At 45.0% G+C, this 72089-nt stretch overlaps 3 protein-coding genes across 7 annotated transcripts; 1 reads left to right on the forward strand and 2 right to left on the reverse strand.

Moving 5' to 3' along the window:
* Positions 1-5613: 5613 nt before the first annotated feature.
* LOC140185195 (E3 ubiquitin-protein ligase TRIM39-like) lies at positions 5614-9352 on the reverse strand. The gene has a single exon (XM_072238595.1). The coding sequence runs from the start codon at positions 9319-9321 to the stop codon at positions 8614-8616; it is 708 nt and encodes a 235-aa protein (XP_072094696.1). The 5' UTR covers positions 9322-9352; the 3' UTR covers positions 5614-8613.
* Positions 9353-9881: 529 nt separating this feature from the next.
* On the reverse strand, positions 9882-27928 carry LOC140185202 (zinc-binding protein A33-like). Its single transcript, XM_072238604.1, has 6 exons — positions 25067-27928; positions 23244-23339; positions 22602-22835; positions 21155-21177; positions 20949-21067; positions 9882-10518 (listed from the first exon to the last, which is right to left on the reverse strand). Exons 1-6 carry the CDS (start codon positions 25475-25477, stop codon positions 9974-9976), a joined length of 1428 nt encoding a protein of 475 aa, XP_072094705.1. The 5' UTR covers positions 25478-27928; the 3' UTR covers positions 9882-9973.
* On the forward strand, positions 25570-60367 carry LOC140185191 (uncharacterized). Of its 5 annotated transcripts, none has more exons than XR_011882511.1 (4): positions 25570-26951; positions 31913-31962; positions 46860-47561; positions 48535-50212. XR_011882511.1 is itself a non-coding variant. In XM_072238590.1 (4 exons), exon 4 carries the CDS (start codon positions 57791-57793, stop codon positions 58811-58813), a length of 1023 nt encoding a protein of 340 aa, XP_072094691.1. In that variant the 5' UTR covers positions 25570-26951; positions 31913-31962; positions 46860-47561; positions 57480-57790; the 3' UTR covers positions 58814-60367. The 5 variants fall into 5 exon arrangements, 1 of the variants encoding a protein (XP_072094691.1); XR_011882512.1 differs by having other exon boundaries at positions 49858-50212; XR_011882514.1 differs by having other exon boundaries at positions 49884-50212.
* The last annotated feature ends 11722 nt before the right edge of the window (positions 60368-72089 follow it).

The raw sequence follows: 72089 nt of genomic DNA on the forward strand, positions 1-72089 counted from the left end.
GTGCACAGATTTGAAGATTGCGCTGATTTAGGGATGTTTTGGTGTGCACAGGAATTTATGCAGACATAGGGGTTTGTCAGTGAATGTGGGGGTGTCGATGGATTTGAGGGCACCAACTGACGCGGGGTGAGGGTGGGTTCGCGGAGGTGCACAGATTTAAGGGGATGTCAAAACGAACACGGAGAATATGCATGTGGACGTGTGTTTGCAATTTAAACTTTGTTCTTGCTACTTTGAAGGTGGAGGCAGTTGTCTTGTGAAGTGTCTGAAATGATTCCTGCTCTGCGATAGTTTCATGTGTAGGTGTAAGCACGGATTTTCAGTAGGCACCGATTTGGGGATGGCCACATGCTTTCCAATTCGTCGGTGAATCTTGGGGTGTTTACGGATTTGTGGGTGCATGCGGCTTTGCGGAAGTGCACAGCTTTAAGGGTATGCCAGCGAATGTGTGAGTGCACTGGGATTTTGGGGTGTCAGTTGCTTTGGGGGTGCACACTGACTTGAGGGTTGGATGTGGTTTTGCTGGTGAGCACAGATTCGTGGGTGCATACCAATTTGAAGACATGTGAAGAGTGAGTGTGTTGGCGGAATTAGGGCTGCTCACTGACTTGGGGGAAATGGTAGATTTGGAGGTGTTTCGAATCTCAAGGTTTCTCCGTTTGTGCAGACATTAATAATAAATGCAATATAAACTTTGACCTCTTTTAGCTTTGTTTTAATGGAGACAGCCATTGTGTGAAATGGTTGTTGCTCTGGGACAACCTAATGTGCATGTGGGTGTGGCTGCTGATTTGCAGCTGTGACGAGTCCTAAGGCAGATTTACAGTGGAAGCATATTCAATTGATCAGACACCTTTGTTGGGACAAAGTAACTCCCACAAATGGTCTAAATATTAATTCATTAATTGATCCACAATCTGTCAGACAGTATCAGGGGATCAGTGCGATGAAATATCGGGTCACCTCGGTGTTCCAGTTCATTAATAAAGCCCCGTCCTGAGCACACGCCAGAGGCGGCCGCGGTGTCTCCAGTCCAGGCTCCAGCTCCTCACATTCACCGCCTGATCTGCCAGGTGTTATTCCCGGACTGATTGTCACATCGACCGGCAGCTCCGGGACCTGCAGAACGTGATTGTGTGGGGAGGGGCAAAGCACTGTCCGAGAGACTCATAACCTCATTGTATCCTTTAGGTGTCCGTCAAAGAACTACTCCGGAATGCCGCCCGCACATTGGTCTGTGTATTTGTCCATCTATTCCCATTCCCTCCCACCGAACTCACAGCCCGACGTTGCAACAAAGTGGCGGGGTTCTGATCGGATGTTGGTTGGCTAATCTAATGTCAATCACATTGCTCTCCGCCTTCCCCTAGAATGATTGGCTGACCTGAGGTACGAGGGCGGGGTTTGGACACTACAAATTAACGCTGCATTCCGGCCACTAACTGGACTGGAGTGTGGTGTAGGGAATTGGGAAATAAAACCCTCACTGCTTCCTTTTTCAAATGAAACCTAAATTACCCCCAAAAAGTCCTATAGATTGTACGTCACAAAACACAGTACAGTGCATTAAATTAAAGTTACTGCGATAACTTAAGAAAGATTTAAATGAAAACTACACGACCCAGAATGATGTTTTCCAACACGAACGAAGGAATAATTAAGCATAGTGTGCCAAATTCTAAATCGTGTCAAATGTAATTCCTGATCTTCTTGTTTTATTCCCTTCCCCCATAAACTTAACAGTTTTATATTCTGTAAAGGTGTCTCCATTGAGGCCCATTATCCCAACAGTTTTGCTGTAATTCTTATCACACCAACCCCTTTGCTTATGATTTGCGAGGAGGAAGGTGTTTATCTACAGCTGAAATTCTAACAACTTTTGTAACTGAACCTCTACGTGCAGGGACCGATCAGAAATGAACATATAAAACAATACTTTGTGTAGGAGATGAAGGCCATCACGCCAGACGCATTGTCAACAACACTGCCAACCTGGGCAGCAGCTTTGAGTGTCGTAGGGACACCGACCCCAACATCTCTCCGATCCTCCATACTGCCAAGAGTCTTACCATTAATATTATATTCTGTGCCGAAACAGACTCATCGAGGCGCAAAGGGGAACCGCTCCCGTCCCTGTGGACGCCGAGACCGGCGACCACCAACGGCAGCAGCTCGCTGAACTCAGCCACGGCGATGAAGCGGAAGAGGAGGGGCTGAACATGGGGCAGACTTCCACCAGCCTATCGTAGCTCAGACCCACCTCTATACCCTACTGTCATTGGCTACCGTGCCTGTCGTTCAAATGAAAAGTCACACTTTGTTTAATTAATGTGAACGTCAGTCAGCCGTCCTATCTTTACGAGCTTGAGTTTGGATTTACACTATATCGGGGAGGATTTGGTAAAGCAAACTGGGAGAAATGTAAGTTATTATGTGATGATGCATCAGTCTCCGTGTAACATTATTAAGAATAAAAGGGTCAGGCCGTTGTGAGGAAGGCGGTGATTTACTGGAATCATATTCAGTTAATATTGGAAGGGATATTAAACTTGGAGATGTTGACAATGTGGTGAAGGAAATGGGGAAATTTGAAGTGATCATACTACTCCAGTGTTAATTAATGAAGGCAAAATGATTGTTACTGAAACAGGGAAGATTTTATTACTGGCTGGGTCATTTACTGTCATTCATAATGAAAACAATTTAAGTGAAGAAGTTAAACAATGTAGGGACATGTTTTTCAGTGAATACTGTACACTGATGTGCTGGAAGTCAGCTGTAGCAATGATAGTATCACTGATGTAGAGTTTTCTTTGTAGGAATTTAAGCAGTCTACTATTAATGCAGGTCAGGTGCCCCAGGGAAGGGTGATACATTTAATAGCAATTCTCTCTCGTGAAAATATTAAATGTTTGAATTGTGTTTGGAGATCAGGCCATCTTCCTGCCTCATGGAATATGGCAGCAGTTGTGCCTGTTCTGAAACCTGGGAGATCCCCGTCTGATCCTTCTCGTGTTGGGCCTATATCGTTAATGTCTCATTTATGTAAACTGCTGGAATGTATGGTAATCGAGTGCTTGAGTTGTATTTTGGAAAAGAGAGGTGATATAGAATTATATCAGAGTGGATTTTGGAAAGGTAGAATGACATTGGTTTCAGTTTTAGGTTTGGAAGATGATATTAGGAAAGCACAGTTAAATAAAGATGTTGTAATAGCAGTATTCTTTAATATTGTAAACGCATATGATATGGTATGGAAGGAAGGACTTTTGATTAAATTTTGGAAATTAAGAATGAGGGGAGATTGCATAATTTATCTGAGTTTTTTATTTGGATGGACTGTGCAGGAATGGGTGGGCACGTTATGTTTGTGTTTCTACGTGACAGAGAATGGGACCCCACAAGACAGTATTTGTAGCCCCTCATTACTTAATATTATGATAAAAGTTATATTTTCTGAGATAGGTACTCTGGTGGGTAAATCACTATATGCAGATGATGTAATTTTATAGATTAGAGGTAGTATTTACATTTTACTGTAATTAGGATGGAATTGACAATTAATAGTTCAAACAGTGGGAAAATGGATGAAGATTTTAAGCTTTCAGTCACTAAAACGCATTATTTGTTTTGCAAGCAGGATTAATAGACCTGCACATGATTTGAAGTTACATGATTAAACTCTTGAGAAATCGTCAGTCGTAAGTTTTCCAGGCATGCGGATGTATGATAAACTGACATGGAAGCACTGTATCAGTGAAATGATTGATATGTGTGGGTATTCTGGGGTGCAACATGAAAATCTTTGTTGATTGTTTATATTTGTTTAATTCGATCTGTTCTTGATACTGGCTGTGTGGCTTAAGGATCAGCTTCATCTTCAACTTTATTCTTTTTGGGTGTGATACCAGCACAGGCTTTAAGATTCTGTTGTGGTGCAGTAAGGTCGTCTCCTGTTTCGGCTTTACTGGTTGAACTGGGACAATTGCCCTCACAATGACAGAGGGTGAAGTTGCTGTTAACATACTGGATTAATTTGAGGGGTAAAGAAATATCATCATGTTAAAGGTGTGCTAGAGGACTGTTGGGAACATCACAAGAAGAATGTTTTTAGTTTTGGGTGGCTGGGTTCTTATCAAGCTGGGAATATGGGTGTATTGGATGATACAACATGTCCCACTGTAGCTTTCTCTGTAGCACCACCTTGTTTTTTCCAATGACTTCAGTTGATGTTCGGTAACACAATAGGATTATGTTCTGCCTGAGATTCTGCTGGTTCATCGGGATATTAATGAAAGTTATTCTCATTCGGTAACGATTTTTACAGATGAACAAAATGATAATTTAATTGGGAATATTGGTATGGCTGTTTTCTTTCTTTGTGTCTGAATTGCAGGTAATAATAAAGAAATGACTTACCAGCCACTAATCAGTATATGAAGCATAATTCATTGTCATCCTTTTAGCTTTACAGTGGGTGGAGGAAATTGGTCCTTGCAAAGTTGTAATTTGTTCGGAATCCTTTTCGGTTTTGATAAGACTTAAGACAGGTCACTCCAGCAGTAGGTCATATTTCCTGTTAGAAACTCGTCAAACGGTATTTTATATACAAAGTTTGTTTCATATGTCTGCACATTATGGACCCTGTACATCTCACTGTTGAGGGAAATGATCAGGCTGACTGTTTAGCAAAAAAAAACCTGTTTAAAGTTCAACTGTGAATCTAGACCTTCCCACTTAGCAAATCAGAAGCTAACGGCTAAGAATTAGTGGCTTATGGCAAGACTTGTAGGATAATGGATATAAGGACAGACGCCTTTACAGAATACATAAACCTGTTGGGTTTATAGAAGAAGGCCTTAAAACAAGATAGGAAGGAATTATATTGACACAACTTAGAATTGCCCACACTATGCTTAATTATACCTTGTATCTAATAGGAAAACTTCATTCTGTGTCATGTACATTTTGACATTATGAAATAGTTACACACATACTATTTCAGTGTGAAACATATAAGGCTGAAAATCAATTGTGGTCTCAGTACAATCTTTGTGGGGAAGATAGTTTTCAGATAAAACTTTATTAAATACTGGGAGTGACTTTAAGTTAATTCACGGCATTTAGAGGGAAAAGGCATGTAATAATGGTAATGTCACAATTGTAATGAGGGATTTCAATATGCAAGGGGATTGGGAAAATCAGGTTGGAGTCGGATCACAAGAGAGGGAATTTGTTGAATGCCTACGAGACGGCTTTTCAGAGCAGCTTGTGCTTGGGCCGACTTGGGGAAAGGTCATTCTTCATTGAGTGTTGTACAATAACCCTGACCTTATTCAGGAGCTTAAAGTAAGGAACCCGTCAGTGACGGTGATCATAATATAATTGAATTCATACTGCAATTTCATAGGGAGAAGCCTAAGTCACATGTATCAGTCTCACAATGGAATAAAGGGAATTACAGAGGCGTGAGAGAGGAACTTGCCCAGGTGAATTGGAGGAGGATACTGGTGGGATGACGGTGAGCAGAGGTGGCTGAAGCATCTGGGAATAGTTTGCAAGGTGCAGGATAGACACGTCCCACAGAAGAAGTTCTTTCTTTCTTTCTTTATAAAACTTTTTATTAATATTCCAAAATTATAAACAGAATAACAATATTGATACAGAGAGATTGGAATAATCTTATTGTTGATAAGCATGTACAAAAAAGATTTCGAATAATACAGGTATAATAGACTTCCAAACTCTTAATATAATTAATTATAGAGAAGAAAGAAATAAAAAGAAAAAAATACAAAGGAAAACCCCCCAAAAAACAAAAAAAAACTAAATAGTAAACCCCAAAAAAAGCAAACGGAACAAAACAGGACTAGACCAATATCATAAATCGAACACGTTCAGTACTGTCATCAACTGCGGTCCTCTGTTCATATATTTTAAGTTAATAAGAAGGATTCGGAAAGGTCAAGTTACATCATATGAAAATTTTCAATAAATGGTTTCCAAGTCTCTTCAAATTTAACCGAAGGATGGAAAATATTACTTCTGATTTTTTTCTAAATTTAAACATGGTATAGTTTGGGAAAACCACTGAAATATGGTAGGAGGATTGGTCTCCTTCCAGTTCAGTAAAATGGAACTTCTGGCCATTAAAGTGACAAATGGGATCATCCGACAGACTGAAGAGGATAAAAGTCTATGTTCTATCATTGGCAAACCAAAAATTGCCGGAATAGGATGGGGGTGTAAATCAAAACGCAAAACTGTTGAAATAATATCAAAAATATCTTTCCAGAATCTTTCCAAAAGAGGACAGGACCAAAACATATGAGTTAAGGAAGCCACCTCAGAGTGACATCTATCACAAATAGGGTTGATATGGGAATAAAAACGGGCTAATTTATCTTTAGACAGATCGGCCCTATGCATTGCTTTAATTTGTATTAGCGTATGTTTGGCACATAGAAGAAGTTCTCAAATGGCGGGGGTAGGCACCCGTGGCTGACAAGGGAAGTTGATGTCTTTGTAAAACCTGAAGAAATTGCACATAAGGTATCAAAAGTGAGTGGGTTGCTCAATTATTGGATTCTTTGAAAATCCAACAAAAGGCAACTAAAAATCGATAAGATTGTTAAAGATGAAATATGAGGCAATCTAGCCAATAATGTAAAGCAGGACACTCAGAGTTTTTCCTCAGTTAAATAAGGAGTGAAAGGGAGACGAGAGTAGATATTGGACCGCTGGAACATGATGCTGGTGAGGTCGTAATGGGGCACAAAGAAATGGCAGAGGAACTTAATGAATACTTTGCAACAGTTTTCACTGTGGAAGACACAGCAGGATTGAGTGACTTTGCTATTACAAAGGAAAAAGAGCTGGACAAACTCAAAGGTCTTAAGGTGGATGAGTCATCTGGACCAGATGGACTACATCCCAGAGTCCTGAGGGATGTTGAAGAGATAATGGATGCATTAGTCACGATCTTTCAAGAATCACTTGATTCTGGCATGGTCCTGGAGGACTGGAAAATAGAAAATTGCACATTTAAGAAGGGAGAAAGGCAAACGGAATAAAATTGCAAGCCAGTTAGCCGAACGGCAGTGGTTGGGATGGTATTGTAGTTCTTTATTTGAGGAGGAGTTTTCAAGGTATTTGGAGACTAATGATAAAATAAGTCAATGTCAGCATGATTTCTGTGAAAGAAAACCGGGCCTAACAAACCTTTAGAGGCCTTTGAGGAAGTGAAAAGGAAGGTGGACAAATGAGAGGCAGTGGATATCGTTTACTTGGATTTTCAGAAGGCCTTTGATAAGGTACCACACACGAGGCTGCTGAACACTATAAAATCCTATGGCATTACAGGAAAGATACTGGCATGGACAGCGGAATGGCTGACAGGCAGGAGGCAGCCAGTGGGAATAAATAGGGCCTTTTCAGATTGGCTGCCAGTGACTAGTGGTGTTCCTCAGGGGTCAGTGTTGGGACTGCCACGTTGTTTGTCAAAGATTTATATAATGTAATTGATGGCTTTGTGCCAAAGTTTGTGGATGATGCAAAGGTAGGTGCAGGGGTAGATAGTGCTGAGGAAGCAGTGCGATTGCAGCAGGACTTGGACAAATTGGAGGAATGGTTAAAAAGGTGGAAGATTGAATACAGTGTTGGGAAATATATGATCATGCATTTTGGTCCAAGGAATAATATTGCTCAGTATTATTTAAATAAACAGAAGATTCACAGGTCCAGTGGGCTTAGGAGTTCTCCTGCAAGAGTTCCAGAAGGTTATTTCGCATTTTGAGTCTGTGGTAAAGAAGGGAAATGCAATGCTGGCTTTTCTCTGAAGGGGAATAGAATATTTAAGCAAGGAGATAAAGTTGAGCCTTTATAAGACACAAGTTAGGCCGTACTTGGAGTTTAATCAACGTTTTGTGTCCCATATCTCAGAAAGGAAAGGGGAGTCTCATTGAAACCTATGGAGTGTTGCACGGACTAGATAGAGTGGATGTGGAGAGGTTGTTTCATGCGGTGGGGATACCCAGACTAGAGGACACAGTCTCAACATTGAGGGGAGACCTTGTGAACAGAGGTCAGGAGGAATATTTTTAGCCAGAGTGTAGTGACCCTGTGGAATACTCTATCACAGACTGCGGTGGAGGCCAAGTCTGTGGGTATATTTAAGGAGAAGGTTGATCATTTCCTGATCTATCAGTCCATCAAAGGACATGGTGAGAAGGCAGGTGTATGGGGTTGAGTGGGATCCAGGATCAGCCATGATGGAATGGCGGAGCGGAGTCGATGGGCTGAACGGCCTAATTCTGCTCCTGTGTGTTATGGCCTTACCAAGATTCACCCTGACCCCCCTCTCCCAGTCAGCACCGCCCCCACTTGTCCGATTTAACCTGTCTCAGTGCGGATAGACTTAAGGACCCGGGGGAGCTCAGGACCCGCCGCCCCGCGGCTGCTGCTGAATCCGTGGTGTTTCTGTTCCGTTGTCGGATGGGGTGAACGAGTTAAAATTAACGGATCGATAATTCTCATTTCGTGTTTATTTCACTCTCCGCACATTTATATTTACAGGGACTTTACTCCTGACGCCGGTCCCGGGACTCGACCCGATTACAGACCTGGAGCGGAACCGGAGCAGATTCTCAGCCACTGGTTTTCATCCCGAGGCCAGAAGAAAGGATGAAGTTTCCCCGTGAATTTATTCCCAGTGAAGGTGTGGAGATGGGACTTGGTCTCCGCGTTGTAAAATGAAACTGTCCCGGACACGTAACTGAGATGAACTCCCACCCTCCCGGGGATGGGACCGGCAGAGAGACGGGACTCAGGGGAGGGGAGACCAAAGAACACGTCACAATCCCGATGTAACACGTCATCATCCCGCCAGATGACCCAGAATCCGGTCTCCGGACTCAGTCTGACCTCTCCCTCCCTCTCCACAGACTCTGCGGCGACTCCCAGATACCAGACCCGATTCCACGTCACCTCCACCTCCCAGTAATGTCTCCCCGATGTGAATCCCTCCGATCCCAGTACACATTCCCAGTACATGCATCTCTTCCCGGTGTCAGGGAGATTCCTCAGGGTCCGGGTCAATCTCACACTCTTCCGATTCTCAGACACCTCGAGCCGCGGACTCGCCGTTTCCACATCCAGGGTGACAGAGACTGGGGGGAGAAGCAGAGAATTAGACAGTCCCCGGGGATCGGGGGGAGACTCGGGCAGCGCGGCCCCGGGGATCGGGGGGGGATTCGGGCAGCGCGGCCCCGGGGATCGGGGGGAGACTCGGGCAGCGCGGCCCCGGGGATCGGGGGGAGACATAGGCAGAGCGGCCCCGGGGATCAGGGGGGAGACTCGGGCAGCGCGGCCCCGGGGATCGGGGGGAGACTCTGGCAGCGCGGCCCCGGGGCTCGCGGGGGGGAGACTCGGGCACTGCGGCCCCGGGGATCGGGGGGAGACTCGGGCAGCGCGGCCCCGGGGATCGGGGGGAGACTCGGGCAGCGCGGCCCCGGGGATCGGGGGGAGACTCAGGCAGCGCGGCCCCAGGGATCGGGGGGAGACTCGGGCAGCGCGACCCCGGGGATCGGGGGAAAGGCCGCTAGGTCTCAGGCGAGGTCGGGTGGCCGACACGAACCTTTCCCGTGGTTTGACCGCACGAAACCGGGTGGACAACTAATGTCTCCCCAAGGGTTTTCCACTGGATGGAGAGCAGAGATTTCCCGATCAGACACAAAATGCTGGAGGAACCGAGCGGGTCAGGCAGGAGGTGTGGAGAGAGATGGACAGTCTACGTTTCAGGTCGACATCTTTCGACATCGCTGCTGAATCCGCGGTGTTTCTGTTCCGTTGTCGGACGCGGTGAACGAGTTAAAATTAACGGATCGATAATTCTCATTTCGTGTTTATTTCACTCTCCGCACATTTATATTTACAGGGACTTTACTCCTGACGCCGGTCCCGGGACCCGACCCGATTACAGACCCGGAGCGGAACCGAAGCAGATTCTCAGCCACTGGTTTTCATCCCCAGTCATGAAGAGAGGATAAAGTTTCCCCGTGAATTTATTCCCAGTGAAGGTGTGGAGATGGGACTTGGTCTCTGCATTGTAAAATGAAACTGTCCCGGACTGGTAACTGAGATATACTCCCACCCTCCCGGGGATGGGACCGGCAGGGAGACGGGACTCAGGGGAGATGATCACGTCACAATCCCGATGTAACACGTCACCAACCCGCCCGATCACCCAGAATCCGGTCTCCGGACTCAGTCTGAACCATCCCTCCCTCTCCACAGACTCTGCGGCGACTCCCAGACACCAGTCCCGATTCTCCGTCACCTCCACCTCCCAGTAATGTCTCCGCGATGTGAATCCCTCCGATCCCAGCACACAAGCCCAGTTTGTGAATCTCTTCCCGGTGTCAGGGAGATCACTCCAGGTCGCGATCCATCTCACACTCTTCCGATCCTCAGACACCTCGAGATACGGACTCGCCGTTTCCACATCCAGGGTGACAGAGACTTGGGGCAGAAGCAGAGAATTAGAGAGTCCCCGGGACGGGGGGAGACTCGGGCAGCGCGGCCCCAGGGATCGGGGGGAGACTCGGGCAGCGCGACCCCGGGGATTGGGGGAAAGGCCGCTAGGCCTCAGGCGCGGTCTGGTGGCCGACACGAACTTTTCCCGTGGTTTGACCCAACGAAAGCGGACGGACAACTAATGTCTCCCCTAGGGTTTTCCGCTGGACGGAGAGCAGAGATTTCCCGATCAAACAGACACAAAATGCTGGAGGAACCGAGCGGGTCAGGCAGGAGGTGTGGAGAGAGATGGACAGTATACGTTTCAGGTGGACATCTTCCCTCAAGGATAGAAATAGACAGCAGAAACGAGTGCAGGAAAGGGGTGGATTAAGATGGGAAAGGGGTGGGTGAATAGATTTAAACTGGAGGTCACGGAGGCCCATCGGCCCAACTCGTTTGTGCTAGCCAACTTGCTCTAGTGAGCTAGTCCCATTTGCCCATTATTCCTTTCATCTTTTCTTATCCACGGCCCTGCCAGGATGTATTTTAAAACATTCTCCCTGTACCCATATCTACAGTTGATGAAGGGCCCGGTGTAAACAGAGATAACCCTCTTCCCTGTCCACTGTACCATGAATTTTAGTGTCATTAACAAACCTACTAACTATGTCACCGACATTATCATCCAAATCGTTAATAGGAATGACAAACAACCCCGGCCCCAGCACTGACCTCTGCAGGTTACAGGCCTCCAGTCTTCTCTGTTTAAGAGACACTTGGACAGACACTTCAATAGGCAAGGCACAGAAGGAGACTGACCTAATGCTGGCCAATGGGATGAATGTAGATGGGTAAATAGGTCAGCAGAGATGTGATGGGTCGAAGGGCACATTTCTATGCTGCACGGCGATGGCTCTGTGAACTGAATGGATAAGAACGCCCAAACCCCCCTCTCCCTACGGGTGCTGAGAATTCCAAACAGACAGTGACCTCTGACCCTTGACTCCTCAGACAGGAGAAACATCCTCCCTGTATCCTGCCTGTTGACCCCAGAAGAATTTTGTGTTTCCCTGAGATCTCCTCTCTTTCTTCTGAACAGGGAACAGAGAACATAGAACAGTACAGCACAGGAACAGGCCCTTCATTCAATGTTAACATTCATTTGTGAGTGTGAAGTGTGGAGTGGGGGAGTGTGAAGGTTCGAGACAGTAAAGGAGGTGATAATGGGAACCAGCAGTGGAGAGATAAATGTCAGATTGAACCAGAACCAGGTGGGGGAGGGGTGGAGAGCCTGTAAGTGAACTGTGCGTGTAGACGTAACGAGAAGCTGGCGGGGGACAAAGATGGAAATGAGGACGTCTTTGTCCCCTTTCCCACAACCCCATCGCCCGCAGCCTCTCATTTGGACGGGGGAGAATTTTCAGGGACCCTTAAACAACACAGGTCCTGATGCAGGATTTCAGCCTGAACCATCAACAGTTCACTCTTTTCCATAGATGCTTCCTTGCCTGCTGAGTTCCTCCAGCATTTTGTGTGTGTGGCTTCACCTTAAATATAGTCAATGAAATATATTCCCTGTGGCAGATTCACTATCCTGTGGATAAAGGAATTCCTCCTCATCTCTGTTCTAAATGGACACCCTCTAGTCGGAGGCTGTGCCTTGTGTTCTCGACCCAGCCGCTATAGGAAACATCCTTCCGACATCCACTCTCTCCGGGTAGGTGTCAGTGAGATCAGGCCAAGACCCTTCATCAGGACCTGTGTTGCTTGGATTACCAGCATCTGCAGATTTTCTCGTGTGTGATTTTTAAAGCAGAAGTTGATATGTAAACTTCTTGATTAGTCAGGGTGTCAAATGTTATGGGGAGGAGGCGGGAGAGTAGAGTTGAGAGGGATATAAATCAGCCATTCTTCTAACCTCCCGTGAGTACAGCCCAAAACCATCAAACACTCCTCATATGTTAACTCTTTCATTCCCAAAATCATTCTTGTGAACCTCCTGGACCCTTTCCAATGCCAGCACATCTTTTCCGATATGAGGGACCCAAAACTGCTCAGAATACTCCGAGTGTGGTCTGACCAATGCCTTATAAACACTCAGAATGACATCCTATTCGAATCCTCTCGAAATGAATGCTAAAGTTGAGCTTGCTGAGCTTAACACTGACTCAAATTGCAATTAACCATCAGGGAATCCTGCACAAGGACACCCAAGTCCCTTCTGCGCCTCTGATTTTTGAATTTTCTCACTGTTTACAAAATCGTCTATGCCTTTATTCCGCCTGCCAAATTGCATGCACGACTTCCCTACTCGATAATCCATCTATCACATCTTTGTCCATTTTCGAATCTGTCTCTGTCCTTCCCCAGTCTCTGAGCTTCTGCACCACTACCTTCCCCTTCACCTAACTTCATATCATCTGCAAACTTGGCCACAAAGGCAACAATTCTGTCATCCAAATCATTCTTTGTCTATCTCGGCTTTGTGTTCCTCGAAAAATTCAAACAGACTTGTCGGGCAAGATTTCCCCTTCAGGGAAGGCATCCTGTCTTTGCCCTATTTTATCATGTGCCTCCATGTCCCCAAAAGCAGTTCCATTAATACTGGACTCCAGCATCTTTCCAAGCACACCACATCCAGACTAACTCGCCTGTATTTTTCTTTCCTCAGCTGCTCTCCCTTCATAAAGAGTGAAGTGACCTTTGCAATTTCCATTCGTCTTGAATGTCCAATTATCTAGTGATTCCTGAAAGATCATTACTAATGTCCCCATATTCTCTTCAGCTAACTCTTTCCGAACACTAGGGTGTAGTCCATCTGGTCCAGCTACCTTCAGACCTTCAATCTTCCCACGCACTTTCTCCTCAGCAACATCAACAACACTCAATTCTGTCCCCAGACACTCTCACATTTCTGACATACAGCTGGTATCTTCCACAGTGAGGATTGACACAAAATATTAAATAAGTACTTCGACAATGTATTTTGTCACATGTCTCCTCTCCAGTGTCACTTTCTTGGGGTCCAATATCCACTCTTGCCTCTCTTTTACTCTTTAGAGTTTTGTGTCCTCTTGAGTATTGTAGGCAAGCTTTCCCTCATATCTCATTTTCTCTCCTTCGGGCTTTGTAATTGCTTTCTGTTGATTATCAAAATCTCCTCAATACTTCAACATCCTGCTAATTTTTGCTCTATTGTATGCCCTCTCTTTCACTTTTATGCTGTCTTTGACTTTCCTTGTTAAACAAGGTTGCCTCATTCTCCGTGGATAATACTCCTCCGTCTTTGGGATTTATCTATCCAAATTGCCCCCAGAAATTCCAGTCTTTGTTGTTCTGCAATCATCCCTGCTGGCGTCCCCTCCCAATCTACTTTGGTCAGCTCTTCCCTCATGCCTCTGTAACTAACTTTGCTCCACTCTAATACCGATACATCTGACTTTATCTCCCTCTCAAACTTCAGGATGAATTCTATCATTTTATGATCACTGCTTCCTAAAGATTCTTTTCCCTTAGTCTCCCAAATCATAATCATTATAGAAACTCTACTCTAGAATTGCCTTTCTCCCATTGGGCTCAACCAGAAGTGGTTCTAAAAAGCTATTTTGGGGACATTCTACAAATTCCCTCTCTTGGGATGCAGCACCAACATGATTTTCCCAATCTACCTCCTTGTTGAAATCCCCCATTCCGACTGTCACATTGCATTTTTTTTCCATCTCCTGGTGTAATTTGTATCCCATTTCGATCCTGGCTACTATTTAGAGGCCTGTATATAATTACCATCAGGGTCTTTTTACCCTTGCAGTTTCTTAACTCTACCCACAATGACTCAACATCTTCCCATCCTATGTCACCTCTCTCTAAGGATTTTATTTCATTTTTTACAACAGACCCTCCCCATCCCCTCTGCCTACCTGCCTGTCCTTTGAACACAAGGTGTATCCTTGGATGTTGGGCTTCAACCAGCATCTCCTTTCAGCCACAACTCAGTGACGCCAACAACGTTATACCTGCCAATCTCTACCTGTGCTACAACATCATCTACCTTATTCCGTATACTGGAGCATTCAAATATAACACCTTCAGTCCTGTATTCATCAGCCTATTCGACACTGTCCACAGGAACTTAAGCAAGATCTATGATATCAATGATAGACCACAGTTCGGGTATTGTCTGCATTTCCACTTCCCCGAATATAGTGAAAGATAGAAACACTGAAAACATAGAACACAATACAGGCCTTTCGGCCCACAAAGCTGTGTTGAACATGTCCCTACCTTAGAACTACCTAGGCCTTACCCATGATCCTCTATTTTTATAAGCTCCATGTAGCCAATCATGAGTCTCTTAAAAGACCCTGTCGTTTCCGGCTGCAGCACCACCACCAGCAGCCCGTTCCGCGCACTCACCATTCTCTGCATAAAAAAACATACCTCCGACATCTCTGTATCTCCTTCCAAGCACCTTCAAACTATGCCCTCTCATGCTAGCCATTTCAGCCCTGGGAAAAAGCCTCTGACTGTCCACACGATCAATGCCTCTCATCATTTTGTACACCTCTATCAGGTCACCTCTCATCCTCCTTCGTTCCAAGGAGAAAAGGCCGAGTTCACTCTACCTATTCTCATAAGGCATACCGTCCCCGCCCCCCAGCAAAAACAGGCAACATCCGTGTAAATCTCCTCTGCACTCTTTCTATTGGTTTCCACGTCCTTCCTGTAGTTGTAGTGAGGTGACCAGAATTGAGCACAGTACTCCAAGTGGGGTCTGACCAGGGTCCTATATAGCTGCAACATTACCTCTCGGTTCTTATCCTTGCCATAGAGGGAGTACAAAGGAGGTTCACCAGATTGATTCCTGGGATGGCAGGACTTTCATATGAAGAAAGACTGGATGAACTGGGCTTGTACTCGTTGGAATTTAGAAGATTGAGGGGGGATCTGATTGAAACGTATAAGATCCTAAAGGGATTGGACAGGCGAGATGCAGGATGATTGTTCCCGATGTTGGGGAAGTCCAGAACGAGGGGTCACAGTTTGAGGATAGAGGGGAAGCCTTTTAGGACCGAGATTATGAAAAACTTCTTCACACAGAGAGTGGTGAATCTGTGGAATTCTCTGCCACAGGAAACAGTTGAGGCCAGTTCATTGGCTATATTTAAGAGGGAGTTAGATATGGCCCTTGTGGCTACGGGGGTCAGGGGGTATGGAAGGAAGGCTGGGGCGGGGTTCTGAGTTGGATGCTCAGCTATGATCATAATAAATGGCGGTGCAGGCTTGAAGGGCCGAATGGCCTACTCTTGCACCTATTTTCTATGTTTCTATGTTTCTATGTTAAACTCAATCCCACGATTGATGAAGGCCAGTGCACCGTATGCCTTTTAACCACAGAGTCAACCCGTGTAGGGCATCATTACACTGGACAGGAAGATTCAGGAGGATGCTACCAGGACTGGGGGGCTTGGATTAAAAGCGGAGAGTGGTTAAGCTTGGGCTATTTAGCTGTAGTGTAGGATGTTGAGGGATGACCCCTTATCGAGGTAAATACATTCATAATGGGCTGAGATAAAGTGAGTCTTTTTTCTGAGAAATAGGAGTACAGAACCAGAGGGCTCAGATTGAAAGTGAGTGGGGAATTTTTTATGAGGGATCTGTGGGGTAACATTCTCCCAGAGAGGGAGGTGGGCAGATGGAATTTGCTGTCAGATGCTGTAGAAACAGGTAAAATTAAAATATTTTAAGATGAAGTTACATAGGTACATAGATATGAAATGGTTAGAGGGATGTGGGACAAACATACACAAATGGGACATGCTCAGGAAGACATCTCAGTCTTGCAGATGGATGAAGTGGGCCGTGGGTTCAATATCCGTCAAACCCTCCCAGATCATCCTCCTGAGGAATCTCACCCTGGAGTCTGTCTGTGAACTGTTGATGTGACGTCACATCAGAGGGCAGCTCAATGCACAGAACAGACTGGGTAAGGACGGCAGATTTCATTCCTAAGTCAGAACGTGGGCCTATTTCTTTGGCCATGTGTCACACTCAGATATTATGTGTGAGTATGTGTGTGTGTTGATTGTGGTAAATATCAGTGTGTTTGTGCACATTGAAGTATTTCTATGTTACAGTGTGTCATCACATGTCTGGTGTGTGCTGACAATGTGTGACATGTGTGAGTTGTTTAAGCAAATAAATTACCGTGTCTGAAGAGAATAGTTTCTAGGTTACTGAAGGAAATATCAACGTACATTGCTGCATCTCTGACTACAATCTGCCAATCCTTCCTGTGTATGTGTGTGTCGGGCTGTTTTGCCAGTCTGGTTATGCTGTCTGTGCTTCTCCTGAGATGAAATCCTGAACAATGTCAATGCTGGCTGGGTTGTCCGGGCTCATTCTCACAATGCTTCAATGTTGTGGTCTGATAACCATAAGCTCATAAAATATAGGAGCAGAATTTGGCCATTTGGCCCACTGTGACTGCTCCACCATTCAATCATGGCTGATCCTTTTCATCTCCTCCTCAGCCCCACTCCCCGGCCTTCTCGCCACAACCTCTGATACTGTGTGCAATCTAGAACCTGTCAAGCTCGGCCTTAAATATGCCCAACGACCTGGCCTCCACGGCTGCCTGTGGTAACAAGTTCTGCAAATTCACCACCCTCCGGCTAAAGAAATTTCTCTGCGTCTCTGTTTTTAAATAAGACACCCCTGTATCTTGAGGCTGTGCCCTCTTGTCCCAGACTCCCCCACCATGAGAAACATCCTTCCCACATCTACTCTGTCTTGGCCTTCCAACATTCAAAAGGTTTCAGTGAGATCCCCCATCATCTTTCTAAATTCCCGCAAGTACAGACCCAGAACCATCAAACATTCCTCGTATGATAACCCTTTCATTCCTGGAATCATCCTTGTGAACCTCCTCTGGACCCTCTCCAATGCCAGCACATCTTTTCTCAGATGAGGAGCCCAAAACTGTTCACAATACTCAAGGTGAGGCCTCACCATTGCCTTATAAACCCTCAGCATCACATCCCTGCTCCTGTATACTAAACTCCTGGAACTGAATGCTAACATTTCATTTACCTTCCTCACAACTGACTCTACCTGCAAGTTAACCTTCAGGGTGCTCTGCAGAAGGACCCCCACATCCATCTGCATCTCAGATTTTTGAATTGTCTCCCCATTTTAAATAATCTGCATATTATGTCTACTACCAAAGTGCATGACCATGAATTTCCCAGCATTGTGTATCATTTGCCACTTTCTTGCCCAGTCTCCTCATCCAAGTCCTTTGAAGCCTACCTGTTTCCTCAACACTACCGGCCCCTCCACCAATCTTATTATATGCCAACGCGTCCTATCTTGTCCAGTATCACCAAGTATTCCATAACCTCATACTTAACAATTGACACTAATGTCTTCCCACCCACAGAGGTGAGGCTAACTGGTCTATAACTTCATTTCTGCTGCCTTCCTCATGACTAAGAGTTGGGTGACATTTGTAATTTCCAGTCCTCTGGCACCATACCAGAGTCCAATGATTTTTGAAAGATCATTTCAAATGCCTCCACAATGTCTACCGCTACCTCTTTCAGAACACTAGGGTGCAGTTCATCTGGTCTGAGTGACTTATGTCCCTTTTTGAGCACCTTCTCCCTTGTAACAGTAACTGTACTCACTTCTCTTCCCTCGCACCGTTCAGCACCTGACACAGTGCCAGTGTCTTCCACAGTGAAGACTGATGAAAATACTCATTTAGTTCATCTATCATCTCTTTGTCCCCTGTTATTATATATCCAGCCTTATTTTCTAGTGGTCCTATATCCACTCTCATCTTTATTTTATTTTTTCACAATACTTGAATTTCAATTTGATATTGTTTGTTTGTTTGACCTGCTGCGTTCGCCAGCAACTTTGATGTGTGTTGCTTGATATTGTTTGCTTACTTGTTTTATAAAGACAGGTGTGTAAAAAGGGCCTGAAGGATCATTGGAGACCCAAGTCACCCCAACAACAAACTGTACCAGTCGCTACCATACAGGAACTGGTTCCGCAGCATAAAAGCCAGAACCAACAGGGTCCGGGGACAGCTTCTTCCACCAGGCCATCAAACTGATTAACTCGTGCTGAGACAACTGTATTTCTATGTTATATTGACTGGAATGTTATACATATTATTTTTCATAAATTACTATAAACTGCACATTTAGACAGAAGATTTTTCCTGCTCGTTTATAGAAAGGATGTAAGTAATAAAGTCAATTCAATTCAATTCCATATTTCATTTTTCCCCTCCCAATCATTTTTTTCAGTTCCTCTCAGTAGGTATTTAAAAGCCTCCCAATTCTCTGTCTTCCTATTAATTTTCACTTTGTTGTATGCCCACTCTTTTTCATTTACATCAGCATTATCAGCCACGATTGTACTATTTTGCCATTTGAGTATTTATTTACTTTTGGAATATATCTATCCTTCACCTTCCTCATTTTCCCAGAATCTGATATCATTTGTGCTCTGCTGTCATTCTGGACAACATCTCACCCCAATTTACTTTGGCCGGCTCCTCTTTCAGACCACTGTAATTTCTTTTACTCCTCTGGAATACTACAACGTCAGACTTTACTTTTTCCTTATCAAATCTCAAGTTGAACTCAGTCATGTTGTGAGCATTCTCTCCTCAGGTTTTTTTCCTAAGATATCACCTCTGGTTCAATACATAACACCCAATCCAGTAGAGCTGTTCCCCCAGTAGGCTCAATGACAAACTGCACTAAAAAGTTATCACATGGCATTCAACAAATTCACTCTCTTGAGATCCATTATCAATCTAATTTTCCCAATTGACCTGCTTGTTGAACTCTCCCATGACTATTGTAACATTGTCTGTTTCATTGGCCTTCTCTATTTCCAGTTGTAATCTGTGGTCCACATCCAGCTACTGTTGGGATCCTGTATGTGACTGTCATCAGTGTCATTTTCACTTCTGAATTTCCTTAACTCAACCCACAAGGAATCAACATCTTCCAATCCTATGTCACATCTTTCTATTGATTTACCAGGAGAGCCATGTCACCCCCTCTGCCTACCTTCCTATACCACCGATACAATGTGTAACGTTGGACATTCATCTCCCAACTACAACCATCCTTCAGTCATGATTCAGTGATGGCCACAGCATCATACCTGACAATCTGTAACCGAGCAACAAGATCATCCACCTTATTTCTCACACTCCATGCATTGAGATATAACACTTTGTGTACCATACCTGCTACCTTTTTCATTCTGCATCCCTAATGCACTGATACTCAACCTGCTGGCTGCAGTTTTGTCCTCGTATCTGGCTGCCCCATCTGACAGTCTGACTGCACACTATCTTTGCATTTTTACCATCAATCCTACCCCTTCACTCGTTCCTAACCACCCCACCCCCCCCAACAAATTAGTTTAAACCCTCCCCAACAGCTCTATCAAACCTCCCTGTGAGAATATTGTTCTCCCTCGGGTCCAGGTGCAACCCATCCCTTTTGAGCAGGTCATTCCTCCACCAGAAAAGATCCCAATGATCCAAAAACCTGAAGCCCTGCCCCCTGCACCAGCTTCTCAGGCATGCTTTAATCTGCCAAATTATCCTGCTCCTACCCTCACCAGCACGTCGCACAGGCAGCAGTCCAGAAATTATAAACCTGAAGGTACTGCTTCTGAGCTTTCTACCAAGCTCTCCAAATTCTATTTTCAGGACCTCTTTGTTTTTACTTCCAATGTCATTGGTCCCGAAATATACCAATATATATGACTCTTCCACCCCCCCCCCCCACTAAAATGATGTAGACACAATCCGAGGCATCCCTGATTCTGGCACCTAGGAGGCAACATACCATTCGGATGTCCCGTTCACATCCACAGATTCTCCTGTCTGTTCCCGACTGAGTCCCCAATCACTACCACTCCCCTCTTTTCCCTCGAACAACAGTGAGAGTTGCAGATCCAGAAGGGGGAAGACCTGCGTCAATCAGAGTCTGCACTCACAGCGCATGAAGGACTTGTGTATGTTTCTGACAAGCCCAGTGACCACACTGATGCCCGCTTTTATTCCCTGCAATATCATCAAGTCAGTATTAATTTCCCAGCTCCTGTGGTAGGATTCAAACTCATGTCTTGGCATGTTAGTGCAGTGGCCTGGGATCAGGACCCAGTGGTTCATCGGCCAGTCCCGTGTATTGGTTGTATTGTGACCCTGTGCTGGTGTGTTCAGGGGTCTGACATCTCCAGCTGACCATGTGACAGTGACGACTCCCCCCACCCCCCCTGCCAGTCGGTGGGGTTGACTTCAGTTCCCCTTCAGTCATTATTACAGCCAATCTTTGCCTTAAATAATAACAACTGTGTTTCATAAACAAGGTGAAATGAATCTTTGTAAATTTTACCTCGATTAATGGCATCAAGTGCTTCTCTCAGCACTGTGTTCAACAAATAGGGGTGAACAAATTTTTCCGCTGGTAGGGTCTCATCTGTCACTGAATATTCCTGGACATCATCATTAATCCTGTAAATAATAAACTGATGGTGATGAACTGCTATTCTGAACTATTTTACAAATCCATACAGGGTTTCAGTGAAGAGGATGTCCTACCTCCTGTTCCTACTAGTTTCCACCTGAAATAAATAAAAACACAAATCTGATTAGACTTGGACTTACCATCTACATCCTGAATTTTATCCAAATCATTACAAGGTGTTGAAAATTCCCTCTCCCACAGTCACTCACACACACACAAACAACACAGAACCACGAGGAAAATTACAGGTAATGTTTCTGAAAATTAGATCATTACTGAGAGGATGAAACTTACAGGAAAGACAGGACGGGTTGCGCATTTTCATCTGGATAAGACGTCAGGGTGATAAGATGGAGCAATTTAAGATCAATGATGGATTTGATTGTGTGCATGTGGAGAAAGTATATCTATTTATGGGCAGATGAAATTCCAGATGGATCTTAAAAAATCCCATAAGAAATTTAGTGAAGAGCACGTGGAACTCACAAGCACAGGAGTGATTGAAGCGGAACAGCAGAGATTGAATGTCATGGGGAAACTGGATGAACACGAGGGACCAGGGAGTTCGGGCACTGTTGCTGGGTGTGGTGAGTAGGTGGGAGGAGGTTTGTTTAGCAGGGAAGCAGATCGGAGAAGATGGACCGAATGGCCTGTTTATGATGGAGAATGGGATATTATTCTGTATGAAGTTTATCCGAGAAAGTAAAGAAACAGTGAATGTTTCCCTAATCTGATGGAAACTGGATATTGAGGATAAGTCTGATGTGTGGGTCACATTCTTTGTTCTCAGTGATTGACAGAGAGACCCTCACACCCACCACATCAGACACACTCACAGCCTGTGATTGGAACTGGGTGTTAATGTGAGATTTAGAGGATATTTAACAGGTAATTAAGGACACAGTCTGCAACTCTGTGTTATTTTCAGAGCAAATAATTTCAGAGCAGATTACATTCTGTCCTGGAATGTACAGAAGTTGTGGAAGTCCAGTTCTGGGACAGCAACAACCCTGAATAGTTTCATCAATTGTCTGGTGAGACAGTTTACTGCCATTTGTAAATGCTGTGTGTTGGAGCAATGCACCTGTTTTCTGTCTGCAGTGTATTCTGTGTTACGTGTTTATTATGGTAACACGTCATGTGAGTGGGGGCGTGGGAAAAGCGAACCGAATAAGTTACATATTCGAACTTTGTTCTCAAAAGTTTTGAGCTGGGGACGGACGGATGTCATATCTTTGTTGAACGATACGTTGCAGCTTAACTTACGATTTATAATACTTAAGATTCATCGCTTCTAGATTGTATGTTGCTTATAGACGATCGAATACATATCTTAGACATTTTGGAAAGTCATCATTGGAGTGATTGGAGGGTGCGTCATTCAAGTATAACAATCTGTGTGAGGTTGCCTGCAGCGGCAATTGATTTGTTAGAACTGGTCACTGTGCTGTGTTTATTTCAAATATACCACTGTTCATTTTGTGCTCTTTGACAGGAACAAATTGAAATATAATCCCTCACCTTGAGAAATATCACACTGTCTTTTTGATCCATCTGTTCCTTTAACTTTGAGATTTCCTCCTGAATCCACCCGATATTCTCTTGAATCTCTCGAATATTTTTTTCCATTCGATTTAGAATCCTCTCCTCTTCCTCCCTGAGATCCCTGAGTAAGCTCTGCTCTTTCTCAGTGATAATCTGGCGCAGTTCTGCAAACTGAGACGTGATGTGGGTCTGAACGCTGTGTGACTGTTCCTATCGAATGAAAGGTGAAGATTAATTTACTATATTGCTGTCTGTATTTCCTGATGACGTTAAGGTGACCATTCGGTCCATTAAAGTTCATGCTTCTGAATCATTCCCGTCAACCCCATTCCCTCACGTTTTCCTGAAACCTCCCTCATTGACCTATTAACTCCTACCTGATTCACATACAACTTCCCCCACCTTCACAGGGTTAATTGTAATTAACCATTCATCCAGCATGTCCTTGGGATGTGTCTGAAACTGTCGTGGTCACAGGAAGAGCATGCAAACTCCACACGGACAGTACCAGAGGTCAAGATCGAACCCGAGTCACTAGAGCTGCGATACTCTGCTATTCTGCATTAAAGGGAGCAAAACTATACAGTAATATCAGAAAATCCGCTCAGGAAGCCTCACCCGAACTCCGGAAATCTTCTCTTTCTGTTGCTGCTCCTTTTCCTGGAAGTCTGATTTCTTTTTTGTGAGAGAGTCTAAGGAAGATTTTAGCTGATCCTGTAAGTCAGAGAGCGTAAGAAATAGAAAAAAGGGAGAACAAAAGAAACGGGATCAAACGCGATTACCGCACACAAAATGCCAGAGGAACTCAGCATCTACAGTGGCATGCAAAAGTTTGGGCACCCCGGTCAAAATTTCTTTTACTGAGAATAGCTAAGTGAGTAAAAGATGAACTGATTTCCAAAATGCATAAAGTTAAAGATGACAGATTTCTTTAATGTTCTAAGCAAATATGTTTTTTTTATTTCCATATTTTGCGGTTTCAAAATAACAATAACATTGCGGCCTAGAAGTTCTATTTTAACTTCATCAGTCCACAGGACTTGTTTCCAAAATGCATCAGGCTTGTTTGGATGTTCTTTGAACTCTTCAAATAGAACTTTTTGGCCACAATGAGCAAAGGTATGTTGGAGCAAAAGAGGGTGCAGGATTTCATGAAAAGAATCCCTCTCCAACTGTTCAGCACGGGGGTGGACTGATCATGTTTTGGGCTTGTGTTGCAGCCAGTGGTCTGGGGAACATTTACTGGTAGAGGGAAAAATGAATTTAATTAAATACCAGCAAATTCTGGAAGCAAATGTCACACCGTCTGTAAAAAAGCTGAAAAGAGGATGGCTTCTACAACAGGATAATGAACCGAAACACACCTCAAAATCCACAATGGACTACCTCAAGAGGCGCAAGCTGAAGATTTTGCCATGGCCCTCACAGTCCCCCCGACCAAAACATCATCAAGAATCTGTGGATAGAACTCAAAAGAGCAGTGTATGCAAGACGGCCCAAGAATCTCACAGAACTTGAAGCCTTTTGCAAGGTAGAATGTGCAAAAATCAACCAAACATGAAATGAAAAACTCAGCTGGCTACAGAAAGTGTTTACAAGCTGTGATACTTGTCAAAGGGGGTGTTAGTAAGTACTGACCATGCAGGGTGCCCAAACTTTTGCTTCGGGCCCTTTTCCTTTTTTGTTATTTTGAAACTGTAAAAGATGGAAATAAAAACATTTATTGCTTAAAATATTAAAGAAATGTGTCATCTTTAACTTCATGCCTTTTCAAAATTTGTTCATTTTTACTTGCTTAGCTATTCACAGGAACAGAAGTTTTGACCAGGAGTGCCCAAACTTTTGCAAGCCACTGTATGCAGGACAAAGAAACAGTCGACGTTTCGGGATGAGACCCTTCACTAGGACTGGGAAGGAATGGGGCAGAAGCCAGAATAAAAAGGTTGGGGACGAGAACCAGCTGACAGGTGACGGGTGAGACAACGTGAGGGGGAACGTGGGGGAGGGTGGTGAAGTGAGAAGCTGAGAGGGGACAGGTGGAAGAGGCAAAGAGCTGAAGAAGGAGGAAACTAACACGAGAGGACAATTGGCCATGGAAGAAAAGGGAGGAATTGGGACTGTTTGGGCCCCTGAATGGTGACGAGGGAGGAGGTGTGGGAGTCAGGTGTATCACCTGTCCCGTTTACAGGTATCGGTGTCAGGAGGGAGATCAGTTGGACGGAGCGAGTGGATAAGGGAGTTACGTAGAGAGCGATCTCTACAGAGAGCGGAGAGTTGTGGAAGTGACATGGCGGTGGGATGTGCTTGGTGATAGAATCGCGTTGGAGATGGTGAAAGATGCGGAGAATGATATGTTGGTTATGGAGTCTCGTGTGTTTGTAGGTAGCACTTTGGAGATTCAGTTGACGATGGGGTTGGTATCAAATTCAGGTTAGTTTTACCTTGTAGATTTTAACAGCTTCTTTAATCGGCAGGAAGCGGTGCTCTCTGTGTTCCTCCGCAACTGCACAGATCACACAGATCAGTGTCTTGTCCGTTTCACAGAACAGCTTCAGTTCTTCCTCATGTTCCTCGCAGTGAAGTTTACTTTCCTTCCCTTTCGGATTCAGGTTTAAATTTCGAATTTTTTCAACCAGATTTGCTAAGGCCCGATTGACCCTGAGGGTGCGGTCAGCAATCTCCTCTCTACATTCCGGGCAGGAGTTTCTCTCCTCCCTTTCCCAATGCCGTGTGATACAAGAACGACAGAAGTTGTGCGCGCACTCCAGCGACACCGGATCGGTGAAGAAATCCAGGCAGATGGGACAAATTGCCTCCTCGCTCAAACTCTCGACCTGTTCTTTCGAAGCCATGTTAACTCCTGGCACTTCCTGATTCAGAACGCTGCCGATCCCCTGCAGTACCGCGATTGTCCACTACAGGCGCTGCAGACTCAGCGAATGAACATTACGTTACTGCCTGTGATTTCCATACCAGGGTGGGATCGGAAACACATAAACTGGTCGGAAATAAACACTTGGCCATGGATTGCCCAAGCCCGGCTGCAAAAGGAGGATGGTGGGCATGGGGCTAGTAATCACAATGCGACAGATACTTCAGGGAACGCTGGAGAGCTGCTGTTGGCCTGTGCCCCAGTAGGCGTGATGGGCGAAGGAAGAAGCAGAACAGAAATGAAGCCGGAGAGAAGAGCCTGGTTCAGTCTGAGGCAGGACTGAAAGGGGCAAGTTCTGAAAAGAGAGGCACAAGAGACTGCAGATGCTGGAATCTCGAGTCAGAAATATGATGCTGAAGGAGCTGAGTGGGACAGGCAGCGTCTGTGGAGAGGAATGTAAAATCGACTTTCCGGGTCGGGATCCTTCATCTGGACTGTCTCAACCTGAAATGCCTGACCTGATGAGTAATTCCAGCAGCTCCGTTTTATTGTTTCTCCAGATCTGAAGAGAAGTAAGGCTTGGGTGCAAAACGGTGGCAAATATTGAAAGCAACTATTAAATTAGTTAATGCCATGAAAATGGGGTTATGGAGAGAATATTGTGCTTTGAGGGAGACAGATGAAGTGGTAATGACCGACCTGTGACTACAGGGGGAAAAAAGCACAGGACCGGACATTCAACGTCACAGGGAGCAAAACATTATTTTTTCGGTAACGTCCTGATTTCAACAGCCTTTCGTGAGAGAAACTTCGTGACTTAACGCATGTCCATCCCGGCTGCAATGGAAGGCCCGGTCTCCCTCACTCAGCCCAGAAGTTGAATATTATTATGGTGACTAAAGTCCATATAGATATTCACAGGGATAAATCGTGCAGTGCCTTTACCCAGTGATTTTACATTCTTTGCCAGTGGGGTATTTAGTGCTATTTTACATTCGATAAAACCGATAGGACTGTTGTCGCTCATGTGCCCCCCGGGGTGTTTCACTACGACAATAATTGAGAAGCTTCCTCAGCCAACCCGGCCCCTCCCTGTCCAGGAGCAGGGGGACCCTGTAGTTTCAATGCTGTCCCTGCAGCCTGGAAAGTGCCGGTCGGCAACATTCCTGTACGACAGGGGTTCCCAACATTTTCCATGCCATGGATCAATGTCATTAACCGTGGACCCCAGGTTGGGAACATCAGCTCTACGGACATCTCGATGTGATGACAGACCAACAGGCTTTGGGGGTCTTCCACCGAGTTGATGATCTTCCAGCAGCACTTGCTGTCCGTTTTCCTGTGCGTCCAGGGAACAGCCCGAGGATCAGTGACCCTTCTGTCACGCAGCTGCTGTGACACAGGCCCTTGCATCTTTCTCCACACATCTTCACCAGCCCACAGTCCGCAAAGAGGTGAGTGACCGTCTCGTCTCCACTGCAGTAATCTCGGGGCAGCGCGCTGTGGGAGTGATCTCCGGGCATGCAGCAAGGATCAGACTGGGAGGGCCCCTCTCGCCGCCAGACAGGTAAGGTCTTGGTGCCTGTTTGTGTGATCTGGTGATGAGGTATTCTGCCAGATGGTCTGGACTGTCTGCTCAGGGAACCACTTCACTGTGTCCATCCAGTCCTTCTCCCGCAGTAACTGCAGGACATTCCGTGCTGACCACTGTCTGATGTTCTTGTGGTCAAAGCTGCTGGTCTGAAAGAACTGTAACCAACATCATTATCACAAGGTTCACATGGAGAAGCTTCCTGACTGAGACAGACACAGTCTCACAGGGTATTTACAGGGTAGGGGTAGGAATGATGTTTCTCCCCGGCTGGGGTGTGAAACCAGGGGTCACAGACTCAAAATCCGAAGTCACCTCGGCAGGACTGAGATGAGGAGAAATTTCCTCACACAGAGCGCGGTGAATCTTTTGAATTTTCTCCGCAAGGATTCTAAATTCAAACGACAAATTTCGGGGCTCGGCGAAGTTCGGAACGTTGAAGGAAAGTGGTGCTGAGGTCAAAGATCAGCCATGTTCTGAGTGAGGGGCAGAACAGCACAAGGGGCCGAACGGCAACGCCTGCTCCTGTTTATTATTTTCTAAAGCACGAGTTTACCTTTGCGCCTTGTTCTCCCTTGGCTTTCAGCCTGTCGGATTGCACAGGGGTGCGGCGAGAACTCCACAGATCCACCAACAGACGCTGAGGTTATTTCATGTTCTCGTTATTTATCGATATTTATTTATATTTGCATTTTCACAGTTTGTTACCTTCAGCACTCTGGTTGATCTTTCACTGCCTGATTTTGCTGTGGTTACTATTCTATACTTTTTTCTATGTATGTCTGCAGGAAAATGATTCTCGGGGTTGTACGTGGTGATTTATATGTACTCGTTTAATAAAATTTACTTTTAAATTTGAGTTTCGGGGAACTTCCGTTGATTTTAGAACAAACTGTGACTGACATCTCCGTCTCCCGGCAGCAGCCCGTTCTCAGACAAACTCTCAGCCAATCAGCGATCACTGCTGGGAGAAGTATGCTCTCATTGGCTGAGGGTTGTCAGTGGGCGGGACGCTGAGCGCTGCAAGCGAGCCGGAGTCCGGAACCGGGACCGAGTGAGGCCGGAGATTGGGAGCTGCGCCTCGGGTTTCGGCTGCAACACCGGCGGGTCCTGAATCCTTTCGAAGGCAGAGCTGAAGAGACTGGCGGAGATTCCGTGAGATGTTTCAGCTACACGGAGGGCGCCCGGCCTTTCCCCGCCGAGGATCGGGGCCTGTTGTCTGGACTCGTCCCCTGCTGCTGGGAGACGGGAGCTGCCCCGCAGCGGCTGCCGATGGATCTCCGGAGCTCTCACCGCTCCCCTGTGCAATCCGAATGGCTGAAGGCCAAGGGAGAACAAGGCACAAAGGTAAACTCGTGCCTTAGGAAATAAGAAACAGGAGCAGGCGTGGCCATTCGGCCCGTTGCGCCTGTCCTACCCTTTCCTCAGAATACACCTGATCTTTGACCTCAGCGCCACTTTCCTGCAACGTCCCCATAATCCTGAGCCCCTAAATTTTCAAACCTTGTGAAGAAACTTCCAAATATTCAGCACAATATGGGTGAGGAAATTTTTCGGCATCTCAGTCCTACTGAGGTGACCTTGGATTTTGAATCTGTGACCCCTGGTTCCACTCTCCAGCCAGGGAAATCATCATTCCTGCGCCTACCCTGTCAATACCCTGTGAAACTGTGTCTGTCTCCGTCAGACCACCTCTTATTTCTCTAGTTTTGCGACAGGCCAGTCAGTGTCATCTCTCTGAGGACACAACCACAACCCTGAAATCAATCTGGGAAAATTCTTCATTCCATTTATCCCATAGACTGACTCTGGGAAGGAGACCAGTCCTGCGTACAGTGTTCCACGTACACTCTCACCAGGACCCCAGATAACTTCAGAGATCTTTATTCTTGTATTAAACCATAAGACCATTTTCCCTATCATGTCGGCTCCACTATTTCATTATGGCTGATCCATTTTTCCTCTCTGCAGCCACCTCTTGCCATCCCCCACCCCGTATCTCGTCATGCCCTGAACGATCAAGAATCTATCATCCTCTGTCTTAAATATGCATCATGACTTGGCCTCCACAGCTGCTTGTGGCAAAGATTTCCACAGATTCAGTTCTCTCTGCTACAGAAATTCCTCCTCATCTCCGTTCCAAAAGGATGCCCCTCTATTTTGAGACTATGTCCTCTGGTCTTAGACAACCCACCAGAGGAAACACCTTCTCCACATTCACTCTATCAAGGTCTTTCAGTATTCAATAGGTTTCAATTAGGTCACCCCTCACTCTTCTGAATTCCAGTGAATACTGGCCCACAGCCATAAACAATCTTCATATGACAAGCTGTTTAATCCTGCAGATCATTTTCATGAAGTGCCTTTGAACCCTTTCCAGTTTCAGCACATCCTTTCCAAGATAAGGGCCCCAAACTGCCATCAATACTCGAAGTGAGGCCCCACCAGTGCTTTATAAAGACCCAGCATTACATGTTTGCGTTTGTATTCTTGTCCTCTTCTCCTCTTCAAATGAAGGCTGACATTGTATTTACTTTCCTCAGCACAGACTCCTGCAAATTAACCTTTAGGGAATTCTGCACAAGGACTCCCAAATCCCTCTGTATCTCAATATTTGTATTTTCTCTCCATTTAGAAAATAGTCAACCCTTTTATTTCAGAAACTAAAGTGCAAGACCATACACTTCCCGACACAGCATTTCACCTGCCAATTCATTGCTCATTCTCCTAATCTGTCTAAGTGCTTATGTAGCCCCCCCCACCCGCCATTTCCTCAAAACTTCTTGCCCCACCATTTATCTTTGTATCACTTGAAAACGTTGCTACAAAGCCATCAATTCCATCATCCAAATCTTGCCTGTGATACTATGGTCTCGTAGCTTGTTAGGCAGCCTTCTGTGTGGCACCTTGTCAACACATTAACCGATTGTCCTTTGTCTATTCTGCTTGCTATTTCTTCAAAGCATTCCAGCAAATTTTGCAGGCAAGATTTTATTTTGAGGAAACCATGTTGACAATGTCCTATTGTATCATGTGCCTCCAATTACCCTGAAAGCACATCCTTAGCAATCGACTCCAATGTCTTCCCAACGACCGAGGTCAGATTAAACGGCCTATTTAATTTTCTTTCTTCTGCCTTTCTTCCTTCTTGAAGTGTGATGTGACATGGGTCTTCGGGAACTATTACAGAATCTAGCGATTCTTGAAAGATCATTACAAATGTCTCCACAGTCTCTTCAGCCACCTCTTTAAGAACCCTGGGGTGAACACCAACTGATCCAGGTGACATCTACCCTCAGTTTTCCAAGAACCTTCTCCCTACTGCTGGTTATTTTACACACTTCGTGATCCTTGACACCAGCGACTTCCACCATTCTGTTAGTGTCTTCCATGGTGAAGGCTGATGCAATTCACCTGCTATTTCTATGTTCCTCATGATGAACTCTCCAGCATCGTTCTCCAACAGTCTGAGATCACCTCTCAGCTCACTTTTACACTTTATGTATCTGAAAAAAACTTTGAATATTATTGGCTAGTTTAATTCCATATTCCATCTTTACTTCTTTAATGATTTTTTTAGTTGTCTTCGTCGGCTGGTGTTTAAAACTTTTCCCTCACTAATTTCCACTCTATTATATACCCTCTCTTTGGCTTTCATGTTGAGTTTGACTTCTCTTGACAGACATGGTTGTGCCATCTAGCTACTCCTTTGGTGTGTATATATCCTGTGACTTCCAAGTTGCTTCCAGAGGTTCCAGCCATTGCTGCTCTGCCGTCCTCCCTGCCAGTGTTCTTTTCCAATCAATTTTGGCTCTCTCCTCTCTCTTGCCTCCGTAATGCCCTTACACCACTGTAATACTGATACATCGGACTTTAGCTTCTCCTTCTCAAATTTCAGGATGCATTCGATCACTTTACCTTAAGCTCTCTGATCAATACCAGAATTCACTGCAGAATACCCAATTGAGAATAGCTGATCCCCTCGTGGGCTCAACCACAATAAGCCATCCCATAGGCATTCTAGAAATTCCTCGTATTTGAAACTGCACCAACCGAATTTTCCCAATCTGCCTGCATATTGAAATCCCCCATGACTATTGTAACTTTGCCCCTTTGGCATACATTTTCTTTTTCCCATTGGAACTTGTGGATCACATCCTTACTACTGTTTGGTGGTCTGTGCATTCCTCCCATGAGGGTCTTTTAACCCTTGCAGTGCCTTTGCTCTCTCCACAATGATTCAACACCTCCCAATCCATTGTCACCTCTTTCTAATGATTCAATTTTGATTTTTTACCAACAGAACCACGCCACCCTCTCTGCTTTCCTGCCTGTCTTTTCAATGCAATGAGTGTCCTTGGACAGAACCAGCTATAGTCTGCTTTCAGCCATGATTCAGTGATACCTGCCAATCTGTAACTGTGCTACAAGTTTGTCGGCCTTACTCTGTATACTGCGCATATTCAAATATAACACCTTCAGTCTAGTATTCAACTTTCCCAATTCTGCCCACCCCTTACACTGGCAACTCATCCTGTTGATTGCAATGTTGCCCTGCCATCAGCCTCTCCTCACTAGGAGTCTCACCACACATTTCCTCTATTTGTAAACCAACTACCTCATCTTCAGCACTGTCAGTACGGTTCCCATCACCCTGCTGTCAGTTTAAGCCCACCCGAGTAACATAAAGATCAATTTCTTTCTCCAACATGGGTAGAAATTTGCGACAACCGTGAGATGTCAGAGCTCACTATGGAGATTAAAAATATTTCTTCTGAAATGCTGTCCTTTACCCATTGATATCTTTTGTAAATCTTCCTGCAGGTTACAAGTGACAAAGAATTTGTGAACGGGAATCCAAACACCAACAACAGGTCAGTTTTAATGTCTCTGTCCAGATGTTAAAGGAGTGATCGGATGTTTCCTTTGTGACACCAATATATCAGCAGTTGATCCTTAGGGATGAGGAAGTATCTCATCCCAACTGGAAATATGCTGTGTGTCTGAAATGTTGTAACTCAGTGAAATCCACTGGAACCCAGGTGCTGAGAACACACCAGCATTTTGTTCTCCAACTGCATTGACTATATGAGGGATTGACTATGTCTGACATCCAACCTTGTGAAGCACCACTGAATTCACACCGTGGAGAGACCAGTCACCTGCTGACAATGCGAGAAGGGGTTTACTTGGGCATCCGGTTTACAGAGGCATCAGAAAGTTCACACCGCAGAGTGATCATTCACCTGTTCCATTTGTGGGAAAGGATTCATTGGATCATTTGAGCTACTGGCACACCAGTCAGTTCACAGCAATGCTTTCTATAATTAACCATGCCCTTCAAGCATCAACGTAGCTTTACTCACTTTATCCCAATAAAATTATATGTGCATAGTTTTTAAAGAATTCAAAGAATGAACATCTTTTATCATTTGTGACGGGGATAAAGGACCAGCAGAGATGGATACCACTTTGGAGTCACATATTGCTATAAACTAACAATATTAATTAGTAACTACACTATACAGTAATATAAATGTAGATAAATCAAACAGGTTAGCAATGGTTATATATAAAAGTAAGTGTGGAATATATATGTATGAAAAACCAAGCTTTAAGTCTAGGGGTAAAAAGATGCAGTCTTACGATGTTGAGTAAAGTTCAGTTCAGTTTGTGGTATTTAGTTGAGTAGTGATGGAGAGAGAGAGAGAGAGAGTGAGTTGAGTCTTCAGGTGAGCTGATGCCGTTGATCTTCTTGTTGTCCTCCGAAATCCTTTACAAGTCACCGACTGTGACTTTAACCAGGGGGACGGTTTTCCTGTGGTGGAGCTATCACCCCGGCAAGGGTGGACACATAGACAACTCCCCCCACCAGTCAACCCCTTCTTCACCGATGAAATAGCAATTTGGAATCGATCCGCCTGATGGATCCTCCAAAACCCACTTTCTCTGCGGCCACAACAATGCTCATTCAGTGTCCAGATGATTGAAGACATGAGGTTGCCTTGGCAGTCAAAGTGAAGGATAATCCAAAGAGCTTTTACAGGTATATTAAGAGCAAAAGGATTGTAAGGGATAAAATTGGTCCTCTTGAAGATCAGAGTGGTCGGCTATGTGCGGAACCAAAGGAAATGGGGGAGATCTTAAATAGGTTTTTTGCGTCTGTATTTACTAAGGAAACTGGCATGAAGTCTATGAAATTGAGGGAATCAATTAGTGAGACCATGGAAACTGTACAGATTGAAAAGGAGGTGCTTGCTGTCTTGAGGAAAGTTAAAGTGGATAAATCCCCGGGACCTGACAGAGTGTTCCCTCGGACCTTGAAGGAGACTAGTGTTGAAATTGCGGGGTCCCTGGCAGAAATATTTAAAATGTCACTGTCTATGGGTGATGTGCCGGAGGATTGGAGAGTGGCTCATGTTGTTCCGTTGTTTAAAAAAGGATCGAAAAGTAATCCAGGAAATTATAGGCCGGTGAGTTTAAAGTCGGTAGTAGGTAAGTTATTGGAGGGAGTACTAAGAGACAGAATCTACAAGCATTTGGATAGACAGGAACTTATTAGGGAGAGTCAACATGGCTTTGTACGTGGTAGGTCATGTTTGACCAATCTATTGGAGTTTTTCGAGGAGGTTACCAGGAAAGTGGATGAAGGGAAGGCTGTGGATATTGTCTACATGAATTTCAGTGAGGCCTTTGACAAGGTCCCGCATGGGAGGTTAGTTAGGAAAATTCAGTCGCTAGGTATACATGGAGAGGTGGTAAATTGGATTAGATATTCGCTCGATGGAAGAAGCCAGAGAGTGGTGGTAGAGAATTGCTTCTCCGAGTGGAGGCCTGTGACTAGTGGTGTGCCACAGGGATCAGGGCTGGGTCCATTGTTATTTGTCATCTATATCAATGATCTGGATGATAATGTGGTAAATTGGATCAGCAAATTTGCTGATGATACAAAGATTGGAGGTGTAGTAGACAGTGAGGAAGGTTTTCAGAGCCTGCAGAGGGACTTGGACCAGCTGGAAAAATGGGCTGAAAAATTGCAAATGGAGTTTAATACAGACAAGTGTGAGGTATTGCACGTTGGAAGGGCAAACCAAGGTAGAACATACAGGGTTAATGGTAAGACACTGAGGAGTGCAGTGGAACAGAGGGATCTGGGAATACAGATACAAAATTCCCTAAAAGTGGCGTCACAGGTAGATAGGGTCGTAAAGAGAGCTTTTGGTACATTGGCCTTTATTAATCAAAGTATAGAGTATAAGAGCTGGAATGTTATGATGAGGTTGTATAAGGCATTGGTGAGGTCGAATCTGGAGTATTGTGTTCAGTTTTGGTCACCAAATTACAGGAAGGATATAAATAAGGTTGAAAGAGTGCAGAGAAGGTTTACAAGGATGTTGCCAGGACTTGAGAAACTCAGTTACAGAGAAAGGTTGAAAAGGTTAGGACTTTATTCCCTGGAGCGTAGAAGAATGAGGGGAGATTTGATAGAGGTATATAAAATTATGATGGGTATAGATAGAGTGAATGCAAGCAGGCTTTTTCCACTGAGGCAAGGGGAGAAAAAAAAACAGAGGACATGGGTTAAGGGTGAGGGGGGGAAAGTTTAAAGGGAACATTAGGGGGGGCTTCTTCACACAGAGAGTGGTGGGAGTATGGAATGAGCTGCCAGATGAGGTGGTAAATGCGGGTTCTTTTTTAACATTTAAGAATAAATTGGACAGATACATGGATGGGAGGTGTATGGAGGGATATGGTCTGTTTGCAGGTCAGTGGGACTAGGCAGAAAATGGTTCGGCACAGCCAAGAAGGGCCAAAAGGCCTGTTTCTGTGCTGTAGTTTCTATAGTTTCTATTAGGTCAGCCGCAGGTTAACATGAATATCTTGTGTTAATATTGAACTGTTTCATTCAGAAAAAAAAGATCATGTGTCCTGAGGTCTGTATCATCTGACCTCCCATTTATTTCACCAGGCTGAGCATCACCTGTCATTCAAAGAGTCCCTCCTTCCTTTGCAAAGAAATGTACAAGCAGGCAACAAGTCCTTGAAGAAATATCAACAACCTGCTGAAAATTATAACATCCAGTGTCCATTAAATAACACTGCCTTCGGTCACCATAGCAACTTATGAGCTGCTCGGTGCTGTCTCCAACTCCAAACTCAGTAAAAATCCAAAGTTACTTCCATTGACTTAAAGTGACAGTCCAACTGTTAATCTTTGTCCCTCTCTCTCCTTTCCAGACAAACCATCAATGATAAATGTCTCTCTCTGTCTCAGTTCAAACAGTGAATAGGGACACCCCTGGATCCCCTCATACTCCCCTTCCTCAGGGAAAAAAAAATATCGAGGACAATTTTTTTTTAAAACGTCCATCACAGGGTTTTAAACAACGCAGGGGAAAAAAATATCTGATGACAAAGCAAAAATGGTTACAGTTTTCAACTTAACATCTGGATAACTAATCAGCTATGAGATGTTTGATTTTTAAGTCACCTTCCTGCAATACTAGACTCCAATTTAACAACCTTCTATGCTTATCCATCTTAGTTAGAAACATCAACGGGTTATAACCCATGTAAACCACAAGTGGTTTCTGAGCAACAGACAGGTTTTGAGGTCTCTGATCATAGGCCTCAAAATGTTGTAAAGTCAGAATAAGTGCTAGTAATTCCTTTTCAACAGTTGAATATTTTTTCTGGTGTACATTAAATTTCTTTCAGAAATAAGCTACTGGGTGTTCAATATCATCCGCACCCTCCTGTAACAGTACTGCCCCAGCAGCTTCCTCACTAATACCAGCTGTTATAGAAAATGGCTTTGAAAAATCAGGTGCTTTGAGCACAGGATAGTTTCCAGACGTTCAAATGCCTCCTGGCAAAGGTCACTCCATTCAAATCTTTCACACTTCCCTAGGAGCTTTGTTAGGGGGAGAGCAATGACAGCAAAGTTCTTACAGAATTTTCTATAATACCCAACCATCCCTAAAAACCTCCTCAAAGCTTTCTTCTCTGTCAGAACAGGAACCTCAGCAACAGCTTGAGCCTTGGCCTGTCCAGGAGCCAGTGGCCTTGGCCCACCACATAACCCAGATGTGTAACTGTGGCATGGCCAAACTCACTTTTAGCCAGGTTCACCGTAAGACTGGCCTTAGAAAGTCGATCAAACAGTTTCTCTACCGCTGCAGTATGTTCTTCCCATGTGTCATTCCAGACCACTAAATCATTGATATCAACGCCTGTGCTTTCTAACCCTCCAATCACTGAATTGAACATTCTTTGAAATGTTTCTAGAGGATTCTTCATCCCAAAGTGTAAAACGTTGTATTCATACAGTCTAGACGGTGTCACAAATGTTGATATCTCTTTAACCCTCTCTGTTAAAGGAACGCCCGAGTATCCTTTTAACAAGTCAATCTAAATAAGGTATTTAGCTTCCCCACTCCATCAATACAGTCATTCATTCTCTTTCTTTGTTCTTTCTTGTTTCTAATTTCTTGTTCAACCATTTTATTTTTCTCAGAGTTCACTCTGTGATGATACCATTTCATAAGCTGGACTAAATTCATAATGATGTCATTCACTGCACCTGTGCCCCATTTCAAAACTTGTTTTTTTACTTGTTTTTTCGGTTTTGGGTCCAACTGGTGGAGCTTATCAGAAATATTTTTCAAAACAATGGAATTCTGACATCTTGGTGCGTCTAGATTCAATGAGTAAACATGTTTTTCCATTCCAGTATCAGATTTCACAACTCCATTTTGTACTCCAATAATTCTTCCAGCTACAATTCTAGTAAACAAGTGTCTTATTTTGACTCGACCATTTTGTAAACTTTCCTTAGCAAACTCACAAAGCTTACTAAATCCCTTCCAGAGTTCTCTGAGTAGGGTCAAAGGTCCTTTTGGCCTGTAACTGAACACAGGTTCCAACAAGTTACCCTTCACTGCCTTCTGAATCGAATCTCCAACAATAAATAAGAAGAGGGGAACCCCCTCGTCCCAATTTTCCTCATTCCTCACACAATGATGTCCACCTAAAGGCATACTGTAAGCCATGTTTAAAATTTCAGCCCTGTAACCTTTCAAAACCACCCCGTGACTTGCAGGCACTGTGGCTGGTCTCCACTTCCTCATCAACACCCCATCTTCAAGGTAACATCCCACTGACTCTCTCTGAACCTCCTCTCCTGTGAGAGCCATCTCCCTTTAAGCCACCGTTCCAGAATCCCACTTCTGTTCCTCGATACATTCCTTTCTCAACAAAGACAAACCTTTCTTATACACCTTACCCTTATCAGCTGTATTACCCTCCAAATCCTGCTGAAATCTGGAAGGTGGACAAGTCTGTGACACATCATAATTTAACCCTTTGGTCTTGCTATCACAGGTCTCAATAGCAACTTTGCTCATCAGCGGAATTGCTGAAACACTCTTATCTTGGAGAGCTGTCATCATGCCTCCATTGTTCATTAAACTCAGTACCATCATCAGGCTGATCAGAATCATGTATATATTATGAAAGAGACCAAATAAACTACCCATCTGATTACGATCTATACTTCGACTTGTATCCATAGCAACTTCCACTCCAAACCCACAACAATTTTTCCGCCTCTCCGTAATATCACTCTGAATAACAGCATGGCCTTGCAGGTGCTGACTTCCACATGTCCAAACAAAATCCAACAAACTAGTGCATCCTGTCTCAGCAGGCCTTTGTCCTGCAAGCAGGGTCAAAGGTCGCGCAACCACACCAACTTTTTTCCATCACTTTATCCGAAAGTCCAGGAACAACACTTTTCCCATTACTTCCAGCAACATTGACCTCAACAGGTTCCAAAACACAGTCTACTACAAATGACTGAGAATCCTCACATTCCACTGATACCAAGGTTAACCCCTTACTCAGTGAACCAAGTCCATCTGACACACAAAAACTGCATTCCTTTCCAACCAAGTCAGACACCTCAGACCTTAACTGAGTTTCAACACAAGGTTCAGAACCCTGTGAATCCACAGGTACTTCAACAAGCTGAACACATTCAATCGGAACAACTGCCTCTTCTGGGCTGTCATCACTTGTCCCAGTTTCAAATTCAAGGTCGTCTTGAACCTCCCAGCTATTCTCTGGCAAACTCCCTTCTGGAGTTAACTCAACCTCGTGGGTTAAAACTTCTTCGTCTGCTTTTTTATCAAACCCCCTCAGGGTGGGGCATCCTCTGCCACTCGGTATGCCCTTACCTCATCAGGAACACAACTTTTAAATTCATCACACGAAACAAGCCCTTCCGAGCTGTAAAAATCATCAGGGTCCGACACTAAACCTCTTTGCTGCAACCTCTCCCTTTTAAACTGTCTCTGCCTTTCTGCCACGTGATCTTCACGTTGCCATTTCTCCCTCTCGAGCTGTCTCTGTATTTCTGCCTCTTTAGCCTCATGGACCCTTCGTCTCTCTGCCTCTCTGACCTCTCTCTCGAGCTGTTTTAATTTCAGTTCATGCTCCCCGTTTACTATTTCCAACAGAAGCTGAAGCTCATCCTCAGTAGATTCACCTTCCACGAACAACTCTAACGCCTCCTCATCAAATGTTCCCTTGTCTATATAATATTCAACTATTTTTCTTTGAACTTCTACTTTACTCACACCCTTCTTTACCTCAATTCTCAATTCTTTAGCAATGTCCCGCAACTCATGCTTTTTAGCAAACTTCAAAGTCACCAGGTCTGGTGATTTCAGAAAGTCTCTAACACCCATTTCTGCTGTGTTTCCACACAACCAAATCAAAAGTGATTTTCCCCAATCAATTCAAACCAGCCTCCCGACCAATTTGTTCATATCACGGACACAGGCCCCAATTATGTCACGTACCCCGTGACGGGGATAAAGAACCAGCAGAAATAGAAATCACGTTGGAGTCCAGTATTGCTATAAACTACTAATATTTATTAGTAACTACGCAATACAGTCATATCAATGTAGATAAATCACACACAATTAATCACAATATTAATTGTCTTATTAATATATAGCAATGATTATATATAAAAGTAAGTGTGGAATAAGTATGTATAAAAACCAAGCTTCTTTAAGTCTAGGGGTAAAAAGATGCAGTCTTACGATGCTGAGTAAAGTTCAGTTCAGTTCAGTTCGTGATATTTAGTTGAGTAGTGATGGAGAGAGAGAGAGAGTGAGTTGAGTCTTCAGGTGAGCTGATGCCGTTGATCTTCTCGTCGTCCTCCGAAATCCTTTACAAGTCACCAACTGTGAATTTAACCGGGGGACCCGTCTTCCTGTGGTGGAGTTATCACCCCAGCAAGGGTGGACACATGGACAACTCCCCACCAATGAACCCCTTCTTCACACGGTGGAATAGCAATTTGGATCGATCTGCCTGATCGATCCTCTAAAACCCACTTTCTCTGCAGGCACAATAATGCTCATTCAGTGTCCGGATCATGTGTCTGAGGTCTGTATCATCTGACCTCCCATTTATCCCACCAGCTGAACATCACCTGTCATTCAAAGAGTCCCTCCTTCCTTTGTCTGTGAAGAACTGCACAAGCAGGCAACAAGTCCTTGGAAGTAACATCAATAACCTGCTGAAAATCACAACATCGAATGTCCATTAAATAACACCGCCTTCAGTCACCATAGCAACCTTCGAGCTGCTCGGTGCTGTCTTCAACTCCAAACTCAGTGAAAATCCAGAGTTACTTCCAATGACTTAAAGTGACAGTCCAACTGTTAATCTTCGTCTCTCTCTGTCTCTTTTCAAAAGCAACATATCAGTGGTAAATAACTCTGTCTCTCTCTCCTTTCCAAACAAACCATCAATGATAAATGTCTCTCTCTGTCTCACTTCAAACAGTTAATAGGGGCACTCCTGGATCCCCTCACACTTGATATTTTCAGATGTATTGCCTAACTTTTAATTAATTTGTTAATTAATTAAAATGAGATGCATTTTTATTTGACTGCATTGTTTTCAGTTTAATGAACAACAATTGACTTTGGTTACTGCTTCATTCTCCACTGCCTGACAACATGCAAGCAGAAATACAAATTCAAAGCAGGAGTGAGATACTTGTGTCCTCTTTGCCAGCTATTAACATTAATGGTGATCCAGATGTGGCCTCAATTTTCCATTTTCCATTGCTCTGTTGCTTATTATGAACGTTAGTTTTGGTTTAAATTTATTCAAAGAGAGCTTCAAACATCTTTGAAGGAAAAAAGTCCCAAGGACTGACAACTCTCTGAGAGAGAAATATGTTGTCTAATTAGTTTCAAATGAATAACGCTCATAGAGTAACCTGAGTTATGGAATATAAAGTCATTTCCGCATTTACTCTGTCATCTCCTCCTGCTCTTCCAAATCCAAAAGAAACAAGACTAGATTGTCCGGCATTCCCCGGAAGACAATCTGCCTGTTCCATTCAATATCCCAGTAAACCTACTCTGAATTACTTCTAATAAAAGGATAAAAATGCAGTGGAAAAAATGCAAAGGAAAAAATACACGGGGAAGATGAAAGAAAGATGAGCTTTATTTGTCACAAGTACGTCGGAATATTGAATGACAATGAATCGCGCTGTTTGTGTCAATGACCAACACAGCCCGAAGATGTGCTGTGGGCACCGAACAAGTGTTGCCATGTTTCCAGTGCCAACATAACATGCCCACAACTCACTAACCCGGACCCGTTTGTCTTCCGGAATGTGGGAGGAAACCGGAGCATCCAGAGGAAACGCAGGTCCTCACGGGGAGAACAGCGGCAGGAATTGAACCCCAGTCTTCCGATTGCTGGGGCTGTGAAGTGTGAAGTTAACTGCTACATTACCATGTCCCCTGGACTGCATCCTTCTCTTTGCAATAGTCTCAGACAAAACCAAAGTATTTTTAAACACTGGGAACACAATTGTTTCAGAATAGATGTCATCCTATTGCTAAGAAGCTTATTTTGCCCTTTGCAATGAGGGTTTTTTTTTGCTGAAACCTTAACTCATGCAATGCTTATCACTGAGTTTGACTGTCCCAATATATTCCTGGGTGGACATTGTTCTTTAATCTTGTCTGTAGAGACATCAGCAAATTCACACTGCCGAGGAGCTGTGAGGGCCTCAGGGAAGGGATTCAGTCCCTATCCAGTCAAAGGAAACATCAGCGAGTTTGCTCTGGGGAGAAGCTGTTCACCTGTTGAGACTGAGGGAAGGGATTCCGACCCTCATCCAGTCAAAGGAAACATCAGTGAGTTGACACTGGAGAGAGGCCATTCATCTGTTCTATTTGTCGGGAGGCATTCATTCAATCATCCCACCTACTGGCACCAGTCAGATCACACTGGGGAGAGACTGTTCACCAGATCTGAATGTGGGAAGAGATTCACCCGGTCATCCAACCTTGTTGTGCACAGCCAAATTCCCACTGGGGCGACATTTTAAATAAGCTTATACTGGATATTTCTCCATCACAGTTGCTGAGTCCAGAGTTATGTTCAAAACTGACTGTTGGTGCCGAGGTCAGCAAATATTGCTGCTGTCCATCAAACTCAGCAACTTCTTCAAATATATTTGCCAGTGTGAGCTCGGTCGTGGCTCACCAGGGTGGGTGACTGACTGAATCCCGTCCCACAGTCTGAGCAGGTGAAAGGTCTCTCCCCAGTGTGAACTGACTGGTGTACCAATACTGGTGAGATGATTGAGTGAATCACAAATGGAACGGGTGAATGGCTTCTCTCCGGTGTAAACTCAGTGGTGTCTCTGTATGCTGGATGACCGAGTGAATCCCTTACAACAGTTGGAGCAGGTGAGTGGTGTCTGCCCAGTGTGAACTCGCTGATGAGTCAACAGATCAGACGAACCGAGTAAATCGCAGCAGTCTGAGAGAGACTGGGGATGAGAATTCAGTCTGACAGAGACAGGGGATGATATCTTCAATCTGGCAGGGACTGAGTGTGAGAGAAACCACTGTCTCATCTCCAGTCTCTGACAGATGGAAGATCTCATCCTCAGTGTCTCCCGGACTGAAGGTCCCGTCCCCGACCGGAGGTCCCGTCCCCGACCGGAGGTCCCGTCCCCGGTCTCTCCCGGAGCGGACTTCCCGTCCCCAGTCTCTCCCAGACCGGACGTTCCGTCCCCGGTCTCTCCCGGACCGACGGTCCCGTCCCCGGTCTCTCCCGGACCGACGGTCCCGTCCCCGGTCTCTCCCGGACCGACGGTCCAATCCGCTGTCTCTCCCGGACTGACGGTCCCCGTCCCCATCCCCGGTCTCTCCCGGAGCGACGGTCCCCGTCCCCGTCCCCGGTCTCTCCTGGACCGACGGTCCCGTCCCCACTCTCTCCCAGATTGAGGATCCCATGACCAGTCTCTCCCAGGTCTCATCCTTGCTGAAATTTCCAACATTTTCTGTTTTTATTTCACCATGACTGTCTGGGCCCAGGACATGTGGTTGGGTGGTTCAGACAGCCATTGCTGAACGATGGAGCTGAGTGGCTCAGCAGGAGGACCGGCTACCAGCATGGGATGGTAGGGCCAAATGGCCTGGACCACAGCCTTACTGATGTAATTCCAGTTCCCACTGAATCCCTCCCAGAATGTTCCCGTTTCTCCCATGGATGGCCGATGTGGAGGGGAAGTTGATTGTCCCTACCCATGCACGGCCTATAGGGGATGTTTCTCACAGGAGAGGGTGATGGATCCAGTCCATGCACGACCTATGGGAGAGGCTTCTCACAGGGGAGGCTGGTGGTCCCAGCACATGCACGGTCAAGGGGGGTTGTTTCTCATGGTGGATCCTGGTGGTCCCACACGTGCAATGTCAATGGGGAAGGTTTCTCACAGGGGAGCCTGGTGATCCCAGCACATCCACTGGCAATGGGAGAGGTTTCTCACAGGGGAGATAGTGATCCCATCACATCCACTGGCAATAGGAGAGGTTTCTCACAGGGGAGATAGTGATCCCATCACATCCACTGGCAATGGGGGAGGTTTCTCACAGTGGAGGTTGGTAATCCTAATAGATCGATGGCTGATGACAGTGGTTTCTCACAGGGAGGGGGTTGTCCCACCACATCCATTGCACATCGGGGAGATGCCTCACAAAAGAGGGATGTGGGCCCTGACCATCCACGGCCGATGTGATGAGGTTTCTCAACAGTGGATGGGGGAGGTTTCACTACACACCCTTAATTAGTCAAATATTGCAACTTATTGCAACACACAGAAATTACTAGAGGAACCAGCAGGGAAGGCACATCCATGGAAAGGAGAAACAGTCGCTATTTTGGGTCAAAACTCTTCTTCAGCACTTTCCTGTCCCTGCGCACACAATAACGTAGCTATTTTGACACCCGGCCAACAACTGAAACCATGTTTGATGAGAAACAGTAATAATTATAGTGTTGGAAACCAACAGTCTCTGTTGAACTTCACTCTGCACTCAGCAACTGGGAAGTTTAAATATCCAGCAGGCTTCTCATTTCAAACAAGAGACAATCTGCAGATGCTGCAAATCCAAGTAACACAGACAAAATGCTGGAGGAAGTCAGCAGGCCAGGCAGCAGCGATGGAAGCGTACAGTTAACATTTCAGGACCAGCCGATTTGCAGGACTAATGTATACATTTATAACACTATCCATGGTGGGCTGGTGGGAGAATGGGCTGAGAGCAGACATGCGGGAAATGGAAGAGATGTGGTTCAGGGCAGCATTGATGGTGGAGGAAGGGAGGCCTCTTTCTTTGATGAAGGAGGACAGCTCCTTCATTCTGGAATGAAAAGTCTCACTCTGACAGCAGATGTGGCAGAGACAGAGGAGTTAAGAGAAGTAACAGGGTGGGAACAGATTTAGTTAGGGTAGCTGTGAGAGTCAATGGGTTTACAGTAGAAATCAAAGTATAATCTGTCTCCAGGCATAGAGAGAGATTGAGGAAGGAGAGGGAAGTGCCAAAAAATAAGCCAGTTAAATTTAAGGGTAGGGTTGAAGTTGGAGGCAAAGGTGATGAAGTCGTCTAGATTCGCATGCGTGCAGGACGCAGCACCAATGCAGTTGTCAGTGTTACGTGGGAAAAGTGTGGGTGTGATAATCAGTTTAGGTTTGGAACAGACTGTTCCACATAGCTGACAAACAGGCAGACATAGCTGGGACCCATGTGAGTCCCCATGGAAACAACAGGAATTCTGCAGATGCTGGAAATTCAAGCAACACACATCAAAGTTGCTGGTGAACGCAGCAGGCCAGGCAGCATCTCTAGGAAGAGGTACAGTCGACGTTTTAGGCCGAGACCCTTCGTCAGGACTAACTGAAGAAAGAGTTAGTAAGAGATTTGAAAGTGGGAGGGGGAGGGGGAGATACAAAATGATCCAAAATGAAGCCGCACTCAGGTTGGAGGAACAACACCTTATATTCCGTCTGGGTAGCCTCCAACCTGATGGCATGAACATTGACTTCTCTGGCTTCCGCTAGTGCCCCACCTCCCCCCCCCCCGTACCCATCCGTTGTTTATTTTTATGCACAGATTCTTTCTCTCAATCCCCTTTTTCTCCCTGTGTCCCTCTGACTATACCCCTTGTCCATCCTCTGGGTTCCGCCCCCCCCCCCCATCTTTCTTCCCGGACCTCCTGTCCCATGATCGTCTCATGTCCCCTTTACCAATCACCTGTCCAGCTCTTGGCTCCATCCCTCCCCCTCCTGTCTTCTCCTATCATTTTGGATCTGCCCCCCCCCCACTTTCAAATCTCTTACTAGCTCTTCCTTCAGTTAGTCCTGACGAAGTGTCTCAGCCTGAAACGTCGACTGTACCTCTTCCTAGAGATGCTGCCTGGCCTGCTGCGTTCACCAGCAACTTTGATGTGAGAACCCATGGATACACCTTTTGTTTGAAGGGAGTGGGAGGAGCCAAAGGAGCAACTATTGACGGTGAAGACTAGTTCCACTGGATGGAGGAGAGTGGTGTTGGAGGGTAACTCGTGTCCAGAAAGAAACGGAGAGATTCGAGGCCTCCATAGTGAGGTATGGGAGTATATAGGGACTGGACATCCATGCCTTGCTTTTCAAGGCGCAAAACGAAAGACTGTGTGGCGCGCCACTCCTCACACAGACGGTAGGTGGCCGTTGACTCACAAAGAGTTCATCCGCCCTGTGACAGGTTTTGTTTTCAGTCCTGCTGGGTGCCTACACACCCTCCTCCCTGGTTAACCGAAGTGCACGGGGGAGTGTGCCGATTTGAGTCGCCGACAACCCGGCCCAAGACAGGTGGTACCAGTAGCAAAGCAAGGCCCTGACCTGACCCCCTAGGCCAGAGTCGACGTAGTAGTAGTGGACATCCATGGTGAAAATAAGACCATCGGGGCCAGAAAACTTGAAATTATTGAACAGATTGCACCTTTGTTTTCCGCCCAGCATGAACTCGCTGGTGCGTCTGTAGGTGGGATGATCGAGTGAATTTCTTCCCACAGTCCAAACAAGTGAATGGCCTCTCCACGTGTGAACCCGCTGGTGTACCAGTAGGTCAGATGATTGAGTGAATCCCTTTCCACATACAGATCAGGTGAACGGCCTCTCCCCGGTGTGAACTCGCTGATGTACCTTCAGATTAGATGACCGAGTACATCCCTTCCTACAGTCTGACCAGGTGAATGGTCTCTCCCCAGTGTGAATTTACTGATGGGCCTTCATTTCAGATGACCGAGTAAATCCCTTCCTACAGTCTGAGCAGGTGTACGGCCTCTCCCTAGTGTGAACTGCCTGGTGTACCAGTAGGTCAGATGACCAAGTGAATCCCTTCGCACAGTCTGAGCAGGTGAATGGTCTCTCCCCTGTGTGAACTCGCTGGTGTGTCTGTAGCTGGGATGAGTGAGTGAGTGAATCACTTCCGATAGTTCTGTATCAATTCTCCATCAATTCATCAAGTCAGATGTCAGACGTAGAGAATCCCTGGAACAATCAATCCTGATGAACTGATCTCCAGTGAATAAATGCTGGTGTGTTGTCAGCACCCCGGTTCCAGTCGATTTCACTGAATTAAAAACTTCATTTCAGACACAAGACACGACTCCAGCTGGGATGAGATACTTCTTCATCTCCAAGGATCAACAACTGATATATTGGAGTCACAAAGGAAACATCTGGTCACTCCTTGAACGTCTGGGCAGAGGGTGGCTGTGTTTGAGATTGCTGCACACAAATGATTTTTGCTGTTTCTTGCTTGTAAAAATAATTACAAAAGGAAGGATTGAATTTCGGGATACACGGTCATGAACTTTGGTGGAACAAATAACAGTGTAGACTATTTTCTAACTGGAGAGAAATTTCAAAACTGTCAAAGAGGCTTCTGAATCCTGGTGGAGGTTAATTTGCAGGTTGAGTTGGTGGTGAGGAAGGACAACTAGCGTTCATTCATTTTGAGAGGATGAGAACATAAGGCAAGGACGCATTTCTGAGGCTTTACAAAGAACTGGCAAGGTCTCACCTGGAGTACTGGGAGCAGTTTTCAGCCCCATATCTAGGAAAGGTTGTACTGACACTGGAGTGGGCTCACCGGAGGTTCACGAAAATGATAATCCAGGAATGAAAGTTTGTCATATGAGGAGCATTTGATGGCTCCGTGCCTGTACTCACAGGAATTCAGAAGAATGAAGGGGGCATCATTGAAAACCTATCAAATGTTGAATGGTCTCGATAGGATGGCTGTGGAGAGGATGTTTCCTGGGGTGGGCAAGTCAAAAACTCGATGAACCAAATGGCCTAATTCTGCTCCTCTATCTTATGGTTGTATTTCAGATGAGGTAGTTTTAGCCTCTTTGCTGAGCTCTGACATCATACTGTTGCAACTGGGGGAAAACGTCATCCTTTAACTGGGCACAGTGCCGGCATCTGGACTAACCGTCAATTTCTCTGACAGTCTTCCTCTCCGTATAAAATTGGGACATTTCTGCCCGTCTGCAGGCTGTGACCTGGCTCAGTTTGATTCTCTCCATTGCGGTTCGTCACTGTTCTCTCTCAGCAGAGCGTGTGTACGGCGGCACAGCAACTGAAATGCTCCCATGCAGATCGCATTTGGTGCTGCATTTATGGAATTTTCTTTCACATAATGTTAATTGAAGGTGCTGTGCAGTTTTCAGGCTGTGTTAAAAAAAAAAATCCTGCTCACACCAATGGTCACGTCACCCAGCGCTGCGAAGAGCCCGTGATATTACACGGCTCATCCTGGAGACTTTCCGATTACGTTGACCCAGCCAGCCCAGGTGATTGACGTTGGCGAACCCATTGATGGCAATGCCAATGAATATGAGGGGGGTGGGGCGGTAGTTTTTCTTATTCTCACGTTCTGTGATGTGAAATCTACAGATCACCTGTTACCCAGGACAGAACAAGTTCTCACGGGTAGAAAGGTCCGGAACAAGAGGAGGTGGAACTAAAGCTGATGGAAGGATTTTGGGTTTCTTTTATACATCACCAATTGACATTGTCACTGACTGAAAGGTAAACTCTTCATCTGAGTTTAACTGGGAACAGTATTTTTGTTCCGAGTTCAGACTACCTGCATCCTTTGATCTGATTCTGTCTGGTACATACATGTATACGAAACGATTATGTATGCAATCTCAGTGTTTGGGCAATATCCTCCCACACTTCCCGTCTTTATTGTCGTGCATTGCGATGGAGACACAAGTACAATGTTTACTCCCTTGGATGTAAGAATTAAAACTTTATGATTATTTATTATTATTATTAGATAGCTATAGGCAATGTCTGCAAATCCCATCCGCTCCCATTCCCTACACATGCACTTCGAAACACGTCTTTGGCAGGTAGTGTCACCTGTGGCTTACTCTTGAGGGGGGTGCAGTAGCTTTTCCCAGTGCAGTGTCACATTTTGTGATGTGAAATCTACAGGACACTTGTTACCCAGAACAAAGGTGTTTGATATCATTGTGTGCCCAGTGAGAATAGTACAAAAACCTTCTCACGGGTAGAAAGTTCTGGAACAAAAGGAGGTAGAACCAAAGCTGATGGAAGGATTTTGTGTTGTTTTTCATACAGCAGTAACTGGCATTTTTACTGACTGGAAAGTAAACTCTTCATCTTAGTTTAACTGGGAACTGTATTTTTGTTCCAAGATCCTAATATTTGGATCTTTTCATCTGAGTGTATCTAGTACATACCTGTATAAAAGCAATTATGCATACAATCTTAGTATTTGGGCAATATCTTCCACATTTCCCGTCTTTATTGCTTGTACATTGTGATGGACACACAAATAACGATGTTTACTCCTTTGGATGTAAGAATTCAATTTTTACTATTATTATTATTATTATTATTGGATAGCTATAGCTCAGCAATGTTTGCAAAACCCTTCCGCTCCCATTCCCTACACCTGCAGTTCGAAACACGTCTTTGCACAAGCGCAGAGGGCGCAGGTAGGGTGACCTATGGTTTACTCTTTACCCAGAAGCCCCCACAATCGAGAGACCCTTTTATCCGCTGCGGTTCCAGCGATGCGCATGCGCCATAGGAATGGCGGTGATGGTAGCGCCAGCTCATCGTCAGCAGAAAGCTTCCCGGGGCTCTCGTTCCTCTTCATGGGTCGACTGAGTCGTGAGTCAGAACCATTTCCATCCCACCTATCCTGAGGTCAGAGGGGTTAAAATTCCATCTCTAAATTTGTTTTTACATTGATTTATTTCTAATTTTAAAAGTTACCATTTCCATGTGCCGATGGATGTTTGTCTTTCGGAGCAGTTCTGTCTGAAGTTGTATACTCTGATGGGATTTACCCCGGGTGGACCAGGTGGGAGTTACGGTACTGTCTCTGGAGAGGACGGAATAGGAATGAGAGTGGATATCCAGCTCCGAGCTCACGAGGACCAGACCGACGGAGTCCATCCCTCGCCATAAACACCTGCCACTCAGTCGAGCTGCCTTTCGGGCCGATATACTCTCCCTGGCTGGGCCAGCCACAGGATTAAAGATAGCCCATAGGGATTGTGGAGATGGCTTGCGGGTATGTCCACGTTGGAGAGTAGGGGGTGGGTCACATTAAAGGCCATTTGAGATCTGAAACTGCCCTCCACAAAGTTTAACCCACCCACAACAGGGATGCCCCTGAATGGGGTGGATTCCAAACGGGTAGTTCCTCATAAAGAGCCAGTGCCAACCGGAGGCCAGGATCCTGGTGCTAGGTTAGTGCCAGCAGAGAGCACAATGTGCGCCCCCAGTGAATGACGCACAAACTGCATCTATCGGCGACTGGGGGAACCAGTCAAATTCTGGTACGGATGGGCAGAGCCTGCTGGTGTCAGACAAGGAATCATCCTCTATTCTGGGAGGTCTCGGTGCCAGTGTGTTCATATAAACCTAGAACACATTACATGCCCTTCGGCCCACAATGTTGTGCTAACCATGTGTCCTACTCAAGAAACCGCCTAGAATTACCCTACCGCATAGCCCTCTTTTTTTCTAGGCTCCATGTACCAATCTAAGAGTCTCTTAAAACACCCTATTGTATTCGTCTCCTTCACCGTCACCGACAGTGCATTCCGCACACCCACCATTCTTGGTGTAAAAAACTTAATTCTGACATCTCCCTTGTGTAAGGGGTTCTTCTTTCATGTTACTTGCTGAGGCTAATAAAAATGACTTCTCTGTAATTTTAACTGCTGATGTAAGGGGTTCTCTGTAGCAGCATGTTTGGGTTATAACTAGTGATAACGGGTTTTGTATTCATTTGCTAACCGATAGGGACAGATGCTATTCTTTCTTGTGTATTTGAAAGCTATTGTTTGCGCGGAATTTGGGCAGAACGCGCCACGGGGATGAAGAGAGAAGACGCACACGAAGAGATGCTGTGCGCTGGCTAGCGGAGCGGACCCCGAGCGGGGACTCGGAACCCGCGGAGTTCGGAAGAAATCGAATGGTGAACCGAGGATACTGCGTGAGCTCCAGCGAGTTCTTTGTGCAGGAACTGTCGAATTATTATTCTTGGCGCCTTTTTATTTTATAATTTGCTTCTCTACTAATCGCATATTTCAAGTAAGAGTTATAAAATCTTAATTATTTAACCGCATCCATTGTACGGCTTGTCATTAAGGGGTACTGATTTGAAACAGAGGACACATCGCACAGCATTCACCCAACATTTTGTGTGTATGTGTCTACATTTCCAGCAACAGCAGAATCTCTTGTGTTTTATATGCGCATTTGTAAAGGGTTCTACGTTGGCATTAAACACGCGGATACTTAATTGCATTGTTTCTGGGAGCTGCTGAGTATTCTACGCACAAAAAAATTGAGGTATGGGCATGGAACCAGAGCTTGCAGAAACTTTTAATGGCGCCGTGATTACCCATAAAGCTTTGCGTAACAATTTTCCCTGCAGCACCGATCGAATGCGCAGGCGTCAGGGTTGCGGGTGTTCCCGAATAACGCGCATGCGCGCAGTACACAAAGGCCTCGGGGAACCGGCTCCAGGTAAGAGAGGGTTTGCGGGCGAAAGATATCAACACTGACTGCAGTACAATTGCTGTGGATTCCGGACTCCGTAGCCCGTAATCCCGGGACAGTGCTCTTGTCTTCCCTCTCTCTGAGCCCCACGATCCGTACCCGGAACCGGGGAGATTCCGGCTGATCAGGGAATGGGAACCGATGGATCTCTCAGACAGAGCTGAGCTCATGGAAACATAGAGAATAGGTACAGCAGCAGGCCATTCGGCCCTTCGAGCCTGCACCGCCAGTCAGTATGATCATGGCTGATCATCCAACTCAGAACCCTGTACCTGGCTTCTCTCCATACCCCCTGATCCCCGTAGCCACAAGGGCCATATCTAACTCCCTCTTAAATATCGCCAGTGAACTGGCCTCAACTGTTTCCTGTGGCAGAGAATTCCACAGATTCACCACTCTCGTGTGAAGAAGTTTTTCCTCATCTCCGTCCTAAAAGGCTTCCCCTTTATCCTCAAACTGTGACCCCTCGTTCTGGACTTCCCCAACATCGGGAACAATTTTCCTGCATCTGGCCTGTCCAATCCCTTTAGAATTTTATACGTTTCAATAAGATCTCCCCTCAATCTTCTAAATCCCAGAGAGTACAAGTATAGTCGATCCAGTCTTTAATCATATGAAAGTCCTGCCATCCCAGGAATCAATCTGGTGAACCTTCTTTGTACTCCCTCTATGGCAAAAATGCCTTTCCTCAGATTAGGGGACCAAAACTGCACAAAATACTCCAGGTGTGGTCTCACCAAGGCCTTGTACAACTGCAGTAGTACCTCCCTGCTCCTGTACTCGAATCCTCTCGCTATAAATGCCAGCATACCATTCGCCTTTTTCACCGCCTGCTGTACCTGCATGCCCACTTTCAATGACTGGTGTACAATGACACCCAGGTCTCATTGCACCTCCCCTTTTCCTAATCGGCCACCATTCAGATAATAAACTGTTTTCCTGTTTTTGCCACCAAAGTGGATAACCTCACATTTATCCACATTAAATTTCATCTGCCATGAATTTGCCCACTCACCTAACCTCTCCAAGTCACCCTGCATCCTTTTAGCATCCTCCTCTCAGCTAACACTGCCACCCAGCTTTGTGTCATCCGCAAACTTGGAGATAATGCATTTAATTCCCTGGTCTAAGTCATTAATATATATTGTAAACAACTGGGGTCCCAGCACTGAGCCTTGCGGTACCCCACTAGTCACTGCCTGCCCTTCTGAAAAGGTCCCGTTTATTCCCACTCTTTGCTTCCTGTCTGCCAACCAATTCTCTATCCACATCAATACCTTACCCCCAATACCGTGTGCTTTAAGTTTGCACACTAATCTCCTGTGTGGGACCTTGTCAAAAGCCTTTTGAAAATCCAAATATATCACATCCACTGGTTCTCCCCTATCCACTCTACTAGTTACATCCTCAAAAAATTCTATGACATTCGTCAGACATGATTTTCCTTTCACAAATCCATGCTGACTTTGTCCGATGATTTCACCACTTTCCAAATGTGCTGTTATCACATCTTTGATAACTGACTCTAGCATTTTCCCCACCACTGATGTCAGGCTAACCGGTCTATAATTCCCCAGTTTCTCTCTCCCTCCTTTTTTAAAAAGTGGGGTTACATTAGCCGCCCTCCAATGCTCAGGAACTAATCCAGAATCTAAAGAGTTTTGAAAAATTATCACTAATGCATCCACTATTTCTTGGGCTACTTCCTTAAGCACTCTGGGATGCAGACCATCTGGCCCTGGGGATTTATTTGCCTTCAATCCCTTCAATTTACCTAACACCACTTCCCTACTAACATGTATTTCCCTCAGTTTCTCCATCTCACTAGACCCTCTGTCCCCTACTATTTCCAGAGAATTATTTATGTCCTCCTTAGTGAAGACAGAACCAAAGTAGTTATTCAATTGGTCTGCCGTGTCCTTGTTCCCCATGATCAATTCACCTGTTTCTGACTGTAAGGGACCTACATTTGTCTTAACCAATCTTTTTCTTTTCACATATCTATAAAAGCTTTAACAGTCAGTTTTTATGTTCTCTGCCAGCTTTCTCTCATAATCTTTTTTCCCCTTCCTAATTAAGCCCTTTGTCCTCCTCTGTTGGACTCTGAATCTCTCCCAGTCCTCAGGTGTGCCACTTTTTCTGGCTAATTTGTATGTTTCTTCTTTGGAATTAATACTATCCCTAATTTCTCTTGTCAGCCACGGGTGCACTACCTTCCTTGATTTATTCTTTTGCCAAACTGGGATGAACAATTGTTGTAGTTCATCCATGCGATCTTTAAATGCTTGCCATTGCATATCCACCGTCAATCCTTTAAGTATCATTTGCCAGTCTATCTTTGCTAATTCACGTCTCATACCTTCAAAGTTACCCTTCTTTAAGTTCAGAACCTTTGTTTCTGAATTAACATGTCGCTCTCCATTTTAATGAAGAATTCCAGCATATTGTGGTCACTCTTACCCAAGGGGCCTCTCACGACAAGATTGCTAATTAACCCTTCCTCATTGCTCAATACCCAGTCTAGAATGGCCTGCTCTCCAGTTGGTCCTCGACGTGTTGGTTCAGAAAACCATTCTGCATACATTCCAAGAAATCCTCTTCCTCAGCACCCTTACCAATTTGGTTCACCCAATCTACATGTAGATTGAAGTCACCCATTATAATGCTGTTCCTTTATTGCACACATTTCTAATTTCCTGTTTAATGCCATCCCCAACCTTACTACTGCTGTTAGGTGGCCTGTACACAACTCCCACCAGCGTTTTCTGCCCCTTATTGTTATGGAGCTCTACCCATATCGATTCCACATCTTCCCGGCTAATGTCCTTTCTTTCTATTGCGTTAATCTCCTCTCTAACCTGCAATGCCACCCCACCTCCTTTTCTTTCATGTCTAACCCTCCTGAATATTGAATATCCCCGAATGTTGAGCTCCCATCCTTGATCACCCTGGAGCCAGGTCTCTGTGGTCCCTACTATATCATATTCATTAATAACTATCTGCACTTTTAATTCATCCACCTTGTTACGAATGCTCCTTGCATTGACACACAAAGCCTTCAGGCTTGCTTTTACAACACTCTTAGCCCTTATAAAATTCTGTTGAAAAGTGGCCCTTTTTGATTTTTGCCCTGAACTTGCTATCCAAATGCAAGGATTCAGAACACGGAGAAAGGGAACCAAATCTTTTACATCAGCTGTTAAGAAAATCACCTTTGTTCTGCCTCCAATCACAAACAAGAGAAAATCTGCAGATGTTGGAAATCGAAGCAACACATACAAAATGCTGGAGGAACTCAGCATTAGTACTCTTTTCCATAGATACTGCCTGGCCTGCTGAGTTCCTCCATGCTTCTTCTACCTCCTCTTGTTCTGGATTTTTCTACCCGTGGGAACATGTTTTGACCCATTCTCTCTGGGTACATAATGATATCAAACACCTTTGTCCTGGGCAGAATTAGCTTTCACATCACAAATGTGCCAGACTCCAATGAGACAGACTACTGCCCTTCATATTCATATTCATTGGCATTGCCATCACTGAGTTCACCACCGTCAGTCACCTGGGCGAGGGTTCAGGGGAAATATTTACGTACAATACTGAAACTGGTGTTACCTGTGTGTATTGTGGCGACGGAAAAGTTGCTGGAGAATTTGCAAGTGGGACGGAGTGGAGTGATATTTGGAAATCTGACTTTTTAAAGCATCATTTTGCAAGCAAGTCACATATGGACAGTGTGCAAAAGCTCTGGCGAGAAAATCCTTCATAACCCACTACAGGCCTGCTGCATAGGATGTGTGAGAGTGCAGATGAACTCGATCAAACCCAGAGGAGATCAGAGTTCCATTGACGGTGATTTGCTAGCTGTTGAAATGAATACCTCTATATATACAATTCAGCGTGCACATGTTGTTGTCACCATGCAAAAAATAAAATGCACATCGCAGGATTTTTGTGCCTACTGGTCATTACAAATTAGAGGAGACATTGATGGGAAGGTGGGGAGACCTCCAGTGTCCCTGACCGACAAGATGTGCATCCAGCTGCGGCTTGTAACCCTTCATTTTATGGAGTTGGAGCTGGAAATGGATGAATTCCGGATCATCCGGGAGTCAGAGATGGTGATAGGTATGACATGAACAGAGGTGAGTTACATCCAGAGTGCAGGACACAGGAAACTGGGTGAGGGTCAGGAAAGGAAATGAGGTTATATAGCCATCGCAGAGTACTCCTGTGGCCATCCCCCACAATAACAGGTAGTGCACTTTAGAGATTGGTGGCCGAGGGGGTATTACCTGGCAGTGGAAAGTCAAAGGGGTGATACGTAATTTGTTTGTTAGGGGAACAGAACTAGAAGGGGACTAATATCCTCATGGTAAGGCTTGCTAGTGCCACCATTGGCAAGAACTAATCAGTCTGATGGCCTGGTGGAAGAAGCTGTCCAGGAGCCTGTTGGTCCTGGCTTTTATGCTGCGGTACCGCTTCCCGGATAGAAGCAGCTGGAACGGTTTGTTTTTGGAATGACTCGGGTCCCCAGTGATCCTTCAGACTCTTTTTTACACACCTGTCTTTGTAAATGTCCGTGATAGTGGTAACTTCACATCTACAGATGTTTTGTTCCCAGAAATAACGTATAATCTATCATCCCGTTGGCTTTTCTCTCTCCAGATCAAAAAAAACAATCAGAATCAGAATCAAGTTTATTAGATTCAACTTTATTGTCATTGTGCCGAGTACAGATACAAAGCCAATGAAGCGCAAATAGCATCTGACCAGAAATGCAAACAACAGTGTTCTTTACAAAATAACTGTGAATAAAAGAAGTGCTAGAGCACACAGATATAAAAGTACCGAGACAGTACGTTATCACCGACATGTGTCATGAAACTTGTAAACTTAGCAGCAGCAGTTCAATTCAATACATAATATAGACATAAATAAATAAATAAATAAACATATCTTATTCATTACTCTTTATAGAGTATATGTATATTGATTAAATCTCTTGCGAAAAAAAAAGGAATAATGCCCAAGCACAGATATTTAAATAATCTTCAGTGATAGGTGAGGTACTGGAGGATTGGATGACAGCCAATGTTGTTCCGCTGTTCAAGAAAGGCTCTAAAATTAAATGAAGAAATTATCCGTCGGTGAGCCTGACATCAGTAGTGGGAAAGTTATTGGAACGTGTGTGCAGGAACCGGATATATAAGTATTTGTATAGATGTGCACTGATTAAGGAGAGGCAGCATGGCTTTGTGCATGGTAGATCATGTCTAACCAATATTATAGAGTTTCTCTTTGAAGTTACCAGGAAAGTGGATGAAGGCAAAGCAGTGGATGTTGTTTACATCGACTTTAGCAAGGCACTCGACAAAGTCTCATATGGGAGGTTGGCCAAGAAGGTTCGGTCACTCAGCATTCAAGATGAGATAGTAAATTGGATGAGACACTGGCTTTGGGAGAAGCCAGAGTGTGGTAGCAGATGGCTGCCTCTCTGACCGGAGGCCTGTGACTAGTGGTATGCCACAGGGTCGGTACTGGATCCGTATCTATATCAGTAATCTGGATGATAACCTGGTTCGCTGGGTCATCAGATTTGTGGATGACACCGAGATTGGTGGTGTAGTGGACAGCGAGGAAGACTACCATGGCCTGCAGTGCGATCTGGACCAGCGTGAATAATGGGCTGAGAAGTGGAAAGTGGAATGTAATGCAGACGAGTGTGAGGTGTTGCACTTTGGTAGGATCTAGGTCTTACAGTGACTGGTAGCGCACTGAGGGGTGCTGCAGAAGAAAGGGATCTGGGAATACAGGTCTATAACTCACTGAAAGTGGTGCCCCAGTTTGATAGGGATGGAAAGAAAGATATTGCCACAATGGCCTTCAGACAGTAAGATACTGAGTACAGGAGATGGATGTTATGTTGACGTTGTACAAGACATTGGTGAGGCCTAATCTGGAGTGTTGTGTGTGGTTTTGGTCACCTACCTACAGGAAGGATGTAAAAGAGGTTGAAAGGGTTCAGAGAACACTTACAAGGATGCTGCCATGTCTGGAGGACTTGGGTGATAAGGGAAGATTGAACAGGTCAGGACTTTATTCTTTGGAATGCAGAAGATTGAGGGGAGATCTGATGGAGGTGTACCAAAATTATGAGGGGTATAGATAGGGTAAATGCAAGCTGGCTTTTACCACTGGGATGGGGTGGGACCACAACCGGAGGCCATGGGTTGAATGAGCAGCCAGCACAAGTGGTGCATGCGAGCTCAATGTCAACATTGAAGATGTTTGTATAGGTACCTGGATGGTAGGGGTACGGGAGTAGACAGTTTAAATAGTTCAGCACAAACTAGATGGGCCAAAGGGCCTGTGTCTGTGTTGTACTTTTCTATGACTGTGACAAGAACCTTAAAAAAGTACTAATATTCACTCAAAGTCCTTATAACAGCTGTGCAGACCAACCATACAGTACATCCGAGCAGGAGATACTTACATGGCATTAAAACTATGGCACTTTAAATTAACAGTACATAAAAGAAAATCACAGCTGCACGTCAACAAAGGCTAGTTGTGTGAGAGTGTTTCGGTTACTGTGGGGCCAGGAACCCATGCAGCTCAGTGGCAACAGGGAATAATATCAATGGAGAGAGTCAAACTGAGCCAGGTCACAGACTGGAGATGACAGAAATGCCCCATTCTTAGAGAGACAGGAAGAGCATCAGAGAGTTCGATGGTCATTACAGATCCCAGCTCTGTGCCCAGTTAGAAGATGATTTCTCTCTCCAACTTGGGTTGAACCTCACTGTAACAGTTCACACCTTGGCAACTAAAGTGATCTCATCTGAAATGTTGTCCTTCACCCATTGATGGATTTTGTATATCTTTTTACAGGTTAAAAACGACAAGGAATTTATCTAAGGGGATCTCAATCTCAACACGTCTCTGTCCAAATATTTAAGAAGTGGAGCAAGGGATTCAATCAACCATCCTTCCTGCTCAGACTGTGGGGAGGGATTCACTGGGTCATTTCAACTGAAGGTACATCAGCAAGTTCACACTGGGACAAGGCCATTCATCTGTCTGTGTGTGAGAAGGGATTCAGTTGGTCATCCCACCTATGGACACACCAGTCAGTTCACACTGGGCAGAGGCTGGTCATCTGCTGAATTTGTGGGGAAGGATTCACTTGGTCATCTGACCTAATGGCTCACCAGCGAGTTCACACCGGGGAGCGGCCGTTCACCTGCTCGGACTGTGGGAAGGTATTCACTCGGTCATATAATCTGAAGGTACATCAGAGAGTTCACGCTGGAGAGAGGCCGTTCACCTGCTCAGACTGCGGGAAGGGATTCACTCGGACATCCGACCTATTGGTACACCAGTCGGTTCACACTAGGGAGAGGCCATTCACCTGCTCAGACTGTGGGAAGGGATTCACTCGGTCATCCGACCTACTGGTACACCAGTCAGTTCACACTAGGGAGAGGCCATTCACCTGCTCAGACTGTGGGAAGGGATTCACTACATCATCTCACCGACAGAGACACCAGTCAGTTCACACTGGGGCGAGGCCATTCACCTGCTCAGACTGTGGGAAGGGATTCACTCAGGCATCTCACCTACTGAGACATCGGTCAGTTCACACTGGGGAGAGGGCATTCACCTGCTCTGACTGTGGGAAGGGATTCACTCAGGCAGCTCACCTACTGACACACCAGTCAGTTCACACTGCAGAGAGGCCGTTCACCTGCTCAGTCTGTGGGAAGACATTCACTCGGTCATCCGACCTACAGAGTCACCAACGAGTTCATACTGGGGAGAAGCCGTACACCTGCTTAGACTGTGGAAAGGGATTCACTCGATCATCCACCCTATTGGCACACCAGTCAGTTCACACTGGGGTGTGGAGGTTCACCTGCTCGGAATGTGGGAAAGGATTCACTCAGTCATCCGAACTACTGGCACACCAGTCAGTTCACACTGGGGAGTGGCCATTCACCTGCTCAGACTGTGGAAAAGGATTCACTCGGTCATCCGAACTACTGGCGCACCAGTCAGTTCACACTGGGGCGTGGCCCTTCACCTGCTGTGAATGTGGGAAGGGATTCGCTCGGTCATCTCATCGACAGAAACACCAGCGAGTTCACACTGGGGAGGGGCCATTCTCCTGCTCAAACTTTGGGAAGAGATTCTCTCAGCCATCACCACCAAATGTGCATCATTGAGTTCACACTGGGGAGAGGCCATTCACCTGTTGTGAATGTGGAAGGATTCAGTCAGTAGTCTAACCTTGTGACACACTGCTGGGTTCACACTGGGGAGAAAGTTTCAATTAGCTGCATGCTGGATATTTGTCCATCACCGTTGCTGAATGCAATTTCAAGAGTGACTGTCGGTGCTGAACATTGATGTACAAGATTCCTTGATCTAAAAAAAAAGCATTTGACACCATTGGCCATAAATTATTATTATCAAAATTAGAAAGATATGGTATTACAGGGGTGACACATGGCTGGTTAAGTAGTTATTTGAAGACACACATCAGTATTTGCATATAAACAAATCAAATTCAAAACTTTTGAGGGTAATTTGTGGGGTTCCACAAGGTTAGTGCTTGGTCCATTGCTGTTCACTTTGTATATAAACAATATATGTAAGGTTTCTGAGACATTAAAATGTGTATTATTTGCTGATGATACAACTATATTTTGTAGTGGGGAACATCTGAAACAACTTTTGGATACAGTGGGGAAAGATCTAAGAATTATAAAGAAACGGTTTGATATTAACAAATTATCACTGTATCTAAGTAAAACTAAATTCATAATATTTGGAAACTGTGTACCAAACTCATATAGTAAACTTGCAATAAATAATGTTTGAATTGATGAGGTATTTGAAACAAAATTTTTAGGAGTTGCAATAGATAATAAATTAAGCTGGAAACCACATATAAATTATGTCAAAGCAAAAATGTCAAAATCTATTGCAACACTGTACAAAGTGCAAGATTTCTTAAATCAGGAATCTTTGTATACATTATACTGTTCACTTATAGCCCCATACCTGACTTACTGTTTGGAGGTATGGGGAAATACATACAAAACCAATACAAATTCAATTTTTCTACTCCAAAAGAAAGTCATACAAATTGTAAATTAGGTAAGTTATTATGAGCCAACCAATCCACTATTTATTCAACTAAATACTTTAAAATTCAGAGATTTCATAGATTTTAAAATAATACAAATTATGTATAAAGTAAAAGATGGACAGTTACCACAAAGTATCCAAAGGTTGTTTAAAATGAGAGAAAGTCAGAATAAATTGAGAGGAACATGTATATTTCAAAAACAAAGGATAAGAACAAATGTAAAAAAAAATCATTGTATTTCAGTCAGAGGTGTGAATCTATGGAACAGTTGTAGTGAGAATTTAAAAACATGCACCACAGTTAACAAGTTTTTAAAAAATTTCAAAATAATTTAATGAACAAATATAAAATACATGATTTAAAATGAACAGGTGTCATGTAAATAAATGATACTTGGAATTGGACGTTGTGTTAAAATTTAATGATTTTAGTTTGTTTTGATGTGATGATTGACACCAAATATGTTGTTGTATGAGTATGAGGGGTAGGCATAATAATCTATAGGTTCAGCCTACACCCTTTCAGTCTTTTTTAAAGAATATTTATGTTTTTTGTTGTAATTTTGTCTTATGAAATTGTCATTATGAAATCATCATTAAAAATGATGCTTTTTGTTGTGTTTGTACTGACCAAAATAAATTCCATTCATTCATTCATTCATTGCTGCTGCTCACCACACCCAGTTCTGCACCCTGGTCACTGGGCATGGGAGGAAATTCTTCTGCTGCTCGTTCCCCTTTAATGGGACTGGAGTTTAATATTCTGGATCTGAGACAAATAAATCAGTTCTATCTTAAACTCTGTTTCTGGTACTTAGTGAATTTATAACACAACTAGTTTACAGTAGAGAGTTAACTCAGGCCGGCTGGACTCTGCCAATGATTCTGTTCGACAACAGTCCTTTTAAATCCTCTCCTGCTGTTCCCCTCTCGCTCTCCCTGTGGTGATGGGTTCCAAACAGTTACCACTCTGTGGGTGAAGAGGTTTCCCTTGAATTTTCTGCAGACTGAAGAAGACGAGCTGACTGCAGTTCTGTCTGAGATAGTCTTCGCTCCTCAAATCTCTGTGCTAAGGACGAATGACATTGGTAGTTAACCTCCTTATTCAGGGCTTATTCCCACATTATGGGTCATCTTCCATGCTTCTAAAGAGTTGTTGAAAACCACCACTGTCCTCTAAAGACTGAAAGCAGAATGGGAAACCATCAGTTGGATGTTCAACGGAGCAGGGTCAGAAACCAGAGGCAGGTCTGCACAGGGCAGAGTTTGGAGCTATGGACGATGGGCAGGGTAAGAACGTGTGATGAGAATGGGATCGGCAGCGGGGCGTGGCAACGAATGAGAGAGTAGCAACACTTGGAAGCTGATTGACAGGGAAAATAATTCGGTTGTTGGACTGATGACACCAACAATGCCTGTTGTGAGGTGCTGCACTGGTCGAGGAACGTGTGTGTTGGGAATGGTTATATCTATTGAGGGAGTTATTCCTGCTTGTTTATCCTGTAATATTAAATCTGGATGGTTATTATGGATTATCCTATTTGAAATAACGTATTGATTATCATATAATTTGTAATATTTTGACTCTAAAACTGGATCAGGCTTGAATTTATGGTGCCTTTGTGAAGTGATGGAGGGCATTCATGAGTTTGTATTTTAAAGCAAGATTTTTGCCACTTGATTGTACCTTTGTAAGTAATCAGATTGAGTTAAACTGCTGCAGGGTCCTGGAATATGTTGGATTGTGTCTGGTTTCTCTTGGAATTTTCTGCACTTGCTGCCTTGTTTGTTTGTATTTCATGTATTTTCCATTTTTTTTCCTGAATCCTGTTCATTTTTGATGAAAATATTTACTTAGAATTTTTATCTGACTGTTTTGTGATTTTTTTCAAGTATGTTATTTCTCTTCCTCCTTCTATCCAAGGTAGTGTTAATCTAAGTGGGTTTGAGTGTAAATAGTTCTTAGTTATCGTTGTAAATGTTACTGATTGAAACGGGTCCAAGATATTTTTATGAAAAAAGTCAATGTTGGTATTGATGAAAGTGTTTATTGCCATTGTTGTATTTGTTAACTATTCAGCTGTGTTTGGCAGGATTTTTTAAGCCTTGGACTAAATTTTGTCAAAGGATTTCCCTATTTTGCACTACTTTCTCCTTTCTGTGCTTGTTGATATTCCAGATACGTGGGTATCGAGTCTCGATGAAGAGCCTTGGCCCGAAATGTTGCTTCCCATGCATAGATGCTGCCTGACATGCTGAGCTCCTCCAGCACTTTGTGTGTAGTTCTCCAGATTTCTAGCAACTGCAGGTCCTCTTGTTTCCCAGATACTTATCTGTTTCTTGAAAGAACAAGCTGCTATTGGGGTTGTGTTTCTCTGTTGGTAAAATATTAAATTAAATCTTTAGAAAGGGGTGGTATAGGGTTGGAAGGTGTAGAATCTGTTGGTAGAATTAAGGATCAGCAGATGTAAAAAAAAAACACCTCATGGGAATTGTACAGAGACCTCCAAACAGTAGTAAGTCTGTGGCCCACAAGTTACAGTGGGAGATAGAAAATGCGTTCCAAAGGGCAGAGTTACAGAAGACATGACGGATTGCCATGCAGGTGATTAGGAAAATTAGGCTGGTGTTGGTCTCAAGAGGAGGAATTCCTAGCATGCCTACAAGAAGCGTTTTTAGAGCAGCTCGTGGTTGAGCCCACCTGGGGATCAGTTTTCTGGATTGGGTGTTGTATTGAACCAGAATCAATTAGATCACTTAAGTTCCAAGAACCCTCGGGGCAAGTGATCTGAATATGATCAGATTCACTCTGACATTACAGAAAGAGAAGCTAAAGTCAGATGTGGAATAAAGTGAATTAGAGAGGCATGAGAGAAAAATTGGTCAATATTGATTTGAAAAGAACACGGGCAGGGAGGAAAACAGAGCAGCAATGGCTGGAATTTCTGGAAGCAATTCGGAAGGCACAGGATATATACATCACAAAGAGGAAATAGTATTCCAAAGGTAAGGTGACAGAACAGACAGCATAGAAACCAAAGAGAGGGCATACTAGGAAGTTAGGGGATTGGGAAGCTTTGAAAAGCAACAGTATGCAACTAAAATAATTAAGAAGGAAAAGGTGGAATACACACATAGGTGAGCTAGCCAGTAATATTAAAGAGGGTACCACATTTTCCTTCAGGTAGATATAGTGTAAAAGAGAGGCAGAAGTGGATATTGGACCATTGAAAAATGATGCTAGAGGGTAGTAATGAGGTGGGCGTGCAAGGTGATGGCAAATGAACTGAATAAGTATTGTACATCACTCTTATTTATCGAATTCACTGGCAGGAATATGGAAGTCCCAGATGTCAGTGGTCAGAATGTGTAAAGTTACGTTACTCGGGAGAAGGTTCTTGGGGAAACACAAAAGGTCTGAAGGTAAATAGGTCACCTGGACAAGATGTTGTACACCCCAGAGATCTGAAAGAGGTGGCTGAAGAAATGTGGAGGTATTAGCAATGATCTTTCGACAATCGTTAAGGAAATTATATCCTAAGATTTTTTTTTCCTTCACTACTACCCCTCTCCCAGTTTCACCGATCACCTACCACTTCGTCCACCCTCCAAACCCCACACATTTTCCTCTGACGTCTTATATTTTTCCCCCCAGTCCTGATGAAGGATCTCAGCCCGAAACGCCGGCTGTTTACTATTTCCCATATATGCTGCCTGGCCTCCTAGGATCCTCCAGTATTCTGTGTATGTGTTTCACACAAAAGCGGGGTCATATAATATAGCAAGAAAATAGTGGGAAGTTAGAGGATTGGAAAGCTTTCACATAACCAACAAGAGACAACGAAAGAAAACACACACAGGAGAGACGAGATGAAAAATTATTTCAGTGAGCCAATAGATGAGATTGGATTCGATTAGATTCAACTTTATTGTCATTGTGCCAAGTGCAGATACAAAGCCAAGGAAATGCAGTTGGCCCCATGCACCTGCCTCCTTGGCCTGATGCCCTGACTGATCAGCAAACTATTAGCTTCAACCTTAAATGTACCCACAAACCTGCCCCCACCCACTGTCGTCTGTGACAGAGAATTCCACAGATTCACTGCTCTCTGACTAAATAAAATCCTCCTTAACTACTCTAAAAGGTCACTCCTCAGTTTTGAGACTGTACCCTCTGTTATGGCTACCCCACCATTCGAAAATTCCTCTCCTCATCCGCACTATCCGGACCTTTCCACATTCGGTGGGTTTCAGTGAGATTTAACCTCCAACACCCGCATTTATTAAAAAAAATAAGTCAGTGCAGGATTACAGGCCAAAGGCTGGCAAACCCTCCTTACATCTGAACCCCTTCATTCCCGGAATCATCTTCTTGAACATCCTCCAGACCCTCTCCAATGACAACACACCTTTTCTGAGATATATGCTAAGTGCGGCCTAAGTAGTGTCTTATAAATTATCAGCATCATCTCCTTGCTTATATATTCTACTTGGTTACAGTTGGCTCGTGGCCAAGTGGTTAATGTGTCGGTCTAGTGATCTGAAGGTCGCTAGTTCGAACCTCAGCTGAGGCAGCGTGTTGTGTCCTTGAGCAAGGCACTTAACTACACATTGCTCTGCCATACACCGGTGCCAAGCTGTATGGGTCCTAGTGCCCTTCCCTTGGACAACATCGGTGGCGTGGAGAGGGAAGACTTGCCGAATGGGCAACTGCCGGTCTTCCGTACAACCTTGGCCAGGCCTGCGCCCTGGAAACCTTCCAAGGCGCAAATCCATGGTGTCACGAGGTAACGGATGCCCAGATATATTCTACTTCACTTTAAACAAGTGTCAGCATTGCATTTGCCTTCTTTACCACAGACTCAACCTGTAAGTTATCCTTCTGGGAGTCTTGCCCAAGGACTCATATTTCCTTCTGTACTTCTGTTGTGTGAACATTTTCCCCAATCAGATAATAGTTCACTGTTGTTCCTTTTGCCAAACTGCGTTCACCAGCAACTTTGATGTGTTGCTTAAGTCAAGTCAAGTCGCTTTTATTGTCATTTCGACCATAAACTGCTGGTACAGTACACAGTAAAAACAAAACAACGTTCCTCCAGGACCCTGGTGCTACATGAAACAACACAAAACTACACTAGACTATGTGAAACAGCAAAAGGCTACACGAGACTACGTAAAACAACACAAAAACTACACTAGACTACAGACCTTCACAGCACTACATAAAGTGCACAAAACAGTGCAAGACAGTACAATAATTAATAAACAAGACAATAGGCACAGTAGAGGACAAATTACAATATAATAATAAATGATGTAAATGTAAACAGTGTTTTAGCAGGCATTGAGAAAGAAATGAACAAAAATTGCAAGGGGAGTGGAGTGAATGTCAGCAGACTTGGGAGCGATCGCTGACTTGGCCATGTACACGGATTTCTCTCAAATACTGTCCTGCCTGATCTCGCCCTCCCGACTGGGCATCTGAGACACTGTCAGTGCCAGCAGCCTGGATGCTGCTGGTGTGGCCTGAGAGGTTATTCCCCCGTCAGTATTCAAAACGTGTTCCTGTTGCGAGGGGAGCAGCCACCGGGGAGCCTGCACTGTGACACTCTTTCCCTTGACTCTCCTGCTGGACACAAACTGTGCAGCGTCATTCTCCTTAGTTGTAACCATCTCACGAAGGGATCTGGTGGTCCTATCCTCCTCCTCCTCCTCCTCCTCCTCCTCCTCCATCTTCTTCTTCTTCTTCTTACAGAAACATCTGACTGATGCTAATCTAGGGCACATCATCAGTGATGTTACCTGGGGTCGTCAGGTGTTTCGGGTCTTTCAACATCATACACCCTCATCCAGGCGACCCCACCGGGGTTGATCAGACCCCGGCCTGTGTCCTAGCAGCAATACACCCTCACCCAGGCGACCCCACCGGGGTTGATCAGACCCCGGCCTGTGTCCTAGCAGCAATACAGCCTCACCCAGGCGACCCCACCGGGGTTGATCAGACCCCGGCCTGTGTCCTAGCAGCAACCCACGGATCTGCCCTCTTTATCCAGAGCCATCTTGACACTTACTCTGCTGCATCTATGGTGGTAGAAATGGCTCTCCTTTTTCTGTCTCCCGTGATTCCAAGTGAGGTGTATACTTTGCAGAACGACTGGCCTGCGAAGCCACGACACCCGGCCTCCATGGGCCAACACTTTGCTCTCCAGCCTCTTCTTCAGCAGTTGTTCTTCAGATCTTCATACTTGGCTCTTTTCCGCTCGTAGGCCTCCTCCATGCGCTCTTCCCGCGGCACGGTAAGCCCAAACATAAGGACGAGCTTCAATGAGCCGGAGCACAACACAGTGTCGGGCCGCAATGTGGTCTCTGTGATGTGGGGAGGAAACTGCAGCTGTTTTCCCAGGTCTGCCTTCAGCTTCCAGTCCTGCGCAGTGAAGAGCAACCCGGTTGCTTTCTTGTGTTCTGTTGGTCTTTCCCCCTCTTTGACAAAGCAGATGGTATACTTGACCGGACTTGTTTTCCGGCAGATGTTACGGGTGCTGCAGATTGTCTCAGCAATTGTCCGGAGGACCTGGTCATGCTGTCGCCGATAACGGCCATCGGCAAGAGCTCTAGGGCAGCAGCTCAGAATATACTCTAGCGTGCCAGTCTTCGCACAGAGGGGGCAAGCTAGAACTGCAAGGCCCCAGCAGAGCAGGTTGGATGGGCTAGGAAGGACACCATAAACAGCCTGGATAAGGAACTTGATGCGGTGTGAATCCACCTTCCAGAGATCGTTCCACGTGATCTTTCGCTCGATCGCCTGCTCCCATTTGGTCCAGGCTCCTTGCTGTTTCATTGCCATTGCTCTGCTGATCCTCTCCTCCTCCACAGCTGCCCTTACTTCATTCTGAACCAGTTCTCGTCGCTTTTTCCCTTGTACTTTGTCAAAATGGTGGAATTCAAGACTTCCAGGTCCAACTCTTCGCTTGGCGACTGACCCCACCAGCACTTTGTGGCCCAGTCGCGCCTCAGCTTCTTCCACTGCAGCCTCTGCTCTCCACTTCCTTCCAGTTCTCACTGCCAGTCCTGCTCCAGCAACCTTTGGATCTGAAGATTCCCGGTACTGCAGCACCTCTCTTACTCGCAAAACCTTGAACTCCTCCTCGTTGGATTTCAGGGGGAGCCTCAGTTTGCAGTTATTCCCGTACAGAGCGATGCTGCTGATGTTCCTCGGTAAACCCAGCCACCTTCGCAGGAACCGGCTGACTACCCTCTCTAATTCAGCAACAGTGGAAACTCGAAACTCAGAGCGAAGCAGTGGCCAGAGGATTCTTGGTGGTACACCGTGCTGGTAAATCCATGCCTTAAACTGCCCTGGAAGGCCAGTCCTGTCAACCTCTTACAACCATTGTTCAAACTCCCCACAGGTGTTTCTTATTGCCGCCTTATCTCTGAGTGTGGCATCAAACATCTTCCCAAGACTTTTGACAGGGTTCTCTGTGATGGTAGGAATTGGAATGTCCTCAATAGCGAAACGAAATTTATCCTGTACTCTCCCCTTCTTCAGCACTACAGATCTTGATTTTGCAGGCTTAAAGGACATCCTTGCCCACCTCATCACCCTTTCCAGCCCCTCAAGAATCCGCCTAGCACCAGGCACAGACTCTGCAGGGATAATCAGATCATCCATGAAGGCTCGTATTGGTCATTGGCGGATTCCAGATTTTGATTTCGGCCTCGACACTATGGCTCTACAGATTTTACCAGCACGTTCATTGCCAGGGCGAAAAGGATGACTGAGATGGTGCAGCCTGTGATGATCCCAATCTCCAGCCGGCACCAGTCTGATGTTATTGGCCCTGTTGAGACTCTCAGGTGGAACTCGTTGTAGTAGTCCATAAGAAGGCCTCTGATTCCTTCAGGGACATGGTGCCTCTTCAGAGCGTCTTCAACAACCTTGTGGGGGAATGGCCCATAGGCATTGACCAAATCCAACCACAGAACCACTAAGTCACCCTTATTCTCTCTGGCCTCTCTCAGGAGCTGTGTGATGACTCCAGTGTGATCCAAGCAGTCTGGTTCCCTTGGAACGCCACCCTTCTGGACGGAGACATCAATGTAATTGTTCCTCAGGAATTACTCTGTTAGGCGCTTTGCTACCACGCTGAAGATCTTCCGTTCAACACTCAGCAAGGATATTATCCTAAACCGGCTGATGTTCTGGGAGTTCTCTTGTTTTGGTATCCACTCCCCGTTTGCCTACTTTCATTGCTTGGGCACTTTGCCTCTGTCCAGACGACCTTGAGGATTCTCCACAGCCGCCGGAGAAGCCGGGGGCAGCGTTTGTAGATGTTGTAGGTGGTGTCACTCGGACCAGGAGCTGAACCAGCTCTGGCTTTCTTGACTACTTGCTGAACCTCCTTGGAGAGAGGCTCTCGAAGGTCGAAAGCCTCTGTTGGTTCTGCGGGTGCGATCAGGGCACCACAGTCTCCCAGTTCAACTTCCCTGTCCGGATTGCTGAAGGTACCTCGAAGGTGGTGATCCATCTGTTCCTTTGTGCAGGACAGCTTCCCGCTTCTCTTCTGACCCAGCAGCTGTTTGGTGAACTGAACTGGGTTACTGATAAATGTAGATCTTTCTGTTCTCTTTCTCTCCTGCGCCTCCGATGTTGCTCCGCTCTTCTCAGAGTGATGAGCCTTTTCCTCAGCATCACGCGCAGTTCTTCCAGTGGTGCCTTTCCTCACGGTTTGACAATCTATGTTGTTGCCTGAGCGCCTCGAGTTCTCATTGTTCTTGATGAGCCCAGGTCTGTCGATCTCCACCTCCACTTACTTCACACGGTCAGTCAGGAGCTACAGCTGGTGCACGTCCCTCATGTTTAGTTATAGGGGACACTGACCTCCCACATCCTGAGGCAGAGAACGTCACTGGCAGAACTGCCATTCTTGCTACTCCAACTGGGAGAGAGATACTGAAACAAAAAAAAATCTTCTAAAATTTCACGTCCTCGGGTACAACACCTCATATGCCATTCCTCTGCCCACATTTCCAGCTGCCCTGTGTTCTGCTGAATCCTTTGCAACTTTCTTCAACAACCACAACTGCACCAATTTCTTGTTTCAACTATGCTTTTCCTGGTTGGTGTCTATAGCCCATGTTAAACGGCAAAAATTATTGGCTCATCTGCAGTCCTCCTCAGCAAAATGTGTGATTCAAAATAGACTACAGGTATCTCTGTGAAAGGCCCTGCCATCTGCAATCTTGCCCAATTCACTCAATAACCGCTAGGCAAAGTGACAAATAGATAGGTTAAGCAGGCAGAAAGACAGCCAGAAACAGATGCATAGATTGCAGGATTGTGGTGTTCCTCCTGTATCTCCTGGCCTGTGCTACATTGTGCACAGGACCGAAAAAAAGCTGAAGAACGTTGCAAATCTAGTCAGCTCCATCTCGGGTACTAGCCCACAAAGCAGCCAGTACATTTTTAGGAAGAGTATCTCAGAAAGGCAGCGTCCTTCATTAAGGACCTCCAACACCCAGGACATGTCCCTTTCCCACTGCTACCATCAGGTAAGAGGTACAGAAGCCTGACGACACACAGTCAACGATTAAGGAACAGATTCTTCCCCTCTACCATTCGATTCCTAAACGGACAATGAATCTTTGCAGAATACTTCAAGTTCTTTTAAAACACAGTATCTCTGAGTTAGCATGTTTTTAAATCTATTGAATATACGTATACTGTAATTGATTTTCTTTTTTATTTACTATAATTATTTTCATATTCCTTATTATTATTATTTCTTCTTTATTATGCATTACATTCAATTGTTGTTACTAATTGAACAAACCGCACGTCACACGCCAGTGATAAATACCCTGATTCCGATCCTGATTCTGCGAATGTGGGGTTCATTCTGTACCTGTTAGTAAATGCTACAGTGTGAGAGTGTGGGATTCATTCTGTACCTGTCAGTAAATGCTACGGTGTGAGAGCGTGGAGTTCATTCTGTACCTGTCAGTCTGTGCTGCATTATGAGAGTATGGGGCTCATTCTGTACTTGTCAGTCTATGCTGCAGTGTGAGAGCACGGTATTCATTCTGTACCTGTCAGTCTCCGATACAGTGCGACACTGTGGAGTTCATCGTGTACCTGTCAGTCGATGCTACAGTGTGAGAGTGTAGAGTTCGTGCAGTACCTGCCAGTCCCCGATAAAGTGTGTGAGTGTGGAGTTCATTCTGTACCTGGCAGTGTAAGCTACATTGTGAGCGTGTGGAGGTCATTCCGTACCTGTCAGTCTCGGATACATTGTGAGAGTGTGGAGTTCACTCTGTACTTGTTCGTCTCCGATGCAGAGTGAAAGTGTCGATATAAATCTGTACCTGTCAGTCTATGCTAGAGTGTGAAGGTGTGGAGCTCATTAGGTACCTGTAGTCTCCGATACAGTGTGAGAGAGTGTGGAGTTCATTCTGTACCTGTCAGTCTCCGATACAGTGCGAGACGGTGGAGTACATTGTGTACTAGTTATTCTATGCTACAGCGGGAGAGTGCAGAGTTCGTTCTGTACCTATCAGTCTCCGATACAGTGTGAGTGTGTGGGAGTCATTCTGTACCTATCAATCTAATCTACAATGTGAAAGTGCAGAGTTCAGTCTCTACCTGCCAGTCTTTGCTGCAGTGTGAGAGTGTGGAGTTCATTCCATACCTGTCGGTGTCTGATACAGTGTGAGAGCGCCGATTTCATTCTGTACCTGTCAGTCTGTGCTACAGTGTGAGAGTGTGGAGTGCATTCTGTACCTGTCAGTCTCCGATAAAGGGCGAGAGTGTGGAGTTCATTCTGTACCTGTCAGTCTCCGATACAGTGTGGGATTTGGGGTTCATTACGTACCTGTCAGCAAATGCTACAGTGTGAGAGTGTGGAGTTCATTTTGTACCTGTCAGTCTATGCTGCAGTGTGAGAGTGCAGAGTTCATTCTGTACCTGTCAGTCTCCGATACACTGCGAGACTGTGGAGTACATTATGTACCCGTCAGTCTATGCTACAGTGTGAGAGTGTGGTGAAAATTGTGTACTTGTCAGTCTTGGATACAGTGTGAGAGTGTAGAGTTCATTCTGTACCTATCAGTCTCCGATACAGTGTGCGAGTGTGGCTTTGATTCTGTACCTCTACAGTGTGAGAGTGCAGTGTTCATGCGGTAGGCATGCTGTATAATCCCGTCACAGTGATCGCACCTTTCTTATTCCTGAGTTCTACACACATTGATTTACTGGATGAGTCTCCGGGATGACCTCCATCTTGTGACGTTGTGCCTGATCAGCAACGTAGCTCCCCACCCTCATTTACCTCGCTCTGCACTGTCTGAATCACATGAATCCTGGAGTGTTTCGATACCAGTCCTGCCTTTCTCCCAACCAGACCTGTGTAATGGATGAAGCACGGTGCCATGTAAGAACAGGAATGTGAGAGTTTAAACCAGCGGTAGAATCAATCACTATCATTGGGATTAAACTTCAACATCCACTCACGGCAGCTGGCACCGCGGCTTACCGGGAATTCCAAAGGCAGAAATAAAAGGATAGTAAACGTCTTCTATCCGCCAGATGACTGGATACACCATTTCAGTGAGAATCTGTGATTTCTGTTGGTCCTGTATTCACAGCTCCGGCAGACAGCTGATGCATTCCAAGCGGCCCTGATTTATACAGAGGATCTGACTCCAGAGACACGGTTATACACCTCACCAACTTTCTTACCTGCAGTTGCTTGAACAAACACTTTAATTCAATACCATTGACTATATTCTAACTATTGGGGAGATTGGAGACAAATAGTTCAAATTTTTTTTGGCATTTTCTCAGCAGTGTCTCTGGTGGAATTAGGCCGGTAGATTTACTTTCAAAGACTAAACTTTGTCACCAAGCAGCTACACTTACTGATTTCATTTTTTTGTTGGCTAATTATCCATCTCTAATCGGAGACCAGCGACACTGATCGATACCGACCTCTGTCCCTGTAGTTTCCCATTTTGAACTGTCCTTCAGTCCTTCAGCTTCCTCCTGGTGACACTCACTCACACACACACACACACACACACACACACACACACACACACACACACACACACACACACACTCACACACACACACACTCACACACTCTTCTTCGGTTGTCTATCGAATTCCGATGACAACGTCCACTCCTTTAACGGTGAGATCTTTGAAGACTATAGGGTCCTATCCTGGACCCACAAGCTCTGTTGCAGGTGGGAGATGTATATGTGGTGGTGATGGTAGTGGTGTCAACCATGGCTGCATTTCTCCTGATTCTCTTCTGCTGTCTTCTGGTTGTTCTTTCCATTTCCAGA

The sequence above is a fragment of the Mobula birostris genome, chromosome 20, assembly GCF_030028105.1.
Source record: "Mobula birostris isolate sMobBir1 chromosome 20, sMobBir1.hap1, whole genome shotgun sequence".
NCBI lineage: Eukaryota > Metazoa > Chordata > Chondrichthyes > Myliobatiformes > Myliobatidae > Mobula > Mobula birostris.

What these genes read in the sequence shown, in the direction of transcription:
- LOC140185195 (XM_072238595.1), bottom strand. Translation starts at nt 9,321, where the DNA reads ATGTCTCCCCCCGATCCCCGGGGCCGCGCTGCCCGAGTCTCCCCCCGA.
- LOC140185191 (XM_072238590.1), top strand. Translation starts at nt 57,791, where the DNA reads ATGGCTCACCAGCGAGTTCACACCGGGGAGCGGCCGTTCACCTGCTCG.
- LOC140185202 (XM_072238604.1), bottom strand. Translation starts at nt 25,477, where the DNA reads ATGGCTTCGAAAGAACAGGTCGAGAGTTTGAGCGAGGAGGCAATTTGT. An exon ending in AGAAGATTTCCGGAGTTCGG is followed by an intron (nt 22,836 to 23,243) that starts GTGAGGCTTCCT and finishes TTCATTCGATAG; the next exon opens with GAACAGTCACACAGCGTTCA. An exon ending in ACTTGATGCCATTAATCGAG is followed by an intron (nt 10,519 to 20,948) that starts GTAAAATTTACA and finishes TTCTGCCCCAAG; the next exon opens with TCTCTGTCACCCTGGATGTG.